We start from the raw sequence: 66,432 nt of genomic DNA, 5'->3' as shown, positions 1-66,432 counted from the left end.
TATTGAGACACAGAGAAAAAATGATGCACCGAGAGTCTTGCGCTTGTTCCAAGACGGAACTGGATCTGTTTGCCATGCCCCCCACCATGATGACGATGCAAGAATCTCAATGGGTGGAATTTCATCCCGTCTCCTCATTGACAGCCTCAGCTCCCATCGAGTTTGAAATCAAAGGACAGCCCGAAGATTACATCGATCTGAATAGCAGTTACTTGTACTTGAAAGTCAAAGTTCTAGATAAGGATGATGGTGCAGTAGATGACACTGAGAATATAGCTCCCGTCAACAATTTCATGCATTCCTTGTTTAGTGGAGTGGACTTGTACTTGAATAACAAACTGGTCAGCAGCAGCATGGATACTTACCCTTACCGTGCCTACCTGGAAAATCTCTTGACGTACGGAATAGATGCCAAGGATACCCATCTCAATGCTTGTGTGCTGTGGGAACCTGACGAAGCGGGCAAGTTCGACCTTGTAGATGGAACCAATAGCGGCTTTGAGCAAAGAGAACTCAAAATCTTAGATAAGAAGAGTTTAGAACTGATGGATCGTTTGCATTTGGACATGTGGTTGCAAGAGAAATATTTGCTGAACGGAGTCAATGTCCGCTTGAGACTGAATCGTAGCAGTACCGCTTTCCATTTGTTGGCTGAGAATGCTAAGGTTCCTAAAAGCAAAATCGAAGAGGCCAAACTCTACGTACGACGCGTGGAAGTGTTACCTAAAGTAGGTAACGACATCAGTCAAACGTTGAGCAGAACGACCGCCAAGTATCCCATACGTCGCGTGGAAGTGAAAACCTTCACCATTCCCGTTGGACATCATTCCATGATCGAAGATCATCTGTTCCAAGGACAGTTACCCAAGCGTTTAATCCTTGGTATGGTCTCGAATTCAGCCTTCAACGGAACCTTCGAAGAAAATCCTTTCAACTTTCAACACTTCGACGTGAAGAAAATCGAAGTCAGTCGCGATGGCAAAACCTTGTGTACCCGACCTTTCGAACCTGACTTTGCCAACAAAAATTACTTGAGATCGTACTTGTCCCTGTACGAAGCCACCGGTCAGTTAGGAACCAATACCAGTCACGGCATTACGTACGACGATTATGCAGGAGGCTATGCTTTGTGGGCTTTCGATTTCACTCCAGACCAAGGCAGCGACGAAGGACATTTCCACCCTATAAAATCCGGCCAGATTCGTGTGGAACTTCAGTTTGCAAAGCCACTGGACAAGACAGTGAACGTCATCCTGTATGCAGAATTCGACAATACCATAGAAATCAACAGTTTGAGAGAAGTCATTCTAGATTACTAGAAACCATGGAAGACTGTTATCCCTCTTTACCTAGTGGAGAAACTTTGGACATGGAATGTGAGGAGACCCTGGAAGAAGAAGTAATCATGATGAAGTCGAGATGGCCAGAACAAGAAGCCCATTTAGTCTCCTGTTTTGCCAAACACTTGGCCTACAAAATAACGGAATTGATCAAGAAAAATTGTTATGGATGTCAAAACGATCATCCTAGTCAAATTCAACACGATAAATGCCTAATGTTAAGTCAAGAAGAAAAATTGGACGAGTATGTGGACGAAGCTTGGAGTCTCATCTCGGACAAAGACGTGTTGCACCAGTGGTATAAAGACTTGCGTGAACATTCTTGTCCACCATTAACCACTCAAGAGATCCATCGTATCGAAGCTCTCCTGAATCAGAGTGAGGAAACAGAACGAATAACCGTTTATTCGTCAGACATTTTCAAGCAAAAAGTCAGGATCGAATTGACGACTTATTATTACCTGTGAAGAAGAAGAAAAAAACCACACAAAACAATGGATACCTGGGAACTTTATTACCTTTTGAACCACAGTTCGTATACGGCTTCTTGGAATCCTGTCGTCTGTGCTAAAGATGAACTCCCTCATCGCAAACCTAAAGACCATCAAGCTTACGTGATCAACACGGACGACAGTCATCTCCCAGGAACCCACTGGGTAGCCGTCTACTTTCCTCAAGAAGGATGTGTGGAATATTTCGATTCGTACGGATTGCCCCCTTTGGAAGACGATATCATCGACTTTATGAGAAGAAATGCTCAAACCACCCGATTCAATAACGTGAAATTACAAGGCACAGATTCCTTGGTGTGTGGACAGTACTGTGTGTATTTTCTGCATCATCGCAGCCTGGGCTATTCCTTAGAACATTTAGTGACTCATTTTGATCCTCGTTCTTCTGCTAGAAACGATGTGAAAGTAGATCGATGGTTTTGTGACCATTATGCTTATCTTTTGTCTCAAGCTAGGAAACGTAGTGTCCATCAATGGCCTAATGATTTCCAACAGTGGAAATCACAATTTCATTCACAACGTTGTCAGCCCTGTTCAAAGTAGAGTGTCAATTGAGAAAAAATGTTTGTGATTTGAAAAAAAAATTGTTTGATGTTATAGTGTTGGATTATTGTTAAAAAATGTTAGAGTTGTTGTTGTTTACTGTTAAGTGATTTTTGAATAAAAAATGTTGTGTTTTGAAAAAAATGCCTTTGTGGTTTGTTTAGCTATAAGAATGTTGAATTGATGCTCTTTCATTTCTTACTATCCCTCTCATGACACTCACTGAAACGTTGAGACTAGAAAACCGTGTGGGGATGTTTTCCTTCACGTCCGCGCTTTGACTTTAAGAACCGGTTTGTTCCCAGTCTAACCATCCATTGTCGACTCATCCTCCTACGAAGATGTGCTCCAAACTAGCTAAGCTCAACGAAGCCTACGTGAATTTGCATAGAGTCAGACACAGTCTGATACCGAAGCCAGAAGAAATAGAGAATGTGAGAATGTTAAAAATCACTGAAGACCTGATAGAAGAGCTCTTCAGAGAAGAAATGAACAGGGAAAAAGAAGAATGGACAGAGAAGTACAGACTTCAGAGACAGCAGCAACAGCAGCAACAGCAGCAACAACAACAACAGCAACAACCTGAAGCTGACAGAGGCTTTGTCGATTGCCGTATCGACACCAAAGAGTTCTTCTTCTCTTTCCGAAGAAGCATACCTATTGCCAGAAAATCTATCCTCAGAGGACATCGCATTCTTAGAAACTAAAAAAGAATGCCATAGCAAACAAAAAAACAGCCCTTTTCAGGGCTACCCAATACTCTAGAAAAGAAATAACGATCCATTTGCCAATGTGTGTAGGTAGAGTAGTGTGTATATAAACACTAACTCTTTTAAAAAATGTGAGGGTATGTGTTGGTGTGTTTGTGTTTGTAAGAGCTCAAGTAAGTTGGTGTGGATAGTAGATTAAAATGATGTTTTTTGGTGTTTGAGGTGTATATTTGGAGTTAGATTGAATTGCTTTGAGTATGTGGATAGTCTATTGAAGTGATTTATAAAAAATTTTAAAATAGTGATGGGTAGCATAAAAAGTGAGTGAGTGTTTCTTTTAGGTCCGCGCGTTGTTGTTTTTTTGGTCATGATCTAGGTAAGATGAATTTTATGTTATTAGGGGGATGTTTTCCATCACGTCCGCGCTTTCAGTATAAATTGAAACTCGTTCGGCAGTCCAGCTACCCTTGTTGATTGATCAACACCAAAAAAATGAACACGAGACTTGAGAAACTGTTGGAGCTTCATGTGCATCTGGAATATGCCAGGCGCATATTAAATGAACTGGCCGCGGAAGCCATTGTCGAGGAGGGAAGGATAAGAGAGGAGGAAAGAAGAAACAAAGAAGAGGAGGAGAGAAGATATAAAGAAGAAGAAAGAAGATATAAAGAGGAAAGAAGAAACAAAGAAGAGGAGGAGGAAAAGGAGAGAAGAAAAAATTTCAAAATCCCAGAGAGCGAAAATTGGGATTCTGAAGCGATATATCCTGCCTCTGCTCTCTCCCCCCAAAAGGTAAAAAGTAACTGGGGGATAAGATGCGTATGTGGCGCCAGGCCTGGAAGGTGCCACCATTAACCAGGTGCCCATGAAGTTCCAAACAAAACAGCCCTTTTCAGGGCTACCCAATACTCTAGAAAAGAAATAACGATCCATTTGCCAATGTGTGTAGGTAGAGTAGTGTGTATATAAACACTAACTCTTTTTTTAAAAAATGTGAGGGTATGTGTTTGTGTTTGTGTTTGTATGAGTAAAGGTATGTTTGTGCGAATAGTAGATTATGGGTTTCTTTATTGTTTCTTAGCAAATGTGGAGAGTATAGTTTGGGTTATATTATATGAAATGAAAAAGTAGGGGATGTTTTCCTTCACGTCCGCGCGTTGTTTGGTCATGATCTAGGTAAGATCCATTTTATGTTTTTAGGGGGATGTTTTCCTTCACGTACGCGCTTTAAGTATAAGAACCCACAGTATTCGTCGTTCAAACCATTCTACATAGAAAATGGCTTCAAACCACCTGGATAAATTTCAATCATTGCAAGACGTCCTTGACAATTTGGGCATGATAGAACAAATGCTCGTACGACTCGTTGAAGACCACTATTCTTATAGTCCGCATAGAGTAAAAATGGAAATTAACAACTTAAGAAAAGCAAAGGACATGATCAGTGGTGTGATGAAGGAAATAAAGGAGGAGAAGGAGGATGAAGAGGAAAAGATAAGAATAAGAACATGGAACGAAAAAATTGAAAAAGAAGAAGAAAATGAGAAGAGGAAGAAAGAAGAAGAGGAGGAAGAGAAGAAAGAAGAAGAGGAGGAGAAAAAAAAAGAAAGGGAAGAAGAGAAAGAGTGTTGGAGATAAAATAAGAAGTTGGTGGAGGAAAAGAAGAAATTAGAAGCAGAAGAAGAAAACCCAAAGGCCCTTTTCAGGGCCAGCCATATTTCTCGAAAAGAGATAGTCTTTGAATTGCCTACCCCTTTTTTAAAAAAAATTTTTTAAAAAAAAAAAAAGAAAAAAAAATCCCATGTTCCATTCCCCTTGTCCCTAAACAAGCCCAAACTCTATTCCCCATGTTCAATTCCCCTTGTACGTAGAGTGACCCACGATTTATCGCCATGTTAAATTCCCCTTGTACGTAGAGTGACCCACGATTTATCGCCATGTTAATTCCCCTTGTACGTAATCTGACCCACGATTTTTCACCATGTTAAATTTCCATTGTACGTAATCTAACCCAGGGGGGGTCTGTAATGCTAATTCCCATTGTACGTAAAGTGCCCCCATTTACTACTCCCGCATAATTACGAAGGCACGTCTCATTTTGTGCGTAAGAATATAATAATACATCACATTCTGTTGTGCATGTCAACCGCACGAGACAGAATGCGTGACTTTTCTACTTGTTTTCTTCAAGTAAAACGTTTAAATTTCAACAATCTTTGTTATTCTTTCGTAAGCAAAAAGATCGATCGATAAACAAACGCATAAACAAATGGATACACAAACAAGCAGAAACATTTAATAATTTTTAATTTTCATGGGATGAAATCAATCATTTGGTTATCTTTCAAGTTAAAAAGCTAATTGTTAATATATAATTTAATATTTCTAAAAGCATTTCAGGAATACTTCGTTTTGACATTCGACACAAAGTCATGTTCCGTTTTGCATGTGTTTCGTTTGAATACAGTGAAGATGTAACGTCTTTTTTAACGGTTATCACTTTCATTCAGTATCATCCTACGTCCATCATCTCCACAACAAATACAATATTTGACCAGTCTAATTAAACTGGTTTGTCAACTGTCTTTGGTACAAACACCTGTTGTCGCGAAAAGTATTTGTACATAAACGTTCTGGCATAAAACACATGCTGTAAAATTTTAATTCATAACTGATATTGTATCCCGAAAATCATTGTCCGGAAATACTCTTTCAAGATGACAAGCTTAGGGATATGATACGACACACTTTTTAAAAATGTAAATATTGCCTGTTTGTAAAATAAGAATGCATTTCTATTTGACAGCAAAATACATGATTACGGTTCAGCTTCACTATTATGTCTTTTGATAAAAGCAAGGGAACTTCTAGCCTTATTTTTATTTTCGTTATATAAGGCTCTTAATTTCAAGTTTAATATATGTATTGTTTCAATGAAGTAAATGTCCTTATCGACAGTTAAATCAGATTGTTATCTTGAATATACATGATGACTAATGTTGACAAAGGTTTGTTAGGGACTCATAATGGCGGCGCAAGTGCGATCGCATTGCATTGTGGGTATTTGCGTACTCAATCGTGACGTCTGTGAAAACAACCCATACAGATATATATTTTGCAAAGAAATAATTTCCCCGGTTTTCGTCACTGATTATAATGACTATTTTAAAAAGACCGTGTAATTTCTTAGGGGTTCAAATAACTTTTAATTGCATTTATTCTGATGTATGATTGATGTATGTACTACTGGTTATACAGCTTGGCTTTAGATACTTTTCGTCTGAAGTTTCTTGGTGACAATTAAGGTGCAGAGCATTCAGTAATCAGGATTTAATAGACTTTGGTTAAAGAAAATAAATTAGTGTTAAATTTTAAAAGAACAATTTATATTTAATTTAAAATGAGTAAACAAGCATACACGACCCGTATTACTTTTATTATAATTCATTCTTTGCACTTTCAGATGCTAGTATTGTCTTGTCTTGCAAAATTTGTTCCCTGTTTTATTAACTGCTAAAGATAATGTACTTTAAACGAATTCAGACTGATTTTATTTATTTTTATTTTTACACAGGGGAGCAGTCATTTGAGTTAGTTGTCTGCTTAAAACATGTATAATTTCTACAAGTACAATATCCAAAGCAATTTCAGCTACAGTACATGAAAGAGTAACATACAGGTATATCAGCATTCTCTCCATTGTGCAGTTATCAAATGTAAACAACTTCACCTTGAACCCGCCACTCTATCAGAAGTTCCTAATATATGTCGATCACCCGATAGTCAATCCTATCGTACAAATAGAAATAGGTGAGATAATCCGAATAGCTTTATGTTTCTTTTTGCGGAGAAATTTCCGGCGAACAAAACGTATTGTCTTTAATGGCTTGACTGCTTATAGCCTGGATCCCGGATCCTTCCCCATAAATAACTTTTTGGTATAACAGGGGACCAGTCTATATTTCTGAAAATATATTCGGTTTCATAACTCTTAAAAGTCGAGCGAATTCGAGAATCCGACTGAGAGTGTTCTAACTTCGAGTCGGGAAGGATATCTTAATATGGTCTATCTCTAATTTCGTACTGTGATGGGAGTCACGATCCAAGAACTCTCCAAAGGGGATGGTAATATGCATCCATTCTTGTAAAGCTGTCAGCAATCTCAGTCATTTTGACATAGCCATAGTAAATTTGTCAAAAATATACAGATACACTACTTATGTACTGTAGAGTTCTGAATTCATTTTATTTCAGGGGGACCTGGGTGGCATAGTGGTTCAAAGCACTTGTCTTTATAGAGCACTAACATCTCACTTCTTGGCCAGTGTGAGAAAGTTTGCAAGTATCTTCAGTTTGGTCATTGGTTCTTCCCAGGGTTTTCTCGGGTTCTTTCTCCTCTTAGTGTACTTGCTACCATGTATAGCCTGTCATGTGCTGCAAAATAAACTGACCAAATCAACCCCCAAAAGTCATTGTTTCTTGCTCAGTAAACGTATTTATGGTTATAGAGTTAACATCTCAATAGTTTCCAAGATATAACCCAGGAGATAAGTTGGTAAAGTGTTATAGATTAATCCTGGAGCCATTATTAGTTTCACATCTGGGTTATTCTTTATGCCTAATAAGTTTACACATGGGCATAGGGTATGGATCTCAATATCTGGGATAACAGTATACACAGCATTAAATGTATGTTGTATATCTTGTCTTCTATATCTGAAAAACCCTGACCATGGTTTCACTGAATTATATTACAGCAGCACTTTATTTACCTTTTTAGCCCTCAATGGAGGGTCAGTGCAGGAAACAAAATATATGTCACACCCTTTAAAATGTTGGATAAATACTGGACCAGGGTTAATACATACCGAAAATTGGAAAAGGAGATACAGCAGTGAGGATACAGATGGACAGTGGATGGCAATCATGATATGCTGTTGGAAAAAGCATGGGGATAACAGAAACAAAGGTTGTATGGATGGTCTGGTGGTGTAGAAAATGTATGCACAACCCCTTCATCTGCAGTTGGCCCAGGCCAAGTAAAGACACAAGATTCACATCAGTTTGGGGGGGGGGGGTGCCCCCGAATTAAATTTGCAATGGGCATTGGGCAAATTTTCTTGCTGTGTCACTAAATGGTATCCCATGGAGGTGTTGCAGAATGTTTTAACAATACCATCCAAGGGCTTTTATCATAGTTAACAGTGCATGCTTAATGTTCTTTATGGTTCACTGTGTATATTATAAGGGCTGGCTTTCACAACAGCTGTTAAAAGCTGATGTCATTTTCCAGTTCTAACACCAAGATGTATACATGCAACCTAAAAACGTAAGCAAACTTCTTGTTTGAATCAGTAGCAGCTGAAAATTTAGTGGATGGGGTCTGTTGAATTTATTAAATTGATTGTCATTTTAGGTAATCATTGGTCTTCAGCATCATAGTTATTAATGGCAAATTAATTGATAAAGGATTTTAAATTTTTTCAGGTGCCACTTTTCCCAAGCCTGGTCAGATAGTTTCAATCCATTATACTGGTGAGTGCATTACAACAAAGATTGCCAAAGATTTCATGTGCCTACAGTATTAGGGTTCAAAAAATGTAAGACTTGTACCAGCATACAGGAACACAGAAAACCTTTATTTTAGTGGATGTTAGTTTGTTGCAGTTAAATATTCTGAGACCTGTTTCGAAGGTAAACATAAATGTATTGGTTTATTTATACATGTATGTGTATTCTGACACCTTACCATGCATAAAGGACACTGAAGGAATGATACAAGTTTGTCCTTAATGGAAATGTCTTTATGTAGAGGCATTCAGGAAAGGGGCTTGGTAAACATTGTCCTCTTTAAGCAGGTTTCCTTGAAAGCAAGGTATCCACTAGGACAGTTTTTACTAAATCTTAGCTTAAAGTACATTCAGTGCAACAAAAAGAAAAGAAGAAAAAGAACATCTGACATGCATTTATCAAGAATGTGAAGTTGAATGTCACGGATTAATGTCTTTACTGAGATAACAGCTATACATTCCAGCTTGAAAGATAACTTTTTTAAATCATAATTCAGTCAAGTTTGATGTTATTAAACATAACAGTTTTGGTCAACGTTAGTAAATACAATTCTGTATGGGGGCCCCGAGTGGCCAAGTGCTCTAAAGCGCTCTCCGTTACGGATCACTGCCATCTCACCTCTGTCTGCGTCGGTTTGAGTCTTGAATTCAGCCAATGTGGGTATGTGAGAAAGCTTGCCAGTAGCTTCTCGTGGGTCAGTGGTCTTTCCGGGGTTTTCCCTGGTTCTTCCTGCACCATTAACACTGGCCGCCATGTATAGCCTATCGTGTGCTGAAAAATAGCGTTAAACCCCACAACAACAACAATTCTGTACAATAATGGATTCAAAATTAATTCCTTGATAGGTTCTTGCTTTTAAATTTGTTTTTTGATAGAAAAACTTCTAGATATTCACTGGTATCAAATTAATATGTGCTCCAAATTTTAAAAAATTGAATACATATTGCATGTGTTTGCAATTTTCATGACATTCTCTCTTAATGTAGCATATCACCATATACTCTGGGACAAGATTGGATTTGAATTGATATAATCGTCATTCTGTTTTTTACTTTTCAAACAATTAAAAAATTTTGATACAATATACTGTATTATCACTAATTTCAAGGGATATCAATTTTTGTTCATTTTAATATTGCTCCAGACAATGAATTTAACAACCCAATAAAAATTAGCCACATATGATGAAACTGCCTCCCCTTCTTACTGTGTTTCATTCCTAGAGATCAACAAAGCTGTTTGATAAATCAATGTCATTACTGAAATCTGGTGATAAAATATTTACTTTCGCATGTGTTTTATTTTAACCCTTTGAAAAATGAAATCATGAATGATTTTATATTTTTTCAATACACAAGTATCTATGATGTAGCCAGTAGGTACAATTTCCACTGACTGACTTAAATTGATATGTTGTGAGATAAGTATAAAGAGAAACAAGAAAATGCAGAAAAAGCATAAGGTATTCAAACTAGCATTACTGAAAATGAAAGGAAGAATAATAAATGATGCTAGTGTATGATTTTAGTATATTAAAGTCACTTATAAGGAAAATAACTAAATACAATTGGCCCATATTCCCATATCATCAATTAAAAGTTTTCATTTAGCTGCTGCAGCATCAGGCTCTGGTAGTCAGCCTACAAATCAGTTGCAGTAGTGGCCCCAGCAGCCAGGCAGAACATTGAGCCACCACAGCGTCATTAGTAATTAAAGAGTTAATATCTCAAAATAGAATTTTATAACCATGAACACAACTATCTAATACCTTGACTATATGTGATCATTAGAATTTTTATTGTCATGAATAAAAAGTACACATAATGTAGCAATGTTTTATCTATCCATGCGTCAAATACACAGACTTTTCCAATTTGACACACAAAAGTCACTGACGGTATGTAAACTGATGCACCTAAATGTTATGTTTTGCAGATTAACACCAAACAAAGGTTTGGTCTAAAAATCATCGCCAGTACGTAAATTGATGCACCCCAGTATTATGTTTTGCTGAGTAACACAAAATAAAGGTTTCATCTACTTTATTGGCTAGATTACAACTCTCCCAAACAGGGAAACATGCACATGTCAGTTTCTTGTGCTGATGTTATCATAATACATAGGGTTACAAGTGAGTGTGGAGCCTGAAGCTGATCTTACGTGACCTGTAACTGTCTCATCATTTGTAGCAACAGGATGTTAAAACTATCATCACACACAAGAAAGAGGCGGAACAAAAACCACATGATTTTAAAGTGATTCTCTCAAGAAACTATTATTTTATGTGCATCCTTGTCATGCAACGAAACAACAATTTCCATTCGCTCAAGTGTATGCCTTGCTTTGTTCCAAGATACTGTCATCGTTAAACTGAAAATGGCATCCAGGGCTATAAAATTAAAATAGATCTGAAACAAACAAAATTATCATGTGGACTATGTTTGTACAACTGACTGTCAATAATAGTATTGTTATTAAACCAGTGGAGCCATCATCATGTAAAGATGAGGTGCCAGTTACTCATAAGAGAAAATGTAAATTTTGTGCAGCAATAGTTGAAAACATATGCTGGCTACGTTTTCAAAAAGAAGTTAAGTCGAGTAAAGATGCCTTTATGTTTTGCCATATATGTACAGAGGCTAAAACAAACCTCCATGACCAAATGTGCAACAAAAAAAGAATAACTTTCAGAACAGTACACTGGCAAGGCATTCTTGGTAACCATAACACAAACTGCTGATTGAAGGTCCACAACACCAGGCAGATTTTAATGAAGTTTTATAAACAAGACATAGCAGTGAAAGTGCTACTTAAGTGTGTACATTGGCTGACTGTAGAAGACATTCCTTTTTTTAAATACAACTCTCTAATTTAATACTCGATTTAATGGCTGCAGAAATTGATGCCATTGGCATTTTGAAGAATTCTGCCAATCATTATGACTCGGCTACTATCTGTTCAGAGTTACTTTATAGCCTATCAAATGTTGTTGAGGATAATATTATACATGACCTGCAAAATTTGTTATTTGTGACAGCAATGGCAAATGAGAGCACTGACATATCCGACAATAAACAGCTTGTCATATGAGCTCAGATTATTTCTTATGACATGAAACCATCAACATGATTTTTAACAAATATAGAATGTTCAGATGCTTCTGGCAAGGGAATTGCCTTATTGGCTTTAATCACATTATATAACTAATATTTTTGTTGTGTATTTAAACAATTTAATTATTTTGAATAACTACTGAAGGCTGATCATCGGCTTGAATAGTACTCATAGGTTTGGATTTTGCCTTGATGAGCCAAATGACTTACTTGAAGCCATTTGTAGATAAAACACTGTACAGACACAATCATGTACCAAGAGTTAATAAAATATGGCTGTACATAAAACTAGGGTCTATAGTTCTGACACAAAAAGTTGCCTAAGCAGATAACATCATACAGTAAGGAACATTTCTTCATTTAGGGTGAGAATTTCCTTTTTACCATTGTTTATAGGCCATAAGCCTCATAGGCCATAAGCCTCATACGGAAATGGCAAATAAATTCAGCTATATAATTGTGACCAGGCATTGTATTACTGATATTAAAATGTAAAGCAATTGTAATGATGTAAAACAATTAAACAATAGTGTCAGTCAGTGCATTAGTGATATTAAAATGTAAAGCAATTGTAATGATGTAAAACAATTAAACAATAGGTGAAAATGCTTGTGCAAATCACAAACAATTTCTTACATATTATAGATGTTGATGCAAAAGTTGACATGTATCATCATCAAGACCTGGTCTGTAACATATATAACAGGTTCTAGGATTAATTACATCTGAAGATTTTGCCCCAGTAAGAGGGGAACGTTACCCCATACTATGAATACTCTACAGATCTTGGGGTACAGAACTTGCACACATGTCATTTCTTTGAAACTGTTGAGGTCCCCACCCTATGACAATATATCAGTTGGAAGGATATGAGGAGACAAAATCAAACATACATCCAGTTCAGATCATGCATCATATTCCTTGGGTTGGGAACTTACCTGTGTTTCATAGCTTCGAAATTGTTTTGAGATCCCAACCCCATATTGATGTATAAATTTAATGGGCATGATGAATTAAATGAAGTTATATATCCAACAGTCTCTAGATCATTCCTCAACTCATAACATGGAAAAAAATAAAGATTCCCACCTTATATCCAAATACAACATGCAGTAACTGGAGTTGAAATTAGGTAAATATGTATATATGGGTATGTATGTTACCTGATTAGATTTCATGCACTTACAGCAACATTTCAAGCTTATCTAAATTTTGGAAATCGTTGACTTTAGACATTTTGGTCTGTATGCCTGCACTGAGGACTTATGTTCTACAGACATTAATATAGTATCCTTTAATTGTATGTTGATTTCGGTTGCTTATTCGTCACTTAATATCATTTTAGGTATGTTTGAGAATGGCACAAAATTTGATTCTTCCAGAGACAGAGGGAAACCATTTAAATTTCAGCTTGGAAAAGATCAAGTTTTGAAAGGTAAAGGTATCTAACTACTTTGATTAAAATCAGATCTTCATTGCTTTATATCCTGAATCATTTCACAATTAATGTCAGAGGAGATCCAGATACTGATAATGCTCAGGTGGTCATTTGAGTTGGCCAATCAGATTGCAGCTTCATGATTCTGAAAATGATTTGTTTAATTCTATGTGCCTTTATATTAGACAAATACATCTGAGTTTGCAGATTACAGGAAAATAAAACTTGCCACACTTACAGAGGCACTAAAAATGTGAAAGAGAATGTATTATTGGGCACTGCTTTTGTGATATAAATTTGTTATGATTCAGAGTGGGAAGGAAAAAAAACATACAACTGAGGGAGAAGAAATTTTTTCTAATAAAACCTGTAATTGATGGATTCCTGAGAAATGACTGTGATAATGGTATCTGGCATTCCTCAGTCCATAGTAGTGACTACATCACTGATCATAAAGTGGCAGAATAGCAGTTTTCTTGCAAATAATTAATACAGCTATAACAGTGTTGCAGATCAACTAATTTTTCTCCAATGACAGAAAATGCATTGTCAGTTTGATGGGATATTGTGATAAATCTTAAAGTTTTCTTGTATATTTTACAAATACAACTTGTGTTCTTTATGATGAAATTTAAGGTAAAATTTCTTTTTTTAACTTTTCAGGATGGGAAGAAGGATTATCTAAGGCAAGTTCAGTTTTTGCTATCTGTTATGTTGACTGTATTGTTAGGTTCTGCTTTGAGCCCTATGGTAGTCACCTTTTTCATCTTGACATCAGTCTTTCATTCTGTCCATTCATACTTAATTAACCAGCATAGATCTGCCACTCTTACACATGTATGGTTACCATTGTGCTGAAGAATTGCCTATTATATGTAGGTGAGCTTTTTAAGGGTTTCATTTCTTCCAGTTATATTTTGGTGGAGTTATTGCCCTTTTTCATCAATATTACATCTCCTTTATAGCAGATCATTGTAACTAGCAGACCTATATTCATGAAACTTCTCAACTTGAATACACACTTAGAGTAAAATTTGATTACTTTCAATCAGTGCTCAAAAAAGAAAAATTCAGACACAGGCTGTTTTGAAAAAAATCACTTTCCTTGACCCAAATTCCATTTGCATGACAGTGCCACATTTTTGGGCTAATATTTTGAATGTTGTAACTGCAGTACTTTAAATCAAAGAAATATATCGGCAGTTAAAATTCATGTCATAAATTTGCTAAATCCATGTAGATTAATACGAGAGTATAGACACAAAACAAACAGGTAAATTATTTATACATAATGCTCTATTTAATTAGTCTACATGTCTAACTTCGCTAAATGGCCATGAAGTCTACAAATATTGAATGCTGTGTTACATCACTGTTGAATTCTTCTTTCAAAATATGTGAAGTGCTTTTGATTTGTCCTTTTACTGATGCAGCATATTTTTAAATTAACAAAATCCCTCTTGTCTAATATTTTTTCAGTCATATAATATCCATGAGTCACATTGATAAAACCTGTTTCGCTTAATATTTGGTGTCATTTTCTTAATATAGACTGGTTCATTACAAAAGTGTGTATAAAAAGATAATGAATCAGTGACACATGGTTTCACATTCGAGAAACTGGTCTGTTTTCTTGGAAATGTTTCATGTTGTGTTACCATAAATAGGAAATTAAAAAAGATTAAACAGAGGTCTAATGGTTAAATGCACTGAACCCATTAGTCACATGTCATGAGCCTTGAATTGTACATGTTGTTACATTGTGTGTCTCACTCCTGATGTTGCTTGATGTGTTTGATCTGAACTTGGAAACACATTTTTTGTGTGTATTAAATCGGTACACCGTTGCACATGTTATTACCCAGGTTATTATATATGGGTGAGTGCCCGAGTACCCAGTTACCCATGGACAGCATTAAAAGGAAACACTGCATTTACACTTTTGACTTATCAGGGGTGGATCCAGCAGTATTGGTTAGTGGGGGAAGGGGAATATGTAAACAAGTCGGAAAGAGGTCTGTGGGACAGAACACCTGATGGGGGCACAGGGCAAAGCTTCTGCATTTTAAGCAATTCCAGTGCATAATTTAAGCCATCTAAGGGTAATGAAAAGTTTTTCTCTGAATTGTTGCAGTTGATTCACTCTTGCACACCTCACCCACAGTCCACTCCTGCATATTATGTGCATGCTAAGTGTGTAACTGAAACTTGGGAATAATGTTACATGTCAAATGTTTGTGCCCAGTTATGTAAAGGTTTTCTGTCTCACATTTTAAGTAGGAAGCTGATTTATTACCTACACAGAAAATGTGTATGTATTTTCTCATGCAAAGGTCTAACATCATGGCATGTTTCTGACTTTCATTTAGGCACATTTGTCTTCTTAATAGCTGGAATTGAAATGTAATGTCTGCTTAGTTTCTTTTTCCCATGTAGAACACTCATCCCTCAAGTAATGTGCAAAGAAAATGGTAAAAATGTATAAAGTGCATCCAAATAGATGTGGCACACGGTGAGCTGGTAGGTCTGCATTTTGCATAACTAATTGCTGTTTGAATTGCTGAAGCAGGAAGTTAAAAAGTAACATTCTCTGTAAAGTTTTGTGTATCTTGGCATTTTTACACTTTTTCAGTCTGAAAATAATTAAATAGACTCATTCATGGTTCACAGGGACCAGTCATGCTCCAAACAAAGTTATTTTCCTGAGCCCTCTTCTTTATTTAGTAATAGCAATAATATAAATAAAACTGATGTTGAAATGGTGCCAACAATCGGTGTCTGATGCATTCATAATAATAAAGTGATGGCAGATAATTGACATTCATTTACCACATGTTCAGACAATAATTTGTCTATCGAAACATTTACATGGTATTCAGACAATAGTTTGTTTAAACATTTAGGTGTTCAGACAGTAGTTTGTCTGTCATTTAGGAGGTGTTCAGACAATAGTTTGTCTATCTAAACATTTACAGGGTGTTCAGACAATAGTTGGTCTATGTAAACATTTACAGGGTGCTCAGATAATAGTTTGTCTAAACATTTAGGTGTTCAGACATTAGTTTGTCTGTCTAAACATTTAGAAGGTGTTCAGACAATAGTTTGTCTATCTAAACATTTACAAGGTGTTCACACACATGCCTGTATAAAGCTGTTAATACACTAACTCAGGATTTGTGCAGAACAAGTTCACTCAGTACAGTGGAACCCCACTATATCGCGATAATTGTGGCCCAAAAAATTGGATTGTTTTAATATTTGAGTCGCGTTAATGTGGGGTTTTACAGTATTTTTTTTTTCTTCAGAGAACAACTCATTGGCACATATACGTGTATTCATGTCTAATGCATATGATGAATAGGGTATCAACACCGTTTACTATCATGCCATTGTGGCATTCAGTTCATCTATAATGCATGTAATTGCATTGAAAAATTGCACACAGATTTACAATATTCAATAAATTTTCCCCAGATCATTGTGTCTGAATTCAACGTCTAATATACAGCATGAACAGAGTATGAACACCGTTTACTTGCTGTCTTATATCGTACCATCAGGGCTTGAAATTAATCCATAATATATGTAATTCCATTGTAAAAATTGCATACATATTTAAACTATTCAATAATTTTTCACACGTCATTAAGTGTCTGAATTCAATTGGAAAAATTAACAGCAAAATTAGGTTAAGAAAGACAGAGCACGTGTATGGTTCATTACGTTCCATGGTCTCTGAACGGTGTCTCTACAAATTTCATGCTGCCAAAATTTTCTCATATGCGTTTCTGTGTACATTTATCTGTTGCAAATTTCCAATAAATAACGCTAGTATGCCTATTCGTTTAAACACCTACAGCAGGAATAATTACCAGTCAACACATGCTTTCAGCATGCATATAACTTTACTTCAGATTTTGTGAATATCAGTAGAAATGTGTGAAAACTACTATACTAATCATTGCGCAAATAGGAAATTAATAACAAGTTCATAAGTAAACACCATACCCATGTAAAACCCGAGAACTAAGTGTAGTAGGTCTGCAATGGTCATGAGTCACTTTTATAAAACAAATTTAAAAGCTGAACGCATGAACAATTTCATGCCCTTTCAATTTCCAACTAATAAAGCGGACATTATTTACTGGTCAACTGATGGCGTCTATTAAAACTGCCAAGCCCAGCAAACATGTTGGCGGCTTTAGATTTTTGATATTTTTTAAATTGTGAGAACCTTTTATCAACCACCGCATTGTCTGCTGCTTGGTTGTATATGCAGTTAAAGAAGAAACACTTGTCAGTTATTGTTTGAGCAATGATTGTATACAGAATTAATTGAAGACAATCACAAAGACGACTTACTGGCTTTACTCATGGATCAGTAACAAGTAACATTTCCAATAATGTTTTTTTTGGCATAACACTTCAAGAACCTGGTGAAATTGTTAAATGTTTAGAAGCCAAGCCATGATTGTATTATATTCGAATTCATACTCAAACTCTTCCCCAAAATGATAATAAATATTTTACACACTATTTCTCGTACTTCTGGGTAGGAGAAAAATAATGTACATGTATTAAAATTTTCAGGAGCCACGCCACAATCGTGTTATATATCATATTATTTATATATCATAATATATTCAAATTCATACACGATCTCTTCCCCAAAATGATAATAAATTTTTTTTGTGCAAAGTGCAGAGAACGAATTGCATTTGTGTACTTCCTTTTCCATAATGGTAAAATATTTTTATAGAAAAATAGGAAATTAATAATGAGTTCATATGTAAACCCCATACACATGTAAAACCCGAGAACTAAGTGAATTAGGCTGCAATGGTCACAAGTCACTTTTATACACTTTTTTAAAGCTGAACACATGTACAGTTTCATACCCTTTCAATTTCCAGCTAATAAAGCGGACATTATTTACTGGTCAACTGATTGCATCTATTAACACTGCCAAGCCAGCAAACATGTTGGTTTCTTTTGTTTTTTATGTTTATTAAATTGTGAGAATCTTTTATCAACCACTCATTCAGAAACCATGCCACGATCATATTAAATTTGAATTCATACGCAATCTCTTCCCCATAATGACTATAAATTTTTGTAAACACTATTTCATGTACTTTGAAGAAATTTTTTTTTTCATGTGCGAATGAATATACGGAATTTCGGGAGCCACGCCACGGCCACATTATATCCGAATTCACATTATAGCGGGGTTGCACTGTACTCTTCTCTGTAATTTTGAAGAGTTTAATTAAAATTCATAATCGAGAGAAAACCTCATCTTTATCATCTCAACAAGATCAATACTAGAATGATGTTAATTTTCCTGTCTGGGCTGTGTTATAAGGACTGCATCAGACATTGGATTTTGGTGCTTTCCTGTCTGGGCTGTGTTAGGACTGCATCAGACATTGACATTTGGTGCTTTCCTGTCTGGACTGTGTTATAAGGACTGCATCAGACATTGGTTTTTGGTGCTTTCCTGTCTGGGCTGTGTTAAAAGGACTGCATCAGACATTGGTTTTTGGTGCGATATTGATTTAGCTGTAACATAGCATTGAGAGTATTGTCTGCAGTCACAGACTACCATGTATACACACTTATAAGTCAAGTCAAAATGCAAACACAAAAGATCCTGATCTGCCGTAGTATAATGTGCCTGCAGATCAAGGTTTATTCTGTTTGTTTTATTGAGTATTCCTAGCAGACTGCACAGACCCAGATCTGCCGACACATTATGCAACAGCAGATCTGGGTCTGTGCAGTTTGCAGTTAGATGTCTTAAAAGTGAGTATAAATGGAATATTGTTTGTAAATATATGTAAAGAATACCTCACATATTTTGTTCAAATCAGCCCCTTCTGGAATGAGTCCTTGTTACTTAGTCTCAGTGTTTGAAGATTAAGACAGAACATAACATCTTTACTTGCTTGCAAGTCTAGTCCAGCTGCAAACAACAAAGATCGTGATCTGCCTTAGCATAATGTACCTGCAGATCAGAGCCTATGTTGTTTTTTCTTATTAAAAGATGAGACAGTAAAAATCATTTACATTGGATGTATTGATTGCAGATACCTATTGGCAGGCATAGGATCATCTAATCTTATATAATTGTTTTGAGAAAATGGACTAAATATGACAAATGGTTGCATCAGATCAAACATTTGTGTGTGAAGAAGCAAACTGAATTGGCCATGTTGGCATGCTGTGGGACTGTTTACCTGGGCAGGGAAAAGGCGATATAATTTACTTTTTTGTGTCATGTCTCACGCTGTTACTTGTGATTCATCTACTCATACCTCATGCAGAAAATAATGGTACTGGATTGTGGTTGATCACTGGAGTGTTCACTTACAAAAAATACCAGAATTTGCTTTTTTCCACAAGTTGATAATACAACAACTAAAATATACGAGAAATAATTTGCAGAGCAATTTTATATCTCACTTTTGATGTATATTACAAAATGGCACTTTGTTTTCCCATTTGTTATAGGAATGTTCTTCTTGCTTTCAGATGAGTCTAGGTCAGAGAGTGAAACTGATATGCCCGCCTGAAGTTGCTTATGGCAAGAGAGGCTACCCTGGTGTATATCCTTTATGATTAACTCAATATGCAGCCAATGTCAGCAACAACACTTCTGTAACATTGTCAGTCAGCCTGTTTGTCATTTCATCCTTGTACATTTGTCATATCATCCTTGTACATTTGTCATATCCTCCTTGTACATTTGTCAGTTAATTCTTTTCATTTGTCAGTTCATTCTTGTACATTTGTCAGTTTGCATGTCTTTTGTCCATATCAGATCAACTTATAGTGGGCTTTTCTTTTGGTTTTATTTGTTCCCACAGCATACTGTATGGAGGGGACATACAATACGACCTAAGGTGATCCACATGTCCTTCTTGTATATTCTAAATTTTATCTCCTCTCAGTACATTTTCAAGGACTTTATGGATTCAACCAAACTTGGTATACATCTAGATGAAGTTAAATTTCCACCTTTTTTGATTGTATTATTGACTCTTGGAGGTTTGCTGTTGCATTTTGAGGCAGAAAATCTTAAATTATACCTAATTGATGCAAGTCATTAATGTCATTTGGAAGCATTTTTGTCTAATGGCTGTGTTTTCAGTTTGTATTCTTGTATTGGCATCAGATTTAGGATGACATTTTAGCATAGGATGTGTATATTTCAGTTGTTGTTTGAGTTTTCTTTTTACAAACTTCACAAGCATATGTTAAATCTGGTCCTTGCATCTGTCTGCATGAATTCATGTTTTGGGCTTAGCCAGTGTGGGTATGTGAGAAAGCTTGCCGGTAGCATCTCGTGCTTTGGTGGTTCTTTCCGGGGTTTTCCCAGGTTCTTCCTCCAACATTAATACTGGCTGCCATGTATAGCCCTTCTTGTGCTGAAAAATGGCGTTAAACCCTACAACAACAATCTAGTCCTTGCACAATACAAATGAGCTTTTGTTTTTGAGGCTGAGGTTACCTTGTTCTGAGGGATATTTCAACACGTCATGAACCAAAAAGTGAAATTAAGTGAAAAAAGAAAATTCCAGTAATTGTGTCTAATGCCTTTTGTAGGGGAGTATAGACTTGTAGAGGATGGGTTAGGTTAAGATGGTGATATACATTTGTTAAGGAAGACATTGTTAATAAGACTCTTAACGTGGAGAAATAATTAATATAAGTCAAAAGCAATTGTTTTCATGTTCATTTTTTTTCATACATGTAAAATGCATCAGCATTATTTGTAAATATTTGGCATGCCTCAGAGGAATGTAAGTGTTAATCTGGCACCTCTTCCCACAGAAGTGTGGAGTTCTGTGTAAAGGAATGGAAATCTTGTAGACATTGCTTCAGGGAAGGAAGTAATGATGAAGTCAAATGGTAGGAGCCATTCACCATCAGTTTGAAGAAGCAGCAAGTGATATGTTAGCTCGGCAGATTGGGCATCCATGTTAAAGTCTTCAAAAATGACATAATTCTCAAGTGTTGTGCAGATCAGCCATATTAAGAAGATAAATGCATACCAAATATGGTCGAATCCTATTAAAAATTAATGCGACTTATTGTTCAGAATGGAAGGGAAGTCCAATAATCAGGAGTCCTAACAGAATCAAAAGTGGGCGGGTCTGGGCCATTAGTCTCCTAAATAATGATATATAAATCGCTTAATCAAATTCAGCCAAGGTCTTATGAGAATCAGACTGCTTACCATATTTGATTGAAATTCAGTAACAGTTAAGAGACTTACTGTGCAGAAAGGAAAGTTAAATGATACTGAAAACTTGGCTTGAATGTTACTTGTCAAACTCAGCTGAGGTCCCATTAATGTAAGGCTGTCTGTCATATCTGGCTACAATCCAATCAGAAATAAGAGTTACTGTCTGCAAGGAAAGAGGTTGGGGCTGTGAATCAGAGTTATAATTCGTCTAAATGATGACATAGAATGGTGACAAGCAAACTTGGCTTAAGCCTCAATACTGCAAGCTGCCCACAAAATTTGGTTATAATCCAATGATAACTTGGGGAGCTTAATGTGTTGAAAATGAAAGTGGGTGGGTCTGATAGTCAGGGACTGTAACACCACTGAATAATGCTGTAAAACACTGGCAAATGAACTATCCTGGGGCTTAACAATATCAGGCTGCTTACAAAAGTTGGTTCAAATGAAATACTAATTAAGTTAGTTATATTGCAGACATGAAGTTCATTGATGGATGGATAGAAGGATAGATGTAGGGAAGGTCCAATTTAATATCCCAGTTTTCTATGTAAAAGCAGGTGGCAGTGACTCAATAAAGAAATGTTTTTTTTTTATTAAAAAAATGGGATCCATGACCACACTCTGTATACTCACTTTTAAGAGAAGTCCAAGTGCAAACTGCACAGACTCCAATCTGCTGTCACATGATGCGCTGGCAGATCTGGGTCTGTGCAGTTTGTTAGGAGTAATCAGTTGAACAAATATCATAGACCCTGATATTTATGTGCATTATGCTATGGTAGATCAGGATCTTTGTTGTTTGCAGTTTATCTTGTCTTTTAAGTGAGTAGATACAGTAAGTGTATTATAAAAGGGGTATTGTTGTAGGGAGATACCACTGTTTATGAGATGGATTCTATGACTGTGTCTAACAATATTCTAAACTGTTCACCTTTCTTCTGTTCATTTTTCATTGTCTTAAAATTTATGTTAATCTTTCTATTTCTTCAGCATTACAGTATATATGGTATTTTATTTTAGATGCAGTAGAATCTTGATTATCCATATTTGTCAAAGACATAATAATGGTTTGGATAATCCACTTTTCAGAACTCATATGCTGGAAATGTCTGACAGGGCTATTTTGATTAACAGTAAAATGCTCAAATTGGATGCTGAGAAGAAATTCACATATATATATATATATATATATATATATATATATATATATATATATATATATATATATACACACACACATACATACATACATACATACACACATATACAATGCAAATCTAGTACCCTGCCGCAACTAAGTTAAAGCTAAAAAAATATCCGAGATAGTTTTAATAATTTAATAATTGGCAGTTAAAAGGAAGAAATGGTCTTTTCATGGATTCCAGGAAATTCATTTTGGCCATTGGTGTATCAGTCCCTTTGAGTTACTCTTGTTTGATATAGGCAGCATTTCCTTTTAAAAATTCAGGAGCTTCTAAGTTGCAACATCTTCAAATAAATCATTTTTTGGGATAAAGATTCTCTCCATTAGTTGTCGCTTATGACATTCATTAGGGTACATCAAGCCTATTTTACATCCCTGAGCCCACAGGCGGCAACTCTGTGTGCTCATAAACATCACAAACAAGGAGCAAGAAAACCTTTGATGACAGCAAACCCGTTCATGCCAAAAAACTTGAACAGTTGTTTTCACTGTTTGTTTACACTGCATGTAGCCCAGCTACTCTGCAATGACAACTGACCCATGTACACCTGAGAAATACAAAGCAGATGTCTGCATTTCAGAATGCATTAACAAATTAAAAAAGGAATGTGTAATATTTTATGTATACTGGTGATTCCTTTGCTGTATATTGACTTCAAAGCTTATGTGAAAAAAGACACAATTTTGCGATATGTTTATGTTATTTTTTTCAGAGATGTAATGCTAAGGGAGGAGGGGGTCATTGAGGTTATGTGCTATTACCAAAAGCTATGTATGTATGTATGTATAATATAATGTTGTAGTTTGTCTGTAATGAACAAATAGTTTGGATAACTGAGGTTCAGGTAATTAAGGTTTCAATTTAAATGTTTAACCTTAACAATGCCACTATTCCTCCAAATGCAACTTTGATCTTTGACATGGAACTTTTGAAGCTGGAATAATGGGATGTATCATACAGTGACATTGCCACTTGACTTTCTTTGTGTGAACTAACAGACTTCACCATTGTTCTTTACTTGTGATCAATACTAGTTTAACATTGTCTTGATACAGGTAACACGTAAAACTTTGGTCAAGGTAATGTGACTTGGTTCCATGCTAGATTCTTAGTAAATCCATGGTTCTAAGGACAACAGATGAAGTCCGTTCAACAAGCTCTGCTTCTAGGATGCTTCAAGTAAGATGGAACCTAATTCTCCTTCTATGGTACATGTTCTTCAACAATCAACAGTTTTTTGGAAGTAAAACTACACATTTTTATTTTATAGCAAGATGAAAGCATTTGAATAGATTTTGCCTTGCTTGCAAGTAATTCACCCCAGCATATTGAGTATACTTATTAAGAATGCTTTTATCCAGGCTTTAAGTGTCAGGAAGAAGGTACACATCCATAATATAAAACAGACTATGACATAGTTATTTTTCTCTTAAGGCCTTAAGTTGTACTTTTCTTGCACATAAGATATAATGCTGTGAAAGATCCTACTCCCTGTAAATTGAAATTTTCACGTCTCTGGAAAATTTTATATTATGCTTGATACAATGCACAAATATAAAGAATCAAGTCTTCTTATTAGCAGTAATAAAGTATTCTGGGCAAAATAAAGTACCCACATATTGCACAAGTTCAAACTTATGATAACTAATGCTGTTATTAGAGAAAATCCAGTACAGTATGGCTGGTGCACTTAATATTATTGTATTGGACATTGTTGTACATTTTGGGCTGACCCATGTATAGTTTCATACCTTCACACCCCATGAACCATATCAGCTGGTGTCCACACCCAGGACACACCCTATGTGGCTTTACAAAAAAAAAGCTACAAGGGTTTCAATCAGGCAGGAAAGACTTGTATACTAAATGGTAGGTGCACTTTAAACTTGTTACCTTAACACCAAGATCATTAAATATAGCCAGTGTTAGCAGGTGAGGCTAAAAGCTCTTTCATTTGGACATTCTATGATCTGCATTTAGACCTTGAATGCTTCAAGATTGCTAAATTTGAGAGTCCTACTTTGTCAGTACTGGGAGACTGCATTTGTTTTCGTTCATATGGGCTTAATACCTGTGCATATTGCTTTAACAGATCAGCATATATACATGTACATGTTACTGTAAGTTTATTAAGAAATTATTTCTAATTTATCTGGATATTGTTGGAGTCAGGATAATTCTAAACATCTTCTCAGCTGCCCTCTTTTCTCTTACTCTTATTTCTTCATGGCTTCCTTAGGTTTTCATACCATGTCCTACTCTTCCTAATGTTTTAAGATCCTTTTTGGCTCACCTGGTCACAAGGTCAGATTGGATTATGATATGGTCCTCGGTGCATTGTGTTCTTCATCAGCAGTTGTTTGTTTTACTTTTCTAAAAAATATTGGACCAATTTTGACCAGATTTGACAGGGAACATTCTGACATGAAGTCTTCAAAATTTTATTAGTTTCTGGTTGATTCTGCCATAATTTTATGTCAGAAATATACTTATCCAACATATTCCATACTTTTGTATAAAATTCAGTCCTTTTTTATCCCAACTTTTTCATACAAAGGTTCTGGAAAGATTGTGAATATGCACAGAGTATATAGAATGAGTTGAATTGAAATGTGTCCAGAAAAAGTATAGAGTTATATCCCTTTAGTTCATAATGGTTGTGTCTTATTCTAAAACTGAAACGTCCTCTTTTATGTTCCGTTCCAATCTAGCATAAATTCATATGTACCTATATTTTTGTTTTAAAAGTGAACATTTTGCTTCACTACTCAAGAATATAAGGCTTCTCTGTAAGGAGAGACATTTAATGTCAGTCTTAGATGGAAGAGAGATTTAAAGGAGAGGAGCTCCAGATAAAAAATCATGTCCTTAAAAAACTTATTATTGTACATAAGAAAAGTATAAAGTACACACTTCTTCGAATGGTGTTTAAATAGAGTTTAAAAATAAGGCCAAGTGTTCTGGTCTTGGACAATCAGATGGAATACCAGTCTGATAATTCAGAGCTGAGAAACTTACCTACAAGGATAATGAAGAAAGCAAGAAAATTGATTTAGCCTGGAAATATCAATTTGCATGTATTATTTAAAATGTTGGGCTAAATGTTTGTCAGTACAGCAGTCCTCTTGTGAGGCTCCTTACAATAAGACCACCCATTTAATATGACCACTTTCCCCAACACCAAATTAGTATGTTGTAACAAGTTTGTCCTCCTCATGAGAGGCCATCCATTTTATAAGGCCAGTGTTTGTACTGCAGTAGATATGTCCTTAAAACAAGGCTATCTCTGGATGGTAAATCTAAAGTATATTCATATCATTACATTTATAATTTCAAAAGTGTGTACATTTACGATTGTTTAGTAAGGGCGCTGAACAGGCTTTATTTGATTTTATTTAATGGACAGTGTCACAATGTTGATTCTCAATTAGCTGATTTGGAATTTCATGTCATAGTTATTTCTCAATTAGCTAATTTGGAATCCCCAGTCACACTTGATTCTAAATTAGCTGATTCAGAATTTCATGTCACACTGTTGATTCTCCGTTAGCTGCTTTGAAATTCCCAGCCTCACATGATTCTCAATTAGCTGATTTGGAATTTCATGTCACACTGTTATTTCTCAATTAGCTAATTTGGAATCCCCAGTCACACTTGATTCTAAATTAGCTGATTTTGGAATTCCCAGTTGCACTGTTAATTCTCAATTAGCTGACTTGGAATCCCCAGTCACATATGATTCTCATTTAGCTGATTTGCAATTCCCAGTTGCACTATTGTCTCTGAATTAACTAATTTGGAATTCCCTGTCACACTGTTTATTCTCAATTAGCTGATTTGGAATTTCATGTCACACTGTTATTTTTCAATTAGCTGATTTGGAATCCCCAGTCACACTTGATTCTCAATTAGCTGATTTGCAATTCCCTGTCACACTGTTAATTATCAATTAGCTGATTTGGAATTCCTAGTCGCATTTGTTTCTGAATTAGCTGATTTGGAATTCCCCGTCACACTGTTAATTCTCAATTAGCTGATTTGGAATTCCTAGTCACACTGTTTTTTCTGAATTAGCTGATTTGGAATTCCCTGTCACACTGTTAGTTATCAATTAGCTGATTTGGAATTCCCTGTCACACTGTTAATTCTCAGTTAGCTGATTAGGAATTCCCAGTCACACTGTTCATTCTAACTTAGCTGATTTGGATTTCGCAGTTTCAGATGTAGATTAATATTCTTAATACATTTATGACTAATGTACTGTCTGATTGGTCAGACTACAAACTTTGCAGTATTAAAAATTGTCAATAATTTGAGCACAATTGCAGTCATGATGTTCATTGTGACATAAAGATACAGAAAATTGTATACATAATAAATTCTCTGCAAAATGTTTGTGGAACCCACATTGGTGGAAAGCAATAAATAGCAGTCACTTTTATGTTTTCATGATGACATCATCATGAACAGTTTTGTTAAGGTTTTTAATCAGAGTTTTTAATTTACTTATATTTCCTAAACCTCTTGATATATTTGACCATACTTGACATGAATAAATTTGAGCTTAGAGTATTATTTTACAACTAACTCACAAGTTACTTTTATTTTGGCATCTGAGTCACAGTTATAGAAAATATGTGTTCAGGTTTTTCTTTATTTTGTTTGCTTATATTTTTTAAATTCCTTAATGGATTTTGTGTATGGATGAATCATTATGAAGTTAAAACAATTCTGTGACAGTTGATGGTCATTGAGTCTTTTGACCATTCAATCAAGGTCACACATTTTAAATCAATGCTTATATAGTGGGTTTACATTACGTGCCCTGGTTTTCTTGTTTTACAATGTATTAAAAGTGGAATACTTTATATACTCACTCATGAGTTGAATCTAACTAAAAACAACGTAGATCCTAATATGTTGTCACATAATGTGTCAGCAGATAAGAGTTTGTGTTGCTTGTTCTGTTGATTCCTTCTAACAATTTGCATAGACCCAGATATGCCTAAAAATGCAATGGCAGATCTGGGTCTGCACAGTTTACAGTTGGATGTGACCTTAACTGAGTATATACGGTAGCAGTTTGCATTTGAGAATCAACGTATGTTAAACCGACAAAACAGTACTTAGTAACATTGCAAAAGCCTATTCTATTATTGGATTAAATCAGTTTGCAGATAGTGTTCATTTTCATGAACATAGTTCTACTTTATTGTCTGTTAGTAGAAATTCTTTTATAGGTACTGTATTTCAATATTAACCTTATTATATTTCCTCATGGAATATAACATCATTAATTTATTAATCTTTGCATAATTAATGATTTGCATTTAGTCTGTTAATCAGCCTCCAGACCTGTATTGGTATGGTGGCATACCATTATAGGTATGTACATTGTGGCCAGTGTCTAGATTGCAGTTTAAAACTTGTAAACCTAAGATCTAATACTGCAGAGATGTAGTTTTTTGTGTGGATTTATTTCTGAACCTGAGCTTCAGTAACATAGCTTGTAAAGTGAATGCTGACCCCCCCCCCCCCATACCCAAATGCTGACAGGATTTCCAATATTGAATTTTGTGTTTTCCAAAAGTGACATGTATGGTAAGGTTGAAATCATTGATAGTATATAAACTGATTTGGACAGATCATATTATTTACTGTTAATCTTCAGAGACAGAATTTTTGGTTCATTATTTGGGTTAATTTAGTCCAGCCTGTAAGGAAAATGTGCACCAACTTGTGCACCATTTATGTCTGGTGATAGGCTTAGCTCTGCCTGTTTGTTTCTTGTATGATTTCCAAGAAATCATAGATTCTTTATTTTACTGTTAATGAAATGAGTAAATACAGGCTTTCAATTGACCTTTTATGTTTATGAGATGTAATCTCTGTTTTGTAAAAAAATAAATTCTTTTTTTAAAGACTTGCTTTTTCTCTTCTTATAACTGTAGGCCAGAGTGGTTCAGTTACAGGCTTATGGGCCAAATGTTGCCCACGGGTTATTTTTGGTGACCCGCACACATACAAAAATTATTTAATAATTATAGTATAATTACTATGGTCTTGAAGATGTTTTACCACCCTGTTGTGGACCAATATGAAAATCAAATGCAAATTCAAATACAGATTTGCTACATGCTGTTGTTTTGCTCGGTCAATGTGATTTATTTCACATTTACAAGACACTAGAGTTTCATGATTCAAATGTGGTAGCCATTTTAGTGTTAACCTTGTCCATCCAGTTAAATTTTTAATTTAGGTCAATTTTCAGGCACTGACCAGGGGTATCTGTATTCCATGAACACAGTTTTCATTGCATACACTAGCCATTGTTATGGAATAATGGTTATTGTTTTTTAAGATGCACTTTGTTTTTCATCTTATCCATCCATATGTATGCATATCCATCCATCAGTCTGTCTATTCATCATTCCATCCACTCATCCATCTATAAATATTGCAGCAAGATACACTTAGTCACATGTAAAACCTTGAACATATGATTACCATATCTGTACAAACAACCCAATAATACCTTGAACATATGATTACCATATCTGTACAGACAACCCAATAATACCTTGAACATATAATTACCATATCTGTATATACAGCCAAATAAAACCTTGAACATATGATTACCATATCTGTACAGGCAACCCAATAATACCTTGAACATATGATTACCATATCTGTACAGACAACCCAATAAAACCATGAACATACAATTACTATATCTATATGGACAGCCAAATAAAACCTTGAACATATAATTACCATATCTGTATGGACAGCCAAATAAAACCTTGAACATATAGTTACCATATCTGTACATAAAACCCAATTCTTGCTTTATGTGAATGCAGTGAAACCTCTTGATAAACTCAGAAGATGGGAAAAGACTGAATGGTGCAGTTTAAAACCAGCTTGGTCCTGGATTCAATCTTAGGTTACAGTACATAAGACAGTGGTTGTCTACAGTAGGTAATGCCATCTGAATTCTTCAGATATTCTGGCCGAGATTTCATCTACCTCAGTTACAATCAATTCGCTGTCCTGGATGCCATTTGTACCTCATACTGCTTTGGACTGGTTGTAGTACTTATATTTCTCACAACAAGGTTAAACACCAACAATACACGTTTATGTTAGTGTATAGTCTTCTTTTTTTTTATACAAAGGTAGGATCAAAAGCAAAACTTGATGTATAGTTCCTTTTCCTAGTAGAGGTGGTTTTGTAATGTTCCTGCATATTGAATACTTGTCGTATACTTGATGAGATATTATTATATTGCTATTTATTAAAACTTTAGGATCTGAAGATGAAAATGGAGGATCAAAATTTGTTGGTATTTCAGTAATATCATTGACTATGTCACGATAAATATCTTCTGTTTCATCTATATAACTAACAGCATAATATAACTATCCCAGCTTAAAATTTTTAAGTACTAGATATTGCCTGAGAATTGCATATGCTGTTGCAAAACTCAAAAGACCTCTAATATCTGCTTCTTTTATATTTATGTCATTGACGGGTAGGTTTAGGTATTTAGCAATCAACACTTTGATAATTCTGTATTTTAGATCTGTCATTAACTTTCCAGCTTTTTTTTAACGTAATTGTTTTAGAACTATAATGCGCGTCATAATCTTCATCAATACTAGGTTCTACAGTTGTAATATCGTCAAGCTCCTGATAAAATATGTCTCGTTCCACATTATAATATGACTTAATCCTATGCTCAGTTTCTGATATTGCGTTTAGTGCAGCATAAATCTGGAAATACGAGTATTTGTTTGTGGTTACTGCATGATCAAGTTTAAATTGCTGAGGTGCATTAACATAAACGTCCGATGTCATATACAGTGTAGTCCATTTTGAATCATCATTCAATCTGTCTTTAACCACTCCAGTATCCTAGTGGTTAGAGCGTCCGCCTCGGATGCAGGAGGTTGTGGGTTCGATCCCCGGCCGAGTCATACCAAAGACTTAAAAAAATGGTACTAACAGCTGCCTCGCTTGGCACTCAGCATTAAGAGGTTAGTGTTAGGACTGGTCGGCCTGGTATCAGCATGATACCCTAATGCTAGACATCACTATAAACTGTCACACTGCAGACATCGTAGCGATATGACTGCAAAATTGTTAAAGGTACGTTAAAAATCCAAACCACACACACACACTCAATCCGTCGTATCTCCAGTTATAAATTCTTTCGAGATCAACATTTATTAGACCTCGTATTCGAAATTTCCATATTGATACGGCTGCTGGACACTGTATTTTTATCCAAAAGTTTGATTTTTCTCCGCCTGCGGTCCACTCTGTTTTAGATATTGCATTGTTAAACATAAACAAAAAATTTAGATAATTTCCAGATTATTGTGTTGATGCAGATGCATTTATTAACAGCATCAGCGATATGTGGGATGTAACCGCCACTATTTTTAGCTGTTTTGTACTACCACTAATCGCAAGCGATTTGGCAACATTTTGATCGGAGGTAGTAACAGAGCATATACATAAAAGTTATCTTATTGGCAACCATATCGATCCCACCTGTAATTGTGTCTCCTATTTTTTAAAGATCGGCGGCATCTGCAGCATTAATTGTATTGGCTGATGCTGCATTTATCTCAGCTCTCACCTACTGTTTATTTGTAAGATCCGAAGCGGTAATTGCATTCTACGACGATATGATTTTGTTTTTGCCCATATCTAACGCGCCAGTCATTGTATCACTGGATTTTATCACAAAGTTGTCTTTGACAAACTGTACATTTGTTACAAAATCGTTATTGGTCATCGATTTGTTACCGAGTCGAGTACTGAATATTAATTTTCCGCCCATATCTATATTTCCAGCCATTGTTCCACCAGCTAGTGACAACTTGTTATTATCGACCGCGTTAAGCTGTGCATAATTTACTGCTTGTGTATTATTTATGTCAGTAGGTGGGTATTTCGTTTCTAGATTTCTTATTTTAGTACCTGCCATGTTTATCGATCCAGTCAATGTTTCACCTGTCAGCCATAACTTACTATTATCGATCGTCTTTAGATGAGAGTAGCTTACAGCTTGTGTGTTATCTACATTCATAGGTGGATATGTTGTTTCAAGGTCTAGCACTAGCTGACCTTACATACTTAAATTACCTGTAATTTTATCTCCAGATTTTTTTATATAGATAATTCGTTAAATCTGTGCCAGTTGTAGTGGTTGTAGTATTTTTTCTTCTGTTGAGCTTTCGATTAACGTACGAAATTTTGTGTAATAGCTCATTCTTATTACCGCGCGATAAAATTTAACTTTGACCGCCTGATAAAATTGTGTAAATACCTGATATAGAATGAGCATAATTAACTTTGACACAGAGCGATTAATGAAACATCAACACAACCACGATTACCGGATTGTCATTATAGTGGGACGAACTGGATCAGGCAAAACTAACCTGCTGATGAATCTGTTACTTAACGACATCTTCAGCTATGATAGGGTATATATTTACACTTTAAATCCACAGCAGGACAAATACTAGCTGCTTAGTGAGTATAACGAAAAACTAAAAAAATGAACATGGTGCTGGTGATATATTTTTTTTTATCTATAAACAACCTGAAGATCTAATTCTAGTTGCCAAGCTAGATTCTGACGAGCATACAATAATTGTGCTTGATGACATCCCACTCAGCAACAGCGAAATGGATAAGATATTTTTCATTGTCTCTCAACAGAAAATGCAATGCAGTTTATCTAGCACAGGGTTTCTATAACATCGAACGATTTATCAGGCGAAATACATGTTATTTTGTATTATTCGCTGGATTCAACAACGTTGACGTCCAAATATATCGCGAGAGCAGTGCGGAGATGTATTAAAATATAAATTTGCAGAACTTTATCATAACACAACTGGCCAACAGGCTCCATTTCTTTTTATTTTATTAACTGGCATGAGATCGAAATAAATTACTTGTTTAGAGGTGGAATAGATTAGTTTTTAGATTGTGAAAATTAATCTAACATATACTTATAAAAATGGGCGCAAAACGAATAGAGGTTCTAAAGAAATTTATTTGCAACAAGAGAAGCATTTAAGAAAAAAGTTGAGCAAGAACGTCTCTGGCAACAACAAGCAGCAGAAGACACTACTAGACTTTTTAAACATAGAACTGAAGCTGTACTTGGCAAAAAACCAGATATTTCTGATTCATCACCAGAAGATCGCAAAAACATATTGGAGAAAGGATCACTTATCGTTGAAGAAGGACGGAAGAAAATTAAAGAAGTAGGAGATACAGCCGCACGACAAGCCGAGTTGTTACAAAAAATTAAAGGGCAAGAGCGTTTAGCTCAAGCTCAGGAAGAAAAGTATAGAAATAATATGCAAGAGCAGAAAGAAGAGGAAGAAAAACAGCAGATCAAAAGTTACGAGGATAATATTTATGATGCAATAAAATATGTTGAATACAACATATTTGAGTTAAAATTTAACAAAAATAAATTCTCTGATCTCAGCAAAGTAGAAGATTAGAAACTTGATAAAACTAACGAGCTTGAAAACGATCTAAAACAAATAGAAGATGCTGATCATTTTAAGAATATTTTATATAAGGCCAAAACAATTGATGATGCCAAGGAAGCTTATAATGAAATACAGTATAGTACTATTGCTAATCTTTATCTTGAAGCTGCTCAAGGAATTTGTGATGGAGTTAGATTTTAACGCACGGAATAAATTTAGTACTATGGTTAAACGGATTAATAAACACTCCAAGTTTTATCTATCAGATAAAAAAAGAATGTTATCAACTGCATTACTACTTGATTCATGTCGGACTACGTCGGACAGCGCAAACATTTCTGTTACTTATAATCCACCAATCGAGCTAGACTCGGGTTCGTAATATGAAATAGGTTTAGTTGCAGCTACTGCTTGGCATGCCATGGCAAATATAAAAACTAACGTGAAGGACGATTTTACATTTCAACCGGCTTGGATATCTGCCAAGATACCACAAGACGTTTACAACGTTACAGATTTAAACAAAATAATAAAATATAATCGCTGGCATCAGCGGTATTTCATCAGGCAATTTTGAGCCCATTCCAAACTATAACACATTACGATGAAGAATAACACTAAAAAACGACTTGCACATCGATCTCAGTAAACAAGATACAATCGGATGATCATTACTCGGATTCAATAAACAACAGTACGGATCTGCAACAGCTGCAACAATTGCGCATGACACTGAATCACCTGTCAACGTCACAGATGTAAATACAATTTTAGTAAACTTTGATTGGCAGCGGATCGTATTCAGCACTAGGTAAGCAAGGATAAACCATTTATTTTCTCCTGATGTTCACCAGCTTCGCTGATGCAGGTAACTCTACAGCAAATAATCTTCTATCCAATAAACACTGAAAATCAAATATCTTCAATCACGATAACGCTGACTGATCAATCAGTGCTACAGATCAATCTTACTAATGAAATCGTAACATTATCTGCACTTGAGGTCCATCAACTAGTTGTGTATAACAAAATGAAACAACGAAAAATGTATCATAGAAAAATCGTAGGAGGTTTCTTCGGAAATATGTTATATAAAATAATTGAAAATGTACCTAGAATTGCAACTAAAGTAGCACCTATCGCCTTAGACGAATCAAAAGCTTTTGCCAGATGACCTGCATCTGCAGCGGGCACTGCAGTAGGACAAAAGCTTGCTGATAAAGTCAAAGGCAGAGTGAAACACGAATTATTCGGAAACGTAACACAGCAAAGAAACGTAAAATAAGTATATATATATATAAAAAAAAAAAAACAGAACCGCAGCGCGGTCAACGACAAAACAAGGCTGATTCATAGGGCCGTTGCTAACAGAAATAGCGAGAAGTCTACTTCAGAATCTACTACGGATAGCACTTGTGAAAGACCTGATGCTACCCGGTACCAGGAGGTGGCTCCGCTAAACAACTTTGAGATTCTAGATCAACTGAAAGTTATCAACGGATTTATTAGATTATTTACAAAAGATGAGTTATCATCACAACCCGGAGAACTTCGCTCTCTGCTGACAAATCAAAGTTGTGTTATAAATATTCAAAATTTTAACAATGGATTTGGCACACACTAGGTAGCGTTTTACAACAACTACTTTGATTTGTTTGGTCTACCTCCGAGTGATGTTATCAAACAGTACGTGCTATCGTCGAATAAGTGCAATGTAATCAACTTCAGCCAGTTAGAACGGCAGCTTGTGGATATTCCTGTGTTATGTTTATCAAACAAATGTCCCGGATGTAAGCATCCAGGACGCAAGCGTCCGTCGGTGATTTTCTACAATTTATATCGCAGTTTACACCTACACCAAGCTTGGAAATCTACAAAATTGCAATTTTTTTTTTAACAAGCAAATATAAAAAAAGACTACGTATTGCCTCGAGTGGAGATGTAAAACAGAAAACACAAATGCATGAAACTTTGGAAACAACTAAATATAACAGACTATTGCTGAAAAGTGTTTGTGCTACCTGTGGAAGAAAAAGAGCATGTCTCATAAACAAGCTAAACTGAGCGACTTAATAGGTGGAGATCATGGAATGCAAAGAAGTACTAATGTTATTTTAGTCGATGATTAATATATAATAAAAATGCAGAGCATTTCATCCAAATGTAAAGCTGACTACGATCTGTGTATAGAGCAGGATAAAATAATAAGTTATTGTCAGTGTGGTAATCAGCGAGCTGTAATCGGATCCGGGTTAGATATTCACAAGTTAATTGGCAGATTGTGTGTGTGTGTGTGTGTGTGTGTGTGTGTGTGATTTGGATTTTTAACGTAGCTTTAACAATTTTTTAGTCGTATCGCTACGATGTCTGCAGTGTGACAGTTTATAGTGATGTCTAGCACTGGGGAATCATGCCGCAGACATTTAGCATGATGTCCCACCCAGTCACATTATCCTGACACCAGGCCGACCAATCCTAACACTAACCTCTTAATGCTGAGCGCCAAGCGAGGCAGCTGTTAGTACCATTTTTGTAAGTCTTTGATATGACTCGACCTGGGATCGAACCCACGACCTCCCGCATCCGAGGCGGACGCTCCAACCACTAGGCCACCGGAGCGGTAATTGGCAGATTGTCTAAACCCAGCAAAGGATTGAAATTGCCACATCATAAGTACACTGGACCTTGGAACCCGCTCTACCTTGATGCTAACAATCCAGGAGAATAAATTATTGGAAGTTTTTCCGAACAGGAGTTGCAGCGGACAGAGCATGATATATTAGACATCGAGCGAGTAATAGCAAGAACATATAGGCAAAGTTTGGTTAAATGGAGAGGTTATAGTGACAGTTGTAATAGTTGGATACTAACTAGTGGAACAAAAAAAATCTTTGATTAAATCGCTAGCAATCCAGTCACAATAAATCTTTTCTTATTTCAAAAGAACGGACCTACATTTTATTGGTCTACACAATGATATTAAATGTTGTCTTCGCGTTGTTGTTAGAGCGGAGTGCTCGCACTCTCCCATCAGGTTAAAAATCTTAACAAACAGAAAATCAAATTTTATATTCTTTTACGACCATAAACTCGTAGCTGTCCACGATTCATAAACGGCTTGAACATCTCCCAGAATATCTGATGCTCAGAGACAGTAAAATTAACTTTTTAAATCTTTTTGGCAAGATGATATCTCACATTGTACTGGGATTTTGCTGCTACATAAACTTGCTCGTCTTGAGATATTATACCTGGTTCATTGGCAAATTTAACCTCGACGACAGGAAATATTATACATTTCTAGATCGAACTCGAGCTAACAACAAATATAAAGTTGTCTGTGCTGTTGATAAACGTTTATCAAATTCAATACAATTTTCTTTTGTGGAGCGGATTCTGCTGTTTGCCTTCTGAAAAATATTATTAGCGAAATTAATTTCATTCTGATGCTCCTCGCTAAGACATTAGCGATGAAACCGCTGACAATAAAACAAGAAACTGATTTATACTGCAGCAGAAATATTTCATATTTCTGAGCGGGAGTTTACGCTTGCACTTGCGCCTCAAGATCGTGTGAAAGATCGCTGTCATATTATTGGTAGGTATCGCGGTCCAGCACATGACAAATGTAATTTAAAATATACCTCACCTGATTTTTGTAGTAGTGAAGGGGGGCACATTAGGGACAATGGGACTTACCATTAAAAACAGGGTCCCGGCACTTTGGGGACTATGTAAATTTAACATGGGGAAAACTGGCCCGGCACTTTGGGGACAATGGGAATTAACATGGGAATCTATTTTGGGTCAGTCTAGGGACGAGGGAAATTTAACATGGGAGAAAAAAGCAATTCTAGGGACAAGGGGAATTGAACATGGGATTTGTTTTGTTTTTTTTTTTTTAAAAATAAAAAAAATAAAAAATGGGGTAGGCAATTGAAAGTTAATCTCTTTTCGAGAGATGTGGGTGGCCCTGAAAAGGGCCTTTGGGTTTATGTTAATATGTCCTTAACATAAAGGGCATCTGCGGCATCTTCTTCTCCTCAAGCTGCGTCTTACTGAAGGGCCATAAATCAGAGTCCTCTTGAGGCATCCTTGTCTTTCCACATACACTCTTCGTATCCACAGACTGGTGTCTGACTTGTGGACAACTGTCCACTTGGATCGGACATACATTAGCATGTCCGTCCTAAACATCATTGAAGAAACAAGGGTGGAAGATTTAACGTCAGTCCACATCTTGAGGCAACGAGAACAGGTGAATCAATGCAGTGAACTGCGCTTATTTATAGGTAGAGGTAGGATTGAAACGGATTGAGTTTGTTGACCAATCCAAACATGCGTAACAAAATTCAGTCAGCCGGCATCCAATCCGAAGAGAGCAGTCTGTGACGTCACGTGGTCTATATAGATTCGCTAGCGCTTGTGTGCAGTCAATCTATGCGACAGTGATTCATCATGACGGAAACTCAGAAAACGATCCATTGGGGTGCACCAGCAGTGGAGACCACCCAAGGGAACCCGGACTTACTTTCAGAAGAGGTAAATTGGGATTTTGTGGATTTTCTTACCTCGCAAGAATTTGTTCCGGAACCTTCGTCACCTTCTTCATTACCGCAAGTGGAGAATTTTAGACAGAGACAGAAAGAAGAATTGGAGAAATTTATACAACGACAAAAGGAAGCGGAACAAGCTTTTCTCCTACAGCAACAGCAGCAAGAAGAAGAGGTAAGAAAAAAACAACAAGAAGAAGTAGCAGCAAAGAAACAAGAGGGTGAAAATCAAACGGTCACGGTACTGTTGGACATTTTAGCGGAGTTAAGAAGTCTGAAACAAATGTATCAGACTTCTTTATCACGACCGAAGAGAATACGACCTTCCCGAGCTAAACACGTTAACCCTGTGACTAAGCCTACCGTACCACCCTTAGTGATTTCAACCAAATCATCATCAACAGTACGCAGTCCAGAAGTAGGCCTTGGCCGTGGCAAAGGCTTAAGGCAGTTAAAGTTGATTGCTTAAACTCACCCCTACACCAAAAAAGGCCCTTTTCAGGGCCACCCACGTCTCTCGAAAAGAGATACACTTTCAATTGCCAATAATTAAAAAAAACAACATTTTACCCCTATAGTACGTCTATATGAGTGCGTGAGTGTAGCTTCTTATTTAAAATCAAAACTCAAAGACACTTACCTTTTTTATACCTAATTTATTCTTTTATCAATAGTTACAATCCAATTCATAATTCACAACAGAGCACTTTTTAAAGTACATTCACTTCTTCTGTCTCACTGTTTAGTCTCTCTGTTTTTTAAATTTCTTCACCGTCACAGTCTTTTCCTTCTCTTCCTCCTCACTTTCTTCTCTTCTTCTTTTCTTCTCCTGTTTCTTTTTCTTCACCTGTCTGCTATCTTCCTCCTCTTCCTCTGAAGAATCCCTCTCTTCTTCTGACTCCTCTTGTTTCTTTTTTGGGCAATCTGGAGACCAATGTCCTTTTTCTTGACAATAATAACAGGTATCTTGACTTTTGTCTTTTCTAGCCCCTGTTTTTTGTTTTTTGACGGTCTGGACACTCTGAAGACCAATGCCCTTTCTTTTGACAGATATAGCAAGTATCTTGACTTTTATCTCGAAAGGAAGGAGAGTAGACCGTCGGCTGGTCTGAAGAGAATTTTCTAATGACCCCTCGCAAAGCTCTGATGAAACGTTCGATTTGGCTAGTCTCTTCCATCGTTGTGCTCGGTTTGAGAGTGAAATGAATAGTGAAAGGGCAAGACACACACCCTTTTATATACGCTAGTCTGCCATGACTATAAATTAGTCTATGGTGTTTAAACTTGAGTCATTTGACGTTTTGCACTCAAGATGAAACGATCCAATTCATTTGAGAAGAAAGAAGAAGAAAGTAAGAGGCAGAAACGTGATCTATCGCCTCGTACCAGGGCTGAAGTCTTGGCACAAATTCATGCCAGTGATTTTGAAGAGGACATGAGTGAACCAGAATCCAGACCCTCTAAACAAAGTTCGCCACCCTTAGTCAACCCTGAAAAATACTATTCCATTCGAGAGACCGAAAAGCGCTCCTCTAGAAAATTTAGAACCACTGCTTACAAATACACGGTGAAGTTTAAAGATTTCAAGTCCGAAGTACCGTTAGAGAAAGCAGAAGGGTTCATCACTGGGGTGTGGGATTCTTTGCTCACCACACTCAAGCGACAATGTCAACCCAAAGAAGACGATCGCTTGAGACTTTCCATACAACACGACGGTTTGAAATCCCCTGTTTGGATCGAGTTTAGCACCCCTGCAGAATTGACCGCTTCCAAAGTCATGGACAAGATTCAACACGTGCAACAATCCAATGACCAGTTTGACATCACCGATGGAAAAGCCACACTGGACATGACCCACGTCTCTCCTCCTCAAGGGACCGGACAACACAATAAGGTGTTATTGGTGAACGACCTTCGCAGCACCAAAAAGAGTCTCGTCTAAATTCACAATTCTCAAGAAAAGATGTGTTTAGCCCGAGCCATCGTGGTGGGACGAACCTATGCCGACAAGAACGACACGGCAGAATGGAAAAGAGACTGGGAGAACATTCGAAAATCGAACCGAGCCAAACAAAGAAGTGAAGCAGAACTCCTGTTGCAACAAGCCGGCCTGTCCAAAGACACACCCTGCGTCATTCCTGAAATGCAAAAATTGCAAGATGTCCTAGCTCCATTCTACACCTTGAAAGTGCACCCTCAAGAAGTGCGCGGACCTCTGTTGTTTCGAGGGAAAGACTTTAAGGATGGAAAATACATTCATGTCTATTATCACAGATGATCATTTCGATACCATTACCAGTATCACTGCATTCCTGGGATACAGTTATTACTGTGAGAAATGTGACCATGGTTATAAAAATCGAGAGCAACACAAACATTGCGGATCGAAATGCTCAGGATGTTTGGCCTCTTCACCCTGTCTGAGCGAAGGGCAAAAACCATTGCATTGTTCTGCTTTTCTGCGCACGTTTGTCAGCCCTGCCTGTTACCAACAACATCTGAAGACGCAAGGTTCACAGCAGAAATGTGCCTGTCAACTCCTCAGATTGTGCCCTACGTGTGGACAAGGCATACGTACCAATAATGCCAAGGCACACGTATGTTCAGGAAAGAAAAAATGTCACATTTGTCACCACATCGTGGACTTGGAACACCAATGCTACGTGCAAAACTGCCAATCCCCACCAGAGAAAGAGGATGGACACAAGAAGAAAGGCAATTTCATCTTTTTCGATTTCGAATGCATGCAAGAGACCGGCATTCACATTCCTAATTTCTGCGTGGCTCATCGAGCGTGCGAGAAGTGCATTCAAGAACCTATCTTCAGCCATTGCCCTCACTGCAGCAAGATTCCCGGAGGGCGTGAAAACATCTTTCGGGGACCGAACACGCTAGCCGATTTTGCCCAATGGGTCTTAGACCCCATCGACAAGACATGGAGAAAAGAGGACATCGAACGTTACGGAGATTGTCATCGCCATGCCACAGTGATGGCTCACAATTTCTCCGGATACGATGGACAGTTTCTTTTGAGATACTATACGGAACAAGGCACCGAACGTCCTAAGGTCACTTTGAACGGAGCCAAAATCATTTTCATGCAAGTGGGACAAGTGCAGTTTAAAGATTCGATGAGCTACTTAGCCATGCCTTTGAATCGAATGCCTAAAACGTTTGGAATGACAGAAATGGCTAAAGGGTACTTTCCACACTTTTTCAATACGGAAGCCAATCAACACGCTGTTCTACCCCATTTACCTGAGGCTCACTATTACGACCCCGACAACATGTGTACCGAACAACGAGAAGCTTTCTACGCTTGGTACCAGGCTCACGCCTCGGACCCATTCGACTTTCAGGAAGAAATGCTAAAGTATTGTCGTTCCGACGTGGACATTTTACGACGTTGCTGTGGAAAATTTCGAGAACTGTTCATGGAACACGGAGGGGTCGATCCTTTGAAAGAAGCTTGCACCATTGCCAAAGCGTGTTCCTTAGTGTACCGGCAACGATTCATGCCTGAAAACACCGTAGCTGTCATCAGTCCTCAAACAACCAACTATGTCAAACGTCAATACTCGGTCAAAGCCCTACGCTGGTTACATTACTTGTGCGACAAGGAAGACAAGTGGATTTAGCATGCCCGCAACGGAGGGGGCGAAAAGACCATCGGAACGCATTCGGTAGATGGCTGGGACTTAGAAAACCCGAAGATCGTGTACGAGTTTAACGGTTGCTTATTTCACGGATGTCCCGTCTGTTATCTTGACCGTGGCACTAAAAATCAGTTTTTACAACGAACCATGGAAGACTTGTACCAGGCCACTTGTCAGCGACGCCTAAAGTTAGAACAGGAAGGATACCAAGTGGTGGAAATGTGGGAACACGAATACGATCACCGTTTGAAAACCGGTCCCGAGTTTAAACGCCTCGTGGAAAGTTACGAGTTCATGGACCCCCTGAACGCAAGGGATAGTTTGTACGGAGGAAGGACCAATGCCACCTGTTTGCTGTACCAAGCCGACGAAGAGAAAGGAGAAGAAATCAAATACTTGGACGTGTGTTCGCTGTATCCCTACGTGTGCAAATATTGTCGCTTTCCTGCAGGACACCCACAATTGTTCACGAAACACATCGACCTGAAAAACATTCGACAATACGAAGGTCTGATCAAGTGCAAAGTTTTGCCTCCCAAGGACTTGTACCATCCCGTCTTACCTTACCATTGCCAAGGCAAACTGATGTTTCCATTGTGCCGTACTTGTGCCGAAACGTGCAACCAAGATCAGCCTTGTCAGCACACCCAGGAAGAACGAGCCTTGACGGGGACGTGGGTTAGCGTAGAATTGTTCAAAGCTCTGGACATGGGATACCAACTGTTAGAAGTGTACGAAATTTGTCACTTTCCCAAAACACAACAATACCACAAGGGTGACCCCACGCAGAAAGGCATTTTCGCCGACTACGTAGATGCCTTTTTGAAACTGAAGCAAGAAGCCAGTGGCTTTCCTTCCTGGTGTCACACTCCCGAAGACCAAAAGACATTCAAAGAGAAATACCGGGAACAAGAAGGCATCTCTTTAGATCACATCGAGAAAAACGAAGGCAGGCGATCGTTTGCCAAAGTGATGTTAAATTGCTTGTGGGGTAAAATGGCACAACGACAGTGTTTACCCAAGACGGAGTATTTGACAGAACCTTCCCGCTACTGTCAGATGATTCACGACAAAACCAAATACATGAAACACGTGGACGTCGTTCGCGAGGATTTGATCTTGGTCAATTACGAAGAAGATCTGGACTTTGTACAAGACGACGAATTTGGAAATGTCATCATTGCGGCTTGCGTGACAGCTCATGCTCGCTTAAAATTGTACGAAGCTTTAGAACTGTTAGGGGAACGCGTCCTGTACTTTGACACGGACAGTTGCATTTACATCCATCACCCGAGTCAACAGCACCCTGACATCGAAGGAGACCGTTTAGGAGCCTGGACAGACGAGCATCCCGACGACAAGATTCTAAGTTTCGTCAGTGGTGGTCCCAAAAATTACGGCTACGAATACCGGGACCCACAAGGAGAAGTGCACACGACGTGTAAAGTGAAAGGATTGACTCTGAATTATCGTACCAGTCGTGTGGTCAACTTTGGGGTATTGAAAGAAGCCTTGCAATCTGGAGAGGATGAACACTTTAAAGTGACCACCTATCAAGCCAACAAGATTGTACGTTTACCCACTCACCACATCGTCAGTCGACCCTTGGAAAAAGTCTATCAAATCGTGTACCAGAAGCGAGTGCGACTGCCCAACCACTTTAATTTGCCGTATGGACATGTTGGTATAAAACATTGGTTGTAAGAGGATAGCCACCCACCAGAAGGATGACTTCGCCACAGCAAGAATCGAGTGAGAAACCCGATGAGAACTCCAAGTTCAAACCCTACCATTTTCCGGTTTTCTTGCCTGACTATTGTGATTGTGCCCGTCGATTGGACACGTTTCAAGCATGGCCTACGGATAGGAAAGGATTACCTTCTTCGCATGTTTTAGCTAGAACAGGATTTGTCTACTTGGGACCTGAGTCAGGATTGGGATACGAAGTACAGTGTTTCGCTTGCGGACTGAAGTTATGAATGGATCTATGTATCTATAAAGATTCAGCTATTCTGGAACATACTCGATGGTCTTCGCACTGCCCTTACCTTTCTGGTGGCGCTCACCAGATAATATGTACCTTTGAGAGAGTGACGTATGTAAGGTGAAGTAGTTCGCATTTAAAACATGCACACTGGAGAGAATGTTTGCATACTTCTATGCTACATTAATGCAATGTGGATGATATTTCTTTTGGATACTGTACTTTTGGAAATTTTACATGATTTAAGCACACTGCTAACTAAAATGACTGCTCCCTTGTGTTAAAAAATCAGTCTGAATTAGTCTAAAGTACACTATACTTAGCAGCTATTAAAATAGGGAAAATGAATTTTGCCAGACTAGACAATACTAGCTTCTGAAAGTGCAATGAATGAATTACCAAATATGTAAAATGTAAAAAAGTTATCGGCTCTTTTTTATACATCTTACCTCTGAAGTTCAGGAAGTGAAAATGACCAAGTAGAGCTAGTACTTTTTTGAAAGGTGCACATTTGAAGTAAGGCCAAGCTGTATACTCTATAACCCATAGTACACCCATCAATCATACACCAAAATAAAGGGAATTAAAGGTTCTTTGCATTATACCTAAGATATACAAAGTCTTTTTTAAATAGCCAGTATAACCAGTGAGGAAAGCCGGGGACATTCTTTTTCTTTTAAATCCTAACCCTATGCAAAATGCGAAACTGTATAGCGCCACCTCTATAGCCTTTCCACCCATGACATTACGGTACAATGATGACTGTACCTTAGAAACGGTACCTTCCAAAACAAGACATAAAAAAGGAACGATGTACAAGCTTGAGACTGCATTGCGACTAGTATAAAAAGGGGCTATGGCCAAGATCGATAGTTCATTGTCACTACCAAGACCAAGCGAACAAGATGAATACTTTCAGAGAAACACAAAACAGGTTCAGACAGGTACACTTCAAGTGTGGGACTTCTGAAGTGGAATGCGATTCTGAGCCTTGCGATGGGAACGATGCTGTACGCTGTGACCTTAGCGATGCCGTAAAGCATCATGGGAACTTTGTTCTCACTACCTCAATCATGGAAAGTGATGCTGTGCGTGTCAAACCCGAGGGATGCGAAAGCGATGCCGCTCGTCCTCTTGGACATTTTACTGGGTTTCGTTTTAAAGGTGGATGTTCACCTTCACGTCTACCTCCCTACGGATGTCATCCAGCCCTGAGCAAACTCCTGTCCATGTCACCCAACCCTCATCGAAATGAACCTGTGAAAGACGAATATTCGTTTCCTGTGCGTTTGTCGGAATACTGCGACTTGGAAAATCGTCTTCAATCGTTCAAAGGAAAATGGCCTAAGTATCTGGGAGGACCGGCCCCCGAAGAATTAGCCAGAGCCGGATTGTTCTACTTGGGCGAAGGAGATAAAGTCAAGTGCTTCAGTTGCGGTGTGTCACTTCACCACTGGGAACCACAAGATTCGGCCTACGTAGAACATGCTCGATGGTCACCGAATTGTCATTACTTACCCTTAGTGGGACCGAGACATTGAAGAAACTTACCATAATCTGTTTATGGATACTTTACAAGAGAACATTCGTGCTTTGCCTGTGGAGTTGAGAGAACGCATTTACCGAGAGCTGGTCAAAATACAAGTCAAACGTAAAGAACAGTTGCATCCGTTACGTCACTAGATCTTTAACCACTAGTACCTGAATGGTATAAGAGAACTGATTCGTCAGAAATTGTTTCAGTGGTCAGACATTGTTCAAAATTTTGAGGTCGCCAATGATCGACATGTTCATAATTTTGGTTACTTCGAGATTCACCTAGTGCAACGCATTGAGGAAGACAAGTTATAGGATTACCAACATATTTTACGTGGAATCTATTTAGCGGAAGAGGAAACTTCTAAACAAACTCTGACGTTTAGGTTACAGCATGCAAGATTTAGATTCCCTACTGGAGAACGAAGATCTCTGGCTAGAAAGTACGTGTATTGCATCCGAAAAAAAGAGAATATAAAAACAGGCTGCCATGCCACGACTTATGTCACATGTAATTGAACAGAGTCCGTGGAAGGAACTCAATGACCATATTCAAACCGTGGATCATTATCATCAGTTATTACAAGAACTGTATCCATTCAATTTGGGACGACGCATAGTGTGTCTTAGTGACTTGTTTTCTGGGATTTCGTTTACCAGCCGATTCTTTGTGGACTCTTTACGAACAGTACTTACCACCCCATTCAACATGAAAGTGGTGCCTTTAAATGTTCACGAGAGACTCCTTTTGCTCAAAGCCTTACGTTTTCATCTGGATACTTCTCGACCTCTACGGGAAAAAAAAGATTCGTCAACTTTTAGCTACCCAAGACGTGTATGACGATGTGTGTGTAGCTTGTGACTTACACCCCCATTGGACAGATGTCCGTGCCTGGAAAGAATGGCATTTTGAGGCTTGGACCCAAGAAGTGGCCCAGTATGCACGAGAGTTGTTCAAGGAAAAAAGTCACTTTTCAACCAGTGTTAGTGACGGTGCCAGAAGAACCCGTCACCCAGGACAGGACTGTCGTGGACATGCCTGAAAGACCCTTTCGGGAGGACACTTGTGTGACCTTACCCCCTATAGAACTGGTCAGAACATTACCCAAAACATGTTCTACAGACACTTGTGTTTATTCCACGTTGATGGTTATCACGTGCCTTTTATCGTTGTACTTAAGCCTTTGGCTTTTATGTATTTTTGTCTTTCGTGTTCATGTTTAAAACATTCAATAAACGTGTCCTGAAAAAAATATATAAACTCTTGTCTTTTCTGTTTTCGTGTCACAAGTGACATTCCTAACACTATGGCTACCTCTGCTGTCTCTGCTCCCTCTTCCTCTACTGTCAAAGTCATCGACGAACACTTAGATCGTGCCAGTTGGGAGACTTTGTATCTTCGCCATCCCTTTAACATGCTCATTGCTGGACCTAGCGGTTCAGGCAAAACCGAATTCGTCAAACGTTTGATCGAACATAAACATCATTTGATCGATCGTCCACCTCAACGCATCGTGTGGTGTTACAAAGAGTGGCAATCGGCGTACAGCCTCTTGCGAGAAAGTCAAGGCGATTCCATCGTGTTTGTGGAAGGCATTCCTAAAGAAGTCGACGGCATCGTCTCTGACTCCCGTCAAACCCATTTGGTCATTTTCGACGACATGTTAGGAGAAGACGAAGAAGAAATTAAACTGTGGTTCACGCGCAAAGGGCATCATCGTAATGCCAGTGTCGTTTACATCACTCAAAATTTGTTTCAACAAAGAAAAGCCCATCGCACCATCAGTCTCAATGCGCATTACGTGGTCTTGTTTAAAAGCCCTCGAGATAAATCGCAAGTGCAAGTCTTAGCCAAACAGTTAGGGACGCCTTGGCTGACTCAGGCGTACGACGATGCCACTCAAACTCCACACGCCTATTTACTCGTCGATTTGAAACCTACAACTCCCGATGATTTGCGATTTCATACCCACTTGTTTTACCACTGGTGCCAAGACGGAGGGTCTGTCCTGTACACGTCTCCGTCCTCGACTTAACTTCATTCCACAAAAAAATCTATAAAAACCTCAGACCCTTTTCGTCTGTCTCACACAGTTTGAACATGACGTCCCTTCAGTCGCATCTTCCCGTCAAATTGATTCGTGCCTTGTATGGCATCAGTCGAGAAAAAAATCCACAAATACGAGCTCGTGTCTTAGAAGCTAGTCTCAAAGAAGTCTTACGATGGTTCATGGTGACAGCACGTCAATTACTCCAAGGGATCATTCAGATTCCTCATCAAACCAAACGCTTTTTTGATCGAAACAAAGTCGCTTTGACCCAACTGGCCGATCCCCGCATCGACACTCAAACCAAAAAACAAATCATTTTGAAACCTGGAGGGAGCGGTACTCTAGGAGGGGTCATCATTCGCTCTCTCTTAAGATGGGATCCTAATGCTCCCAAACTTCTCCCCAAGAAAAAAGTCAAACGAAGCTCCAAGAAGAAGAAAAAGACCAGGTCCCCAAGGAGACCCGTGTCTCCAAGAACTTCTCCAGTGGCGGGACCCTCCTCTTACCAGACACCACCCCGGAAAAAGAAAAGAAGCCCCCAGAAAAAGAAACAGAGACAAAGTCACCAGAAAAAGAAAAGCCCACAGAAGAAACCTAGTGGCAAGAGAGGCACTTCGGCCAGGACGCAACCTTACACTCGCAAACCACGACCTGCAAAGGCGGTGACCGCGTCTCCGGTAGCCTCAGGTTCATTCACTTCCCCGTTGATGACACCAAGAACTGAAGAGTACTTGCAGACGTTGATCACACCAAGAACGTCTCCGTTGATGACCCCAAGAACTTCCCCAGTGGCAGGACCCTCCAATTTAGTGGCAGTGGCCGCTGCTCACAAAGTACCTGCTCCCAAAATCAAAGTTCAAGAAAGATCGGGCATGTTACAAAGTTTACTGGATTTGTCCAAGCAAGAACTGGCTCGATTTAGTCCGTTACGTACCACTGCACGACGTGTCATGCCTGTCCTGAAGTTGATACGACGTAAAGACAATCAGTGGCGACGCGTTCCAGTATAAAAAAGGCCTGTGACCAAGTCGGGGTATCAGTGTTTTTGGTGCTGAAGACTCAAAGATGTCACCCTCCAGAAAACATCCCTCTTCTAAACAACCCCAAGGAAAGAAAAGGAAAGGACTGCCTCCTCGTTTAGTCAAACATGGGGACATGTTATCTGTCCTGTCCAAAGCTTCTCCACCCCTACGAAAAAAACTCATTCAATCAGCCTCCAAAGAGGTCATCGATACCGTGTGCGAATGTTGTTTGAACGTCTTGAAAGGCACGATCCCTTTGTCCAAACACCAGAAACAATGCTTAGGCAAACATCGTCACGTTCTTCGCCAAATGGTTCAAAAGAAAATTCCCCTTCGTCAAAAGAAGAAGATGTTGGTCCAACGTGGAGGCATTTTACCCCTCTTGTTAAGCCCCTTACTGAAAGGAGTCTTGGGAACCATGTTGGGAGGACTGGTGGGAGCAAGATAAAAAGGCCCTCTGAAGTCCCAAGATCTCAGAATCGACCCCTGACAACCCTATGGAAGGACGAAAACTAGCTTTAGTGCCTTACAAACGATGGATGGAATACCATCGTTGGCAATGACAACGCACCCCGCATTTACCTCCCAATCCCCATTTGAGCGAGATGTCCCAGTTACAACACGAATTGCAGTCCTTGATGGATCGCCAAGATTTGTCCGAAACAGAAAAATCGCAAAAGTACGGTCAACTCTTGCAACGACTGCAACTCTTTCACCAGAAAGCTTCAGACGAAACAGCTCTACCCACTCTGAAAGATTTTATGACCTTGATGAAAAGTCCAGCACCATTACCAGTACCACTACCACCACCACTACCAGTGACCAAGACAGAAAAAGGAGAAGAAGAAGAGGAAGGGTTTCAAACTCCACCAGAAAAAGTACGCAAGTTAACAACACCACCTACCTCCAGAATTGGATGGATTAAAAAGATGATGACCACCCTTTCTTCATCACAAGAGAAAAAGAAAGTGAAGACAGAAGTGAAACAAGAAAAAATATCCCCTGTTCCGACATCCTCCTCCTCCTCCTCGACACCTATTGCCGGTCGCACACGCAAAGCATTGCAATCCAAGAAGTACCCCAAGAGAAAAAGAGAAGCATCTTCCAAGAGTGGGTGCCTTATTAACACACAAACAAACAAAAAAATGGAAAAAGTGTTAGCCAGCATTTACTACGATCCCTCCCACCCTGCAGGTTACGCAGGAGTTCAAAAATTGTATCGTGCTGACAAAACTCGACTGAAAAGTCTCCGTTTACCTCAAGTGCAACAATGGTTACAAGAACAAGCTACTTACACTTTACACAAACCCATTCGACGCAAGTTTTCCAGAAGTCGCACCCGAGTGGAAGGCATCGATCATCAATGGCAAGCCGATTTAGCCGATGTCTCTCATTTGGCCAGCTACAATCGTGGCTACAAATATTTGTTTTGTGTCATCGACGTCTTTTCGAAATTTGCCTGGGTCGTGCCCTTGACTTTCAAATCGAGCAGCGAGTTACTGCGAGCCCTGCAACGAGTGTTGAAGCAAAGCGGTCGTCACCCTCTTCGATGGCAAACGGACAAAGGTACCGAATTTCTGAACCAAGCTTTCCAAAAAGAATTAAAGAAACGTGACATTCATTTTTTTACCACCGAGAATCCCGAGACCAAAGCCAGCATCGTGGAACGTTTTCAACGCACTTTGAAAGAACGCATGTGGAAATATTTTACGCATCACCACACTCTGAAGTACATCGACATCTTACCGCACCTGGTGCAAGCGTACAACCAATCTTACCATCGAAGCATTGGACGTGCCCCGCAAGAAGTGACTCCCGACAACGAAGTGCTGGTGTTTGAGCGCCCGTTTGGTACGTCCCCGACGAGGGCTGTCCCCAGGAAAAGTGGAGTGTTGGCCGTAGGAGATTGGGTGCGCATTGGCAAAACCAAACGCACTTTCGACAAAAGTTACTTACCTAACTGGACTACCGAATTGTTTCGTGTCACTGGACGAGTGCATGGCCGTCATCCTGCCGTCTATAAATTGGAAGACATGAACGGAGAAGTGCTCAAAGGAACGTTTTATTTGCCCGAGTTACAACGTGGCACCAAAAAAGAAGACGACGTGTACGACATCGAAAGCATTCTCGAACGCAGAACCCGTAAAGTGGGCAAACGACGTGTCAAAGAAGTCAAAGTACGTTGGAAAGGATATCCACCCAGTTTCGATTCTTGGATCGACGCTTCGCAAGTCATCGACTATAAAAAGAAGTGACCATCATGCCCTTTCATACAGACGCAGCTACGTCGACCGCTCCTTCACCCAGTTCTTCTCTGCAAGATTTACAAAAACAACCCTTTGTGGGTGTGGTGTGGAGAACGTGTGCCTAAAACGCAAATCGTCTTTTTCTGCCAAATCTTCGTGGTGTATTGTGTCATCGGGGCAGCCATTGCCAATTTGAGTTTGCAACAAGGAGACAAACAATTGTGGACCATTTTATTGAACAGTTGCATCGGTTGCCTGCTTCCCAATCCCTCCCTGAAATTCTCCTCGAACGGGAACCACGGGAACCTTGTGTCCAGTGCCAGTGCCAGTCACCACTCGAACAACAACCACAATCAGAACCCCATTTTGGGCGGAGACACGCCTCTGACGTCCAGTAACCCCTCGGACAGCCACAGAACTCTGGAATTATGAGTCACCAAAACCAATTTTACTTAACCTTACCCAGTGACAGTTCCATGGAGGTGTTTCCCCACAACACGTTGTGCTGTTACACGGCCAAATTACCTCAGGCCATCCCATTAGATCACGAAGCCCATTGGGAAGTGGCTTTAGTGGAAATGATTTACCCAACACAAATCAAAAACATTACTGAAACTCAAAACAATTTTGAGGTCGAAATTCTGGACCGAACAGTGCAGCAAACCATGATGACCACTCCTCAACATAAATCACTTGCAAAGACCCCAATACACCGTAGCAGCAGTGACACTTCTCCTCCTTTTTACGTTTATCACTTTAAAATTAACCCAGGCCATTATTTTAGTGGTCAACATCTGGTGGAGGCCATCGCTGACAAATTCTATGCAGCATTTGAGAAAGTTCTGACCACACTAAAAAAAACGTGTCACCATTGAGTACCACAAACTGTCTCACCGTCTTCTCATCAAATTTGAAGTGAGGAAAAAGTATACGTATTAAATTTTGCCCTGAATTGTATGACATTTTGGGTGGAGACCTCAATATGGTCACGGATAAGCAGACCAAAAAGATTGAGAAAGCAGAGATTGACAACAACGGACATTTTGCGAGGTATTTTCGTTTCCCGGTAGAACTGAACCAGGGACTGAATTTGATGTTTGTGTACTCCGATGTGGTGGAGTACAGCGTGGTGGGACACACCTCCGTGCCGTTACTGCGTGTCATTCCTTTCAAAGTAAATTCTGCCACGATCACGGACGAGGAAGGTGGAAACACTTATCACGTCCACAGCGAATTTGTACATCCTCATTATTTGCCTGTCAGCAAGTCGTATTTGGACACGGTCAACATTGCTATAAAAGGAGATTTGGGACAAAATATTCCATTCACCAAAGGAAAAGTCACGGTGAAACTCCATTTTCGAAAACGGTTCTCTAGCGACTCGTAAGTCATGTATCCAGTGTACCGAGGGGTTGCTCGACAGCGAGGACACGGTTTAGGAGATATGTTGAAATCGGCCTTTCGTTCGGTGGCTCCGGTGTTGAAACCGATGGTGACACGCGGATTGCACGCCTTGAAAGATGCGGCACTGACGCAAGGCAAAGAATTTCTCCAAAATGTCATCATCGACAAACAAAACCCCAAAGAAGCCTTCATGAGGGCAGGCAAAAATGTCTTGCTGCAAACGGGCAAAGACCTTTTGGGCGGACGAGAAACACCTATAAATGCCCTGCACGCTACCGAGTCAGGCATTCAGCAAGGACAAGGCAGAAAGAGACGACGAAGAAAACACCCTTTCACCAGACTTTACACGTCTAAAGCTAGAAAGACAAAGAAAAGAAGAACCGTTCGAGACTTAGACGTTTCCGATTATTGAGACACAGAAAAAAATGATGCACCGAGAGTCATGCGCTTGTTCCAAGTCGGAACTGGATCTGTTTGCCATGCCACCTACCATGATGACGATGCAAGAATCCCAATGGGTGGAATTTCACCCCGTCTCCTCATTGACAGATTCCGCTCCCATCGAGTTTGAAATCAAGGGACAGCCCAAAGATTACATCGATCTGAATAGCAGTTACTTGTACTTGAAAGTCAAAGTTCTAGATAAGGATGATGGTGGAGTAGAAGACACTGAGAATATAGCTCCCGTCAACAATTTCATGCATTCCCTGTTCAGCTCAGTGGACTTGTACTTGAATAACAAACTGGTCATCAGCATCATGGATACTTACCCTTACCGTGCCTACCTGGAAAATCTCTTGACGTACGGAATAGATGCCAAGAATACTCATCTCAATGCCTGTGTGCTATGGGAACCTGACGAAGCGAAGGAGTTTAACACATTAAATAAAAGCAATGACGGCTTTGTGGAAAGACGAAGCAAAATCTTAAATAAGAAGAGTTTAGAACTGATGGATCGTTTGCATTTGGACATGTGGTTGCAAGAGAAATATTTGCTGAACGGGGTGAATGTTCGCTTGAGACTGAATCGTAGCAGTGCCGCTTTCCATTTGTTGGCTGATAGTACTGCCAAAAGCAAAATCGAGGAGGCCAAACTCTACGTACGACGCGTGGAAGTGTTACCTAAAGTGGGAAACGACATCAGTCAAACGTTGAGCAGAACGACCGCCAAGTATCCCATACGACGCGTGGAAGTGAAAACGTTCACCATTCCCCGTAACCATCATTCCATGATCGAAGATCATCTGTTTCAAGGACAATTACCCAAACGTTTAATCCTTGGCATGGTCTTGAATTCAGCCTTCAACGGAGCCTTCGCTGAAAATCCTTTCTACTTTCAACACTTCGACGTGAAGAAAATCGAAGTCAGTCGCGATGGCAAGACCTTGTGTACCCGTCCTTTCGAACCTGACTTTGGTGACACAAAGATGAATTACTTGAGATCGTACTTGTCCCTGTACGAAGCCACCGGACAGTTAGGGACCAACACCAGTCACGGCATTACGTACGAGGATTACGCAGGAGGCTATGCTTTGTGGGCTTTCGATTTCACTCCAGACCAAGGCAGCGACGAGGGACATTTCCACCCTATAAAATCGGGCCAGATTCGTGTGGAACTTCAGTTTGCAAAGCCACTGGACGAGACAGTGAACGTCATCCTGTATGCAGAATTCGATAATACCATAGAAATCAACAGTTTGAGAGAAGTCATTCTAGACTATTAGAAGCTATGGAAGACTGTTATCCCTCTTTACCTAGTGGAGAAACTTTGGAGATGGAATGTGAGGAGACCGTGGAAAAAGAATCTCAAGACAAAGACGACGAAGTTATGATGAAGTCAAGATGGCCAGAACAAGAAGCGCATTTAGTCTCCTGTTTTGCCAAACACTTGGTCGAAAAAATGACGGAATTGATCAAAAAAGATTGCTATGGATGTCAAAACGATCATCCCAGTCAAATTCAACACGATAAATGCCTGATGCTGAGTCAAGAAGAAAAATTGGACGAGCATCTGGACGAAGCTTGGAGTCTCATCTCGGACGAAGTCGTGTTGCATCAGTGGTATAAAGACTTGCGTGAACATTCTTGTCCACCATTAACCACTCAAGAGATCCATCGTATCGAAGCTGTCCTGAATCAGAGTGAGGAGACGAAACGAAGAAACGGTTATTTGTCAGACATTTTCAAGCAAAAAGTCAGGATCGAATTGATGACTTATTATTACCTGTGAAGAAGAAAAAAAACAAAACATGGATACCTGGGAACTTTATTACCTTTTGAACCACAGTTCGTATACGGCTTCTTGGAATCCTGTCGTCTGTGCTAAAGATGAACTCCCTCATCGCAAACCTCAAGACCATCAAGCTTATGTGATCAACACGGACGACAGTCATCTCCCAGGAACCCACTGGGTAGCCGTCTACTTTCCTCAAGAAGGATGTGTGGAATATTTCGATTCGTATGGATTGCCTCCTTTGGATGACGATATCATTGACTTTATGAGAAGAAATGCTCAGACCACCCTATTCAATAATGTGAAATTACAAGGCACAGATTCCTTGGTGTGTGGACAATATTGTGTGTATTTTCTGCATCATCGCAGCCTGGGCTATTCCTTAGAACATTTAGTGACTCATTTTGATCCTCGTTCTTCTTCTAGAAACGATGTGAAAGTAGATCGATGGTTTTGTGACCATTATGCTTATCTTTTATCTCAAGCTAGGAAACGTAGTGTCCATCAATGGCCTAATGACTTCCAACAGTGGAAATCACAATTTCATTCACAACGTTGTCAGCCCTGGTTAAAGTAGAGTGTTAATTGAAACAAAATGTTTGATGTTATATTGTTGAATTATTGTTAAAAAATGTTAGAGTTGTTGGTTAGTGTTAAGTGATTGTGTAATAAAAAATGTTGTGTTTTTGAAGAAAAAAAATGCCTTTGTCTTTTGTTTGGCTATAAGAATGTTGATTCATGCTCTTTGACTTCTCTCTATCTCTCTCATGACACTCATTGATCGCTCGAAAACCTTAGAAGGATGTTTTCCTTCACGTCCGCGATTTGACTTTAAGAACCGGGTTAGTTTCCAGTCTAACCATCCATTGTCGACTCATCCTCCTACGAAGATGTGCTCCAAACTAGCTAAGCTAAACGAAGCCTACGTGAATTTGCATAGGGTCAGACACAGTCTGATACCGAAACCTGAAGAGATAGAGAATGTGAGAATGCTAAAAGTCACTGAAGACCTGATAGAAGAGCTCTTCAGAGAAGAAGTGAACAGGGAGAAAGAAGAATGGACAGAGAAGTACAGACTTCAGAGACAGCAGCAACAGCAACAACAACAGCAGCAGCAGCAGCAGCAACCTGAACCTGACAGAGGCTTTGTCGATTGTCGTATCGACACCAAAGAGTTCTTCCTCTCTTTCCGAAGCAGCAGACCTATCGTCAGAAAGTCTATCCTCAGAGGACGACGCATTCTTAGAAACTTAAAGATTGCCATAGCAAACAAAAAGCAGCCCTTTTCAGGGCTGCCCAATACTCTAGAAAAGAAATAACAATCGATTTGCCAATGTGTGTATGTAGAGTAGTGTGAATATAAACACTGACTCTTTTGTGATGTGAGTGTATGTGTTTGTGTATATGATTGTGTGTTTGTAAGTGCTCACGTACGTTTGTGTGGATAGTAGATTAAGATCATGGGTTTTTTTTGCTGTTTGAGGTGTGGGGAGAGTAGATTTGGGGCTTGATTGGATTGCTTTGCATATGTGAATAGTATATTGAAGTGATTAATGAAATTTTTTTTAGAATAGTGATGGGCAGTATAAAAAAAGTGAGTGAGTGTTTCTTTTAGGTGATCGCGTTTGTTTGGTCATGATCTAGGTAAGATCAATTTTGTTTTAGGGGATGTTTTCCTTCACGTCCGCGCTTTAAGTATAAATTGAAACCCGCTTGGCACTCTAGCTACCCTGTTCATTCGTTAATAAGACAATGAATACCAGAATAAGCAAACTTCTTGAACTCCAGATACATCTGGAATATGTCAGGCGCCTGTTAAATGAACTGGCCGCGGAGGCCATAGTAGAAGAGTAAAGAATAAAGAAGGAAGTGGAGGAGAGAAGACAGAGGGAAGAGGAGGAAAAGAAAATAGGAGAGAGGATGGCTTACAAGATACCAGAGACTGAGGATTGGGGTGCTGAAGCCACTTATCCCGCCTCTGCACTTCCAAGAATAAAGGTAAAAGGAGACTGGGGAAGAAGATGTGTGTGTGGTGCCAGGCCTGGAAGGTGCCATCATTAACCAGGTGTCACTGGAGTTAAAAAACAAACAGCCCTTTTCAGGGCTATCCAAACCTTTAGAAAAGAAATAACAATCGATTTGCCAATGTGTGTATGTAGAGTAGTGTGAATATAAACACTGACTCTTTTTTTCTTGTGTGTGTGTGTATGTGTGTGTGTGTGTGTGTGTGTGTGTGTGTGTGTGTAAGCGCTGACGTAGGTTTGTGTGGATTGTAGATTTGGGTTTAATTTTAATGCTTTACGTGTGTAAATAGTAGATTAGGGGTTTGTTTATTGATGCTTCACGTATGTGGATAGTAGATCATATGAAATGAGAAAAGTAGGGGATGTTTTCCTTCACGTCCGCGCGTTGTTTGGTTATGATCTAGGTAATATCAATTTTGTTTTAGGGGGATGTTTTTTATCATGTCCGCGCTTTAACTATAAAGCTAACAGTTTTAGCCATTAGAACCCATTCCACGGAATAACGACAAAGAAAATGGTGGTAGCAGCAGCGTTACTGAATCATTTGATAGGCATTTATTATTGGATAGTAGATGTTACGTTTGTCATGGAAAAGATAGAGAAAGAATTCAAATTAGAAAAGTGTCTTGACTGTTTTAATAATTTGAAGGAAGCAAAGGAGATAGTAACAGGAATGATGGAAGAAGAGGAAAAGAGACTGAGAGGATTGATTGACCCGCCTTATGTAAGAGTGGGAAGTTTAAAGGAAGCACTTGAAAATGTCATCGAAGTCAGGTGCTTCTTAGAAAAGATATTGAATTGGACGGAGTGGTGATACGTAAAATGGGGGTTGGACCAGCTGACAAAAACGGAAGAAGTAATGAGGAAAGTGATGACGGAAGAGGTAAAGAACATCAAAGAAAAGTGGACTAAGGAAAGAAAAGAAGAAGAAAATAGAAAGAGAAAAGAAAACTTTGAGAAACTCAACAATAACTGGATGCGAATACAGGAGAAATTCCGAGCGATAGGTCATCCTGACTGGATGCCTGAATCAGAAATAAAGAAGAAGAAGACAGGAATAATGGCAAAAGTTAGAAGATGGCTACAGAAGTGGAGGAAATAAAAGAAGAAGATGATGATGATGAAACCAAAGGCCCTTTTCAGGGCCACTCATGGGTCTCGAAAAGAGATTGACTTTCAATTGCCTACCCCATTTTTTTATTTTTTTTATTTTTTAAAAAAAATAAATAAAAAAATCCCATGTTCAATTCCCCTTGTCCCTAGAATTGCTTTTTTCTCCCATGTTAAATTTTCCTTGTCCCTAGACTGACCCAAAATAGATTCCCATGTTAATTCCCATTGTCCCCAAAGTGCCGGGCCAGTTTTCCCCATGTTAAATTTACATAGTCCCCAAAGTGCCGGGACCCTGTTTTTAATGGTAAGTCCCATTGTCCCTAATGTGCCCCCCTTCACTACTTTTTGTTCATGTTACCTTCACAATTTCAGAGGATATTATCATATTATAGCTGAAGCGTTCGTCAAGAAGGATATAATAAACCGTCTTAAAATTAACAACGACGATAAAGTAAAGTGCATCCCAAAAGAACACTGAAAAGTATATGTCTGTGACACTTGGAAAGTTAAGATTTATTAATCGTCTTCAGTTATTGGCAGCATCGTTGGGAAAGCTTGTAAATGGCTGCGATAAGTTTGCTAATTTGACTGAATATTTTGGTGACAAGTCAAGTTTGTTGAGACAAAAAGGAATTTTCCTTCTGAGTAACTTGACAACTGGGATAAATTTGACGAAACAAGTTTACCTGACAAAGATAAGTTGTATTCTCGGTTAAATCTTGAGAGTGTCAGCGATGATGATTATGATTATGCTAAATTGATATGGGACTCGTTCGACTGCAGAAACTTCGGTGATTATCATGACTTGTATCTTATCACAGATATCTTGTTGCACGCAGATATGTTTGAAAATATCAGAGATGTCAGCGCTGATAACTACGGACTTGACAACTTGGTACTATTCTGCACCGGGACTAGGTTGTGTTATATTACTGAAACAGCAAAATATAATTGGAGTTGTTAATTACCCATATATGTTCTGTTTCATCGAGCTGCGAATCAGAGGCATAATAAGTGTCATAAAAATATATGCGAAAGCCAATAATAAATATTTACACGACTCCGATAATATAGCGGCATAAGATTTTATAACCTATCTCGATGGTAACAATCCTTACGGTTGACCATGTCTGAGTCTATGCCGTATAGTCGTTTCAGACGGATAAGGGGAAACAGTTTCTTGATGCAACATATAAAATTAATTAATGATATTATTTATTTCGTAAACGTTGATCTGTTGAGCTTCATGATAAGCATACTGATGATCCATTTTGCCCAGAATCAATGCTAATCGACTACAGTTTATTATCAGAAAAACAACGAAATTATTCGCATTGTAAATCTATCACAAACAAACTAGTTCCTAATCTGCTTGACAAAAAGGAGATATTTTTGCATTACAAAAATCGGAAACGGGCTCTTGATCATGGGTTAGCGTTAAGAAAAGTTCATCGAGTTTTAATATTTAATCAGTCATGTTCGATGATAGATTATATCGACGTTAATACTAGCCGAAGAGCAGTTGCAACAACGGAATTCGAGAAAAACTTGTTCAAGCTCATGAACAGTAGCGTCTTTGGCAATAATATTAAAAATATCAGAAACCGAGTCAATATTGCGATAGTTAATAACATGGAACGTCGTAATAAACTAGTTGTACCTGATGATTTTGTTAGTATGAAAGTATTTAATGAAAATCTAGTAGCAGTTCGTAAAAGAAAGACAAACTTGAAGTTGAACAAGCCAGTTTATGTCCATATCGCAGTACTGGAGAAATCAAAGAAGTTAATATACTGGTTACACTATGATTTTGTTAAGGTTAAGTGGCCTGATGCAGAATTGTTATTTACAGACACTGACTCGCTAATGTGCAAGGTAGAATCTGATGATATTTATCAAGAATTTTACGATAGCTGAGAACTATTTGATCTTTCAGTGTATCCAAAACACTGCGGATTTCACTGTGATAATAAAATAAAAGTTTTGGGAAAGTTTAAAGATGAAAAAAGCTTCGTTCCTATCGTCTAGTTTATCGGATTACGAAGTAAAATGTATCGCTTAAAACTGGCAGATAATGTAGTTAAAAAACGAGCAAAAGGCATAAAATGAAATGTAGTAGGTAAGGTGATGGGATTCATTAATTATAAGGCTGCGCCAGACGGATTTTCTCGCTATGTTGAGATGATGAAAATGAAATATAATCGTCATAAAACTGAGACTGATGTTATCATAAAAACCGAGTCATGTAATTTTTATAAGATATACTGCTCTAGGGGTATCAACACATTTGCATTAGGATATAAAATGTTTGACATTGACTTTAGCAAGGTGGATGTTTTAGATTGGTTATTGCATTAAAATATAGTGATAGTAACATTTTATGTGAAACATAAAATAAAAACCGGAGTAGTAAACATAAAGTGGGGTTTCTGAGCCAACCATATTTAGTTTGACGCAGATGATGATTTCCTTGATAGGTCATCGAGTTAGATAATCGATAATGAAATCGACGCTGCTGCCTCAACAAAGTTCTTTTCCTTTTTGCTTAGACTAATCTGGGTGAGGAGTAGGGGTGGAGGGGTATAAAAATCATTCTGTCGTCATAGTTCAAAAATATGGTTTGGCTAAAAAGTCCCCGTTATGCTCACTACATACGTCTAAATTTAGTATTGTTATGGATTGGTTCTCTTGATTATTGCTCTTTATAACATTAGTACATTATATGCAAATTTACCAACACCGCTAACAATATATATATATATATATATATATATATATATATATATATATATATATATATATATATATATATATATATATATATATATATATATATATATATATATATATATTCCAAATGCGCTTTATAAGTGCTTGTCGCCTAAACCATAAAATCTTAAATTCAAAAGAAGAAATTTATGTTGCTCATTTTTTTTGAGAGGGTGACAATGTTTTTTTTTTAATTTTTATAAACAAGAATTACTGAGGGTGAAGCGTATGTGCGGACTTGCTGCATCTTACGTAGCACATTCAAAGTCAACCTAAATACGCACGAATTAAACTTTGTAGATATAGTTCGGATATCAGCGGCCGACAGCGGTAAATAAAGGTTGGAAGAATTGATCTAAAATACGCCATGCCTTGCCTAAAGTTTTTGATACTTTTTGATGCGGACGCTAGAATACGACATGGATACGAAACTATAGAACCCTGCTGCACTATGCTCCATTTCACTCCAAATCCCTGTGACATAATAAATGGCCGTTAATAGGTGCAACACCACTACAGGATGGCGACAAAAGCTACAACATTTGTATCAGTTGGTAACCTAAAGTTACACTGCACTTAGAGTTTATATGGTGTTTCACGTATGTCCGCTGAGAAGTGACGTCAGACGTTGTCTCCGATGGAGAGAGAGAGAGAGAGAGAGATTTCAGTGAAAAGCTACGTACTGAATAATGCTTCTATTTATTGTTCCATCCTTTATATATATATATATATATATATATATATATATATATATATATATATATATATATATATATATATATATATATATATATATAAACACAATCAGGACAGATTCGTCGGCCGAAGAACATTGTGCTAGCCTCGAAGAGTTAAAAATGAAAGAAAGATGGAAGCTAGAATCAGGAAAAACGTACCAGAGGATAACGGAGAAATGGCATTAGCCCTACAAGGACTGTAGAGTACAGTGGACAGCACATCATACCAAAGAAAGCTAACCAACCCACATAACCAAAAGAAGCAAGGACTTTACGTCCAATTATCGGTTGGAACACCACTAGCTTGAACTGAGGGGAGCCACTTTGATAACTTCAGTTGGAGGCCAGACTAGGGGAGCTGCAGGAAGAACCGACCGAATAAAGAATTGGGTCTAGAGATAGCTACAAGAAAGGGCTTGCGAGAATTCCGATAGTCACACGGAAAGGCGTAACTCCATGAAATATCGGAGAATGGCACCGGGGAGACCGAGAAATGGAGCTGACCCAGAAATGTAGCCCAGATGTACAGCCGAAGACCGAAGACGATCCTGGCCAGATATGTGGGTGTGAAAAGGACCGTTACATTACCAGGATTGCCTGAATGTAATGATATGCGGTTTCAGTTTTGGCTTGGAAACTGCTTTTAATTATATCTTTATCTATGATCCTAATTTGATCATTTCGATACCGCCATCCAAAAATTTACTCTGGTTTAATTTAAATGCGTGCTACTAAATATTATTGAGTTATTTTGACTTAACTGATTGGTATTTTTTCAGAGAATAGAAGTACACTTTGTACACAAAATATTTCAAACTTCATTACTGAATCATTATGAAATTTATTGACTTATATTGATTTGATTAATTGCACAGGTTGCTTACATATTATTGGTATTTTTATATTGTCCATTAGAATAACTGGACTAGATTTGAACAAATACGAGCTGGCGTTTCAGGGCTATGTGCGCTTGCGCCTTTTGCTGGGTCCCTTGCCTCCTTGCCTCTCTCGGACATTTTATACCAGGAGGGAGATGTGGAACAATTTCCACCCGTCCATAATACCAGGTGTCTCATTTTGCGTCATAGTCGCGACCAATTGCGACTGACTTCTCAATCTGCTTTGGTTGATACCTGGTATCTCAGTAGAACAGACTGAAATTTCTTTATTTAACATGGGTGTGTGTTGGGTCCATTCCCACTCATGTATAGCCTTGCATTCAGGTCATTAGGGACTTAATATAGTCCCATGGCCTGAGGCTAAATTAACAACACTCTTTGAGTGTATTAACATCCTGCTGTGTAGGAATTAACCAGATGTACATGCCCTGTTGGGCGAACATGTCTATAATTTAAAAAAAAAAAAAAAAAAACAAACTTTATAAAAAGAAAAAAATTGCGACAAGAAATTATTTTTTATTTAAAAACCCATAAAATTCCAGCAATGAAATTTACGTTAGAAACCATTACTTCCGGTGAAAACCAGAAATTGCTCAATGTTCAGTAAGATGCAGCTATATATAGTTATCCCCATGTACTGGGGGTAATATAAATTATTCAATAGTCTAATGTATACGGTACAAATATCCAATTACATTACCTTGAAGAATCTTATCAGCGATGGAAATGAAAAGCTGGTGTGACTTTGAAAAGTGCTGATACATTACACATGTTTGAGTGCAAAGGATCGATTCCTTATATTTCCTGACTGATACTGGCGAGGAGCGTTGGCAGAGAGCAGTAACACCATGCTCGCTTACATGTTTAGAGACTTCAGGTTGCCGTCTTTTATTATTTGATTATTATATCACCAGACACAAAATATCACTTTTCAACCCTAAAACAGAATGATGCGATACAGCCGTTATCGAATATAGATTTAAATAAATACATAATTAATATGAAATTTATTCAGTACAAACCCATGTAGACAAACCGATTTTTGGAATGTACCATCCACCCACCTGGGAATAGTCTTTTTTCGTAAGATTTTATACATTGTTTTTTTTTTATACAAAAAGGATGTAAGTAACAAAATAAAAGTCACGTCCATCTGCACACATACAGAAGCCCATGTTATAATTGTGAAAATGATAACTTGGTATTTTCTATAAGCACAGAATCCACATGTTACATGTTCATTTGGCTAAACTGGCAGAATTACATTCGGTAAAACTAACTTATTCTAACATAATATGACCATGTCCCAGAAATCTAGCATTTCCGGCTAAATTACCGTTGGACTGTTACAAGGTTTTATATTTAAGTTAGTCTCCCTTCAGCAAATGACGTGATAGCAGTCTTCCTTCAGCAGCATAAAGTTACCAAAAAGCAAGTCAAGTTTATGTCAAACTGTCCAAAAATCTTTCTTGGATACGGCGTGAATCTCTATTTAACAGGATCTTTAAGCATATACAATGTCGTCCCATCCCGTCCACCTTCATAAACGTGAGAAAAATTGACGTAGACTAGTCTTCATGAACACGTGAGTAGTCAAACGATTGGCTGCTTTCACGTCATCTTGATAGATGCTGCAATATTAAACAGAAACCGGGGTGGAAAGCAGGTGGATAAGGTAAAATATGTGACACGAGGAAGAAAGAGATATAATCATATATAAATGAAAGATAAATCAGTGATCTGTCAATAAATCATTTAGACAATGATCTCGTGTGTGAGGCCATGTATAACTGTAGCGTAGGTAATTGAAATTGTATTGATGGGGAACATTCGGGTGGTAGAACGCCCTTATTTTTCGCTGTCAATATCTGTTTTTATTTGCCCCATCCCACGATATATCTGGCATCCCTCTGGAGAATATCATCGAACTAATAGATACATTAGTAAAATCTATTTTACCTATCTTCCATCATGACACATTCAAGAGACCTATCTATTAATACATATATAATGACTTCATTCTGGTCGTCTACACTAGCAAAACAAACTTTTTTTTTCTGAACAAAAGTCCAGTATGTATTCATTGGATAATACAGCTTGTTGTGCGACACAAGTCAGTGACATTATGCATACTCGCAAACATAAACATTGAGCAGGCCTCCTTTGCCAGCAATAAAGAGATGCCCCATTCCGTCACATGCCATACATCTGGGTCTGTCCAGGTCGTCTCTGCGGGTCTGATACTCAAACATGTACTCCCCCTGTGGGTTCAGCACGATTATTCGACTCCGGCTGTAGTCAGAAACAAAGATGTTATCAAACTGGTCGACGCAGAGACTTCCTGGAAGCCATGACTTTGGTGTTGTGCCCTTTAATTTAAAATCTTTAATTGTTTTGCCACTTTGGTCGAAGATAATAACTGTGTTCGTAAGCCAATCTGATACTATGATTTGGCCTTTGCTATTTCCTGTGACAAAGACTGGATTTTTAACTTTGGACCCCTTGACAGGAATAATCTCTTGAACAAGGTCACCACGGATGTCGTAGATCTGGAAGGAAATGTTCCTGTTGTTGGCAACGATGAAATACTGGTCCATCATAGAGGCCAGTGGATACGAAGAACCAGTGCTCTCCAGTGAAATCTTTCGTTTGAATGACTTGTCAAAAGAGATCAAATTCAGCGATAGTTGATCACTTGAGGCCAGCGTGTCGTGGCAAGTTGCTAAACTTATTGGTTTGCAGTTGGCGATCGTTTCTACAAAAGCGCCTTGTTTGGTGAATATTTTGATCTTTCTGTTTTCGTAATCTCCCACTACAATGTAATCACCAGGAAGACAAGCTAGACCTGTGGCTCTTGCCTCAAATTCATCCTCCTTTGCCGTCATTGACACACGTTTTACAAGATGCAGTGCTGCCACGTGCCTTGATCCGAATTTGATTGGAGCCTCGATGTGACGAGCAAAATCCCGTGCAAACGTTAACTCAAAGAGGCCAATTCGATCAATATTAAGGAAGATGTTTCTGAAACGAATATCAGGTGGTTTCCATTTCATAGGAGACTCACCGGTTTTCTTGGACTGAAGGGTTTTCAATCTCTTTCTGATAATTGGTTCGAGATAAAGAATCTCTTCATCTTTTCCATTTCCTACTAGATCATTGCAGAACTTAATGTTGTCCTCTATGATTGAGTAGACCTGCTGTATTTCTTTCTTCTTTTCATTACATAGCTGTCTTTGTTCGTCCATGCTTCGCCCAAGACTTTCAAGAATTTCTGCCTTTTCCTTTTCTATTTGATCTATTAACTTCTTTGCTGTTCTTTGAACTCCCTCTGCAAGGTCTTTTTCTCTCTTGTCAATATCCTCAAGCGTGATGTTGACGTTGTTTTCAACCTTCTTTAAACCGCCTAATTTTTGCCCAAGATTTTGTGCGTTTGTCGCTATTCCTGATCTTCGAATCGTCTGAGCTTCTGCGACAGCGGTGCAGCCGTGTCCTACATGATACTGTAATTGACATTCCCTACAGATGGGCACTAAACACGTTTCACAGAAGTACTTAATGATATCACTTTTGTGTTCTTTGCACGGAATGACCCGCTTGGCTCGAATTGTCTTGTCATGTGCACCGGTTGCCACCTCCTCTAGTGGCTCCACCTTGTGCTCGATGGTCATGCGTGTCATGCAGTGAGCCTTGCTGCAATCATCACATAAGAAATCGCCACAATCAAGACAGGTGTAGATGGCAAACTTGTCTTTCTTCTGCAGCTCGCAAATCTTACATCGGATGTCCTTGGCAGTCTTTGCTGTGTATATTAACAGCAAGCCATCGGTGAAATAGTTCTTTTCGAATCCATCCTCACCATTTTCTGGGATGCTTATGTCTTCGTCGCAGGTCGGGCAGTTGATGAGATCACGGGATTTATTGCTGTCTAGAATTTGCACAAGACACTTTCGGCAGATAGAATGAAGACAGGGCAACAGTCGAGGATCTCGAAGGCTATCTTTACAGAAACAGCAATCAAGGTTTCTGTAATCCTGCAGCGCTTGTTTATCGTTCATATCACTGTTCTCAGACATTTTCACTGAAAAAAACAAACAGCGATATACAGCCAACCTATTTCACAAATAACCTGTATGAGGCAGTTACTTGACTAAAATCCCCATTTTTAAGTCTACGCGAATCATATACTTTGAATAAATAACTTAACCACCTGTCTTTAGAGGTCAACTTTCATCATCATATATTTTGTACGGGTGCAATTTAATTGGAACATTTTGAATTTGACAGGTTTAGTTTTTGCAGCCATTAAGAATATATCTAAATAAACAGATTTTAATCACATATAATATTCAGACTTATATCGACAATATCTCGAAAGATGTTGTTTATGATTAACTTTCTAATAATGGTTCTTAAACGCACAATGTATTCAGCAAGGGACTGCGTGTGCCAGGAACTGAATGAGATGATTGTAGAAAAAACTGAGACAGAACAGTACAAAAAGTGTATTTGTGTCGTCTTTTAAATCTATTTCTTATATAGTCTAAGGGCTTTTGACTCTCACTGAGCCTGTGTCATAGCAATTACGTGACAGATACATACAAGACACAAAACAAACCCCCACAAAAATGTTGAATTTACAAAACTTCATATGATTATGGACCTTAAAGAAGTATTATTTCATAATTGTGGATACATTGGCGTATTGGTTTAAACCGCAATGATGACATGGCAACATAGTTGGCATTGACCAGTGAAAGAAGGAACACGAGTGACATCTATTTCCTAATAGAAAGTGATGTGGCCGTAGACTAAATTCCGAATAATTCATTTTCTCTTTATTAACAATAACACAACAACAATGTTAATACCAACAAAAACTAAGAAGAAGTAATAATTATAGGTAAGCAAATGAATAATGAACTAAAATGAAGGAATCATCCAATTGAAAAGGGTGGGCTCTAACAAAAGGAATGATTTTTTAAAAAA

General features: G+C 38.3%; 2 protein-coding genes across 2 annotated transcripts; one reads left to right on the top strand and one right to left on the bottom strand.

The window, feature by feature from the left end:
* Window positions 1–7,078: 7,078 nt before the first annotated feature.
* On the top strand, window positions 7,079–28,607 carry LOC149807204 (peptidyl-prolyl cis-trans isomerase FKBP1B-like). The gene is made up of 6 exons (XM_089963469.1): window positions 7,079–7,230; window positions 8,593–8,640; window positions 13,135–13,224; window positions 13,891–13,913; window positions 19,762–19,835; window positions 23,575–28,607. The coding sequence occupies exons 1-6, from the start codon at window positions 7,194–7,196 to the stop codon at window positions 23,627–23,629; spliced, it is 327 nt and encodes a 108-aa protein (XP_089819595.1). The 5' UTR covers window positions 7,079–7,193; the 3' UTR covers window positions 23,630–28,607.
* Window positions 28,608–63,569: 34,962 nt separating this feature from the next.
* On the bottom strand, window positions 63,570–65,519 carry LOC149807203 (E3 ubiquitin-protein ligase TRIM56-like). The gene has a single exon (XM_089952428.1). The coding sequence runs from the start codon at window positions 65,517–65,519 to the stop codon at window positions 63,570–63,572; it is 1,950 nt and encodes a 649-aa protein (XP_089808554.1).
* Window positions 65,520–66,432: the final 913 nt, after the last annotated feature.

Source organism: Sinohyriopsis cumingii, chromosome 1, assembly GCF_028554795.1.
Source record: "Sinohyriopsis cumingii isolate HCF-2022 chromosome 1, ASM2855479v2, whole genome shotgun sequence".
Lineage (NCBI taxonomy): Eukaryota > Metazoa > Mollusca > Bivalvia > Unionida > Unionidae > Sinohyriopsis > Sinohyriopsis cumingii.
This window is presented reverse-complemented; position numbering and strand designations above follow the sequence as displayed.

What these genes read in the sequence shown, in the direction of transcription:
- LOC149807204 (XM_089963469.1), top strand. Translation starts at nt 7,194, where the DNA reads ATGGGAGTCACGATCCAAGAACTCTCCAAAGGGGATG. An exon ending in AGTTTCAATCCATTATACTG is followed by an intron (nt 8,641 to 13,134) that starts GTGAGTGCATTA and finishes ATATCATTTTAG; the next exon opens with GTATGTTTGAGAATGGCACA. An exon ending in GGGAAGAAGGATTATCTAAG is followed by an intron (nt 13,914 to 19,761) that starts GCAAGTTCAGTT and finishes TCTTGCTTTCAG; the next exon opens with ATGAGTCTAGGTCAGAGAGT.
- LOC149807203 (XM_089952428.1), bottom strand. Translation starts at nt 65,519, where the DNA reads ATGTCTGAGAACAGTGATATGAACGATAAACAAGCGCTGCAGGATTAC.